Source organism: Gossypium raimondii, chromosome 11, assembly GCF_025698545.1.
Source record: "Gossypium raimondii isolate GPD5lz chromosome 11, ASM2569854v1, whole genome shotgun sequence".
NCBI lineage: Eukaryota > Viridiplantae > Streptophyta > Magnoliopsida > Malvales > Malvaceae > Gossypium > Gossypium raimondii.
In genome coordinates, this window is record NC_068575.1 from 52,287,818 (window position 1) to 52,359,906 (window position 72,089).

General features: G+C 33.6%; 6 protein-coding genes across 14 annotated transcripts in view; 4 read left to right on the forward strand and 2 right to left on the reverse strand.

Moving 5' to 3' along the window:
• Positions 1–2,695, forward strand: part of LOC105803079 (E3 ubiquitin-protein ligase SP1) — an 8,196-nt gene extending 5,501 nt beyond the window's left edge. For all 4 annotated transcript variants that reach the window (XM_052623973.1, XM_052623972.1, XM_052623974.1 and 1 more), the window contains one exon: positions 241–2,695. In XM_052623973.1, coding sequence (XP_052479933.1) covers positions 241–265 — 25 coding nt within the window. In that variant the 3' untranslated portion in view covers positions 266–2,695. The remainder of the gene's footprint in view (positions 1–240) is intronic.
• Positions 2,696–11,969: 9,274 nt separating this feature from the next.
• Positions 11,970–17,283, forward strand: LOC105803076 (RNA demethylase ALKBH10B). Its single transcript, XM_012635050.2, has 7 exons — positions 11,970–12,754; positions 14,600–14,730; positions 14,816–14,933; positions 15,387–15,494; positions 15,638–15,753; positions 15,886–16,040; positions 16,512–17,283. Exons 1-7 carry the CDS (start codon positions 12,202–12,204, stop codon positions 17,002–17,004), a joined length of 1,674 nt encoding a protein of 557 aa, XP_012490504.1. The 5' UTR covers positions 11,970–12,201; the 3' UTR covers positions 17,005–17,283.
• A 185-nt stretch (positions 17,284–17,468) lies between these two features.
• On the reverse strand, positions 17,469–19,118 carry LOC105803077 (probable galacturonosyltransferase-like 4). Its single transcript, XM_012635051.2, has one exon. The coding sequence runs from the start codon at positions 18,910–18,912 to the stop codon at positions 17,866–17,868; it is 1,047 nt and encodes a 348-aa protein (XP_012490505.1). The 5' UTR covers positions 18,913–19,118; the 3' UTR covers positions 17,469–17,865.
• A 704-nt stretch (positions 19,119–19,822) lies between these two features.
• On the forward strand, positions 19,823–37,198 carry LOC105803074 (piezo-type mechanosensitive ion channel homolog). Of its 6 annotated transcripts, XM_012635042.2 has the most exons (22): positions 19,834–20,056; positions 20,185–21,067; positions 21,837–21,917; positions 22,303–22,462; positions 22,553–22,710; positions 23,846–24,002; positions 24,126–24,312; positions 24,895–25,010; positions 25,661–25,745; positions 25,854–26,069; positions 26,172–26,346; positions 26,762–26,890; positions 27,015–27,188; positions 27,310–27,543; positions 28,044–29,585; positions 29,972–32,454; positions 32,601–32,996; positions 34,186–34,344; positions 35,276–35,767; positions 36,134–36,290; positions 36,373–36,517; positions 36,627–37,198. In XM_012635042.2, the coding sequence occupies exons 2-22, from the start codon at positions 21,019–21,021 to the stop codon at positions 36,760–36,762; spliced, it is 7,431 nt and encodes a 2,476-aa protein (XP_012490496.2). In that variant the 5' UTR covers positions 19,834–20,056; positions 20,185–21,018; the 3' UTR covers positions 36,763–37,198. The 6 variants fall into 6 exon arrangements, with proteins under 6 accessions (XP_012490503.2, XP_012490496.2, XP_012490501.2 ...); XM_012635045.2 differs by lacking the exons at positions 19,834–20,056; positions 20,185–21,067; positions 21,837–21,917; positions 22,303–22,462 and adding an exon at positions 22,845–22,966 and having other exon boundaries at positions 22,616–22,714; XM_012635049.2 differs by lacking the exons at positions 36,134–36,290; positions 36,373–36,517; positions 36,627–37,198 and having other exon boundaries at positions 19,823–21,067; positions 35,511–35,702.
• Positions 37,199–63,942: 26,744 nt separating this feature from the next.
• LOC105803073 (uncharacterized) lies at positions 63,943–66,977 on the forward strand. The gene is made up of 4 exons (XM_012635039.2): positions 63,943–65,108; positions 65,967–66,174; positions 66,251–66,380; positions 66,487–66,977. The coding sequence occupies exons 1-4, from the start codon at positions 64,150–64,152 to the stop codon at positions 66,759–66,761; spliced, it is 1,572 nt and encodes a 523-aa protein (XP_012490493.1). The 5' UTR covers positions 63,943–64,149; the 3' UTR covers positions 66,762–66,977.
• A 472-nt stretch (positions 66,978–67,449) lies between these two features.
• LOC105803072 (probable LRR receptor-like serine/threonine-protein kinase RKF3) lies at positions 67,450–70,525 on the reverse strand. Its single transcript, XM_012635038.2, has one exon. The coding sequence runs from the start codon at positions 70,460–70,462 to the stop codon at positions 68,555–68,557; it is 1,908 nt and encodes a 635-aa protein (XP_012490492.1). The 5' UTR covers positions 70,463–70,525; the 3' UTR covers positions 67,450–68,554.
• Between the last annotated feature and the right edge of the window lie 1,564 nt (positions 70,526–72,089).

Here is a 72,089-nt window from a genome sequence, read left to right on the forward strand (position 1 = left end):
TTAAGTATAAATATTGTTTGTTACTCGTATTAAGGAGGAAATAGATGAGATCTGTATGAACCGTTCAGCTCCCTCAACTATTGTCCCTCTGGAGCTTTGTTGATCTTATTAGGGACAGCTCTCGGTTGTGCTTTCCTACATTAGAGGTTTGAGGTTTGGTTTCAAGCATCAGGAAATTTCCATGAAACCTTGGAGGTAGAAGCTTAATTGAAACTTGAAAATTTGTATATTGTTTTCTAGATGCAGGGTGAAACTAGAAGCTTAAGCAGTCTTCCTTGGAATGAAGTGGTTAAAGGAATTGCAGGTGGAACAAGTCTGAGGTAGAAGCTGATTCAGTATTTAAGTTTCTTACAGGCAATGAACAACTATTGTCCAGCCTGAGAAATTTAGTTGAGGAGATTACAGTTTTGTCTTCGAGTTTTACGTCTATTTGTTTTGATCATGTATTGCAGACCGGTAACAATCCGGTCCATCATCTTGCTTATTTCACTTCTCTTAGTACTGATGGTAAGATCTATCCGATTGTATTGCTCAATGGATTTGTAAGGAAAATGAGATTATGAAAGAATGAGCAGTTAGTGCTCTTTCTTTTTCACCCTTTGAAATTTCACGTGACTTTCCATTAATGATTTTTTTAATGAAGCATCTTCCATAAAAATAAAATAACCCAGTGAAGAAAGAGCTGACTAACTGAACACGAGAAACATGAGATGCAACGTGCAACGTGTGCCAGGTGCTGTGCTAGTTTTGGGAAACGAATAATGGAAGTTGCAAGAAGTCAAATTTTAACGAAGTCAAAAGGCTGTCCAGAATCCAACGTCACCAACACTCTTTCTTCCAATCCGAGGTAACTTTCACACTGTAATATTCCACTTTCTATAATTTTCCAGGAAAATTGAGTGGTTTCTGCTCGTGAAATGGGCCAGTAGGTTTTGTGACGTAAGAAAGAAGAGCATGAGCAGGGTGACGCCATTGCCCTGAATGTTGTTGTCAACATCATCAATAGTTTTAACTCACATGTCCATTTTTCAATTTAAACCTAGATACTGAATCCGATACCCTCTCCATTTCTCATCACAAATTCATCAACCTTTTGTCTCTTTCTCAGTTCTTTCATTGCATTGTCAAAAAGGAAGATTCTTACTTCCTAAGTTGTACACATTTGGTTAGATTGTGGTTCATAGTTGGAGCTGAGAAATTGAAGCATAGAAAAAGAGGAGAATATGATCCCCTCATTTCCCATCTATCACATCAGTACTAAAATTTACAGCAACTAGTTAGCTTCCTGGATTTTGTTTTTACACCATGCAATAGTTTTATTGTTTTGGGGTTTAATTATGCCCTCCATCCTTTGACTTTTCATGCTTTTGAAATTTAGTCCCCTATTTGTCTTATTTAAAATTTAAAATCTAATTGATAAACACTATTAATCAACTTCTGTTAAATTTGAATATGTTGCATTTTAATATTCAAAGATGGGATTAAAAGTTAAAGTTCAATTGATGGCAGTCAAATTTAATAGAAGTCAATTAACAATGATATAAATTACTTTAATTTTTAAATCAAACAAGTAGAGATTAAAATTTTGGAATTAAAAGCAAAATGACTAAATTTCAAAAGTCTGAAAATTATAGAGACTGGGGGCAAAATTAGACCTTGTTTTCCACTTTGTTAATGTGTGATTCTCACTGGTCTCTGTACAGGACCTTATTGATAAGTATAAAACAGGTTTGTGGGTTGGCCATGTTAAGTAGATATCTGCCTCCCGGTACCTGCTTGTTCCTTCACCAAAAACAAGACTTCTCCAATTTCCCTTTCAATTCATATTACCGTCAATGGATTCCTCCCCCGAGGGTGTGTGTGAGAAACTATTTAGAGCAATCACTTTGTGTCCTGCTTTCCGCACAACCCATAGTATCACAATCCCCCAACAACAATCAACCATCAGCCATGCTCGAACTCCACTATTACAAAACCCTGTCAAAACCCAAATGGCATCTCCACAATACCCTAAACCTACAACCACTGAAGAAGCAGCGGCAATTCCCATCAAGTTTGACTATACTTCTACTGAGAAACCAAAGCCAATAGCAACCACCTTGAATGCTTCAACCCGCCAATCACCACTTGGCCGGGTGGGTCAACAGGTGGAAACACAAAAGCCCTCCACTCATAATGGTGAGCAGCCACGAAATAAGTCCAAGCCTAATAGGTCGCCAATCCCAATCCGAAATGAACAACATCAAACCACCAAGGTGGAGGAAGCCAAGAAACCAACCAAAAATTACAAAACTTTCGATGAATTTATCGAACAAACGAAGAAAAAGTTGTCACTTGTTGATGATGAGGAGCAGGATTTGGGCAAGGTTGTGGTGGAATATGGTAAGAATCATCACTTTTCCGCTTAGAGTTACCTCAAGTATCGAGGATAGAAAAGTGATGATGAGTCCTTTATAAACAATGAATAAACTGGAGATTCTACACATACTTCTGCTTAATAGGTTCGATGAATAATTATGGATTTTTATTTTCTGCGGGCGTATCGTATTCCATAATGTCGGGTGATGTCTATGTTGTCAAATATATTTGGAACATACATACATATATGTGTGTGTGTGTTTTCCAATAAACACTTAATATGCTTTTGTACTCTACCCATTATTGATTTAATAAATTTTTTTTATATAATGTTTTACCACTTTCCAACAAGCATAACCTAAGGAATTGTATACAACAATGAGAACTAAGAAAAGGAAATACTACATGCCTTCCGATCTTTGACAACAAATGCAAGACAAGCTACAGAAAGCATATTACTTAGTCTAACTTACAGAAACTAGCTCTCAAAATCAAATAGATGACTTCTCATATTAACAACGAAAATCATGATCAATGCATGTATACTCGAAAGAAATCTCATTCTTAAACGTTATGTACAAATTTAATAAACCCTAGGGACAATAGTTGACATTTTCATTAGCATAAAAGAGGCCTAAGCAACAACTAGTGTTTTATAGTCAATCACTTGGGTGATGCTATCAAGTCAAACAATTTGTCTTCCGCAGATTTGTTCTCATATAACTGATAGAGCTTAATCCCTCAAGCAACAAAGTCATATCAAATAAACAAACTATAATTGATCACCTATCCACAAGATGCTTAAATGACCAGTTTATCGTATCCTATAAGCAACTTGATGCAAGTCTTTACCAAACCATTTTACAATCTATCTCCGACCTAAAGGTGGAAATTGCTACACCAAAATATTAGTCATGATGGTTGTCAATCATCAATGAGGCCATCCAATATGGTTAAAAATCAACCCACTATGTCAAGATATTTGGAGATCAATAATAAATAAGAGATAGCCTTAGACTAAAGGGGTAAGATACAAGTATTATCTGTTCAAAGAGGTTCTCTCTTCTTTTTTTTTTTTTTTATTATCTCATCTTCTTTCTTTATCATCTTTTTCTTTACAATATTATTTCCTTTTTTAATTGCAAAATTCTTTGGATTAACTTAAGTATTGGAGAACATTTAGGAGCACAAGTTTTAATCATCAAACTTACTTTCGTCTTCTAAAACTTAAAAGCAATTAAGTTCTTCTCTAAATTCGATCCATCATCAAATATGAATTAAAATTTATACATTTAATTGGAATGTTATCAAACCGAACAAAATATAAAATTAGAGAAAAAAAACCAAAACTAGAAAACCAGTAAAAAAACCAATAAAGTAGGAGATGAGAAAATTTTGATTAACTCTTGAAGATTGGTATTTAAATTTAAATTAAAAATTAATGATAGATTTGAAATGTATTATGTGAAATAAGAAGATTTTGCAAGTGTTATCAATAAAGTGTAAGAAAAGGTATTTAAATAAAATATATTATAGCTGTGTTTTTTGAACTATAAACTGATTCAACTGAGAATTTCAGTGTTACCGGTATTGTAGACGATCTAGTTTTAAAAATATTAAATTACATACCAAAATCATTTCAATGAATTAGCAAAAGTAAGAGGAGGGAGGGAAAACAAAAACTGTGCGAGAGAAAGCCCACTAGCTTGGATTTGTCAACAGTCCTTTTGAGTTCTCTCACACTATCTTGGCCCAAACTGCATTCAAGGTATCCCTTGTTTGTTAAGCTCAAACCCCATCTTTTTTTTCCATTCATCAGCTCACCTGGGCTGTTCCTCTAACTGGTATATTAAGCATCTCATTAGCACATGACTTTTTCTCAAGGGGTAAATGGTAGTTGTGAGATTGAATCCCAGACTGTTTTGATTAAGTATTTGAACACAAATAATTTACAATTCCACTTGTGGTTCAGTCAACATTTTATGTGTTTTTTAATCTCAATGAAAACAGCTTCCAGCTTCATGAATATTGCAGGCAAGGAACAGTCAAGTAATTTTTAAAAGCATACAAGAGAAGACCTTTGGGTGGCCTGAGGGAGCAAAGTCCATGCATTTGCCTTTGCCCCCTCACCACCCTTATCCCTATCTCTAATTAAAATAAGGTTTGACCTTCTTAAACAACTATGACGCAGCTCCTGACCCGACACTGCACCATTTTTTGCTATTTTTTTTTCTCTCGGCCTAAACCTGAACAAAGTACATCTAAATCTAACATAATTCAACTGCTGCTTAATCCAAAATTCATGATTAATGTGTAGGAAGCAGCTCTGATAACATGACACTAATAAATTATGCTTTGATTAATAATATATATGTCAGTTGAAAAAGAATTAGTATTAATTATATAGGCTGAAATGAAACCCTGAATCGAAAGTCAGATGCTAGCAAACTAGATGTAGTTAATTATAAAGAAAGAAAAGTGCTGCCAAAGCTGGTAATGCCTGTGGTGTGGTCCTATACATGCAATTTTTCATTAATTATATAGAAAAAGGGTTCTATTTGCATAAAACTTTTATAACCAAACATCAAGCTTTTTTTAAAAAATATAATTATTGGTTGAATCAAATATATATATATATACTTTCTGTTTTCTAAATAAAAAGTATGGTGCTGGCTGTTGTTGCAGCATAAATTATCTTTATTATTATCAATAGAAGTCAGGCCTCAGGCGTTTTTCTCTTTTTTGGTTTATTTAAATAAATGCGAATCGGTTAGTTGATGACATGTTACTGCATGCAACCCAATTTTCTTCTTCAGTCTTCTCTTTTCTTTAAAAAAACAAAAGTGGTTAAAGCTTGCTTAAAGTCAAACATGCTACATATATGAGTGTACGATTAGTATAAAATTAGACACTATAACGATACTATAGTGTGAGACAAAAATAAGCTAAACAAATTGCACCCCATTCACTCTTATCTTAAATAATTCAATAATTATATTCAACTTCAAATCGAATTTGCTTAGACTTTAAACACATTTTAAAAAAAAAAAAAATTAGACCCAAAATTTTATTTAAAACAACATAAATTATTACTCAAGTTTAATAGGTATTTTATTATTATATATATATGGTTGGTGTTCTAAAAGCTTCTTGTTTGGGAAAACTAGAATCCTTACCCTTAGGCAGCCCCCTTTAGGAAAACAAATATTTATTATTTGTTCAAAAATTAAATGATATGGTCCTTCATCAGATTCTTTCTTTTGCCCCTTTCTTGCTTCGACTCTGAAAATTAAAAGATTATAGATTTCTAGGAGTGTGGAAATTGGAATCCTTTTTCCCCTCTAGAAATTTGTGCTATAACTGTAAATACTAAAAAAAAGACCCGAACTTGTAATGTTCGATACTGTACCTGTTTTTTCCGTTGAAATAAATTATAAAATTTAATTCAATTAATTTTTTATGACGGTTTAAACATGTTTTATTTCAGATTGATGTATCAATCGATTTTTGATGTGGTAAATTTGATTCGTTTTGATTATTAAAATGGAAAAATGAGGGGGGAATGGGAGGCAGCCATCCTTTTTTACTTGCCACTCCATTTGAATATTTTACTTGGGGCTTCCAAAATTGAGCCACAAGTCCACAACCATTCTTTTAGTATTATTATTTCCCCGGGATTCTTGATGTAAAATGAGAATCTAATATAAAGCTGTAAAGAGGAGGAAATTCCCTTATAGGAAATAAATAAAAGATAGGTTTTGTCATGTTTTATTCTTTTATTGCAAAAAAAAAAAGAGAAAAGAAAGTGACATTACGGTGGAGGCTTGCTGTTTTGTAAATTGAAAGCGGCAATTAAATATGATGTTCTTCTTGCATTTAATGGAATGGTTGTTAGCTTAGTTGTACAAACAATGGAATTTGAGCTGTTAAATCTATAATTAAATCACTATATTGTGTGTTTTTGGTTGTTTCTTTTATCAACCTAGCATAAAAACCTTTAAATTGTAAGTACTCACGCTTATCTTCTCCTTCTTTTTAAACACGACACAATTACACATGTTTATAATTGAATCATTATGTTATAAATATGTTTTATGTTATATCAAAATACATTGTAAATTTAGTCATTCTACTCTAATTTAGTCACTTTTAATTATTATAATTTTTAATTTTGAAATCTTAATCCTCACCCAAATGATAATAGTTAAATATATTAGGTAAAATTATGCTATTATTCCTATGTTATGATTAAATTATAATTTTTTAAAAATATTAAATTAGAATAACAAATTTCCATGTATTACGCATATGATAACATATTTATTACATAAAATTTTAAAATAATATAATATAATTTAATAAATTTAATAACTACAATCAGAATCGAGATTTTAAAACGTAAATAATACAACTATTAAAAAATTAAATTTACAAACATACGCATGATATAAACAAAGTCCGTCAAAATAAAAAGAAAGTTGTGGGCCAAATCAACACCAAAAGAGACGCAAAGCCGGACGCTGAACAACGGGCAGTGGAAGAATCCGGCTCCTACACTTTTCCCTTCCGTCGAGTAGTAAGGCAAGAACGGAATTGGAATGGAGGTTTCCCTTTGTCCAAGGACCAGGTCGCCAAAAAACGAACCCTCCTCCTTTCCCTAGCTGAATGATGGAACTCGTCCATGTCATTTGTTAGTATTTTGACTTATATATAACCCCCTATCATAATAATATATAACTTTGTATTAAAAAAAATGAAACATAGTATAAATTTATTTGTCCATATGTAAAAAATTATTATTGGGTATAATGTAATTTTTTACCTATACAAATTAAAGTTAAAAATTATGTTCCTCGAAAAGAAATTAAAAGAAAAAAGTGTCCATGTATTTAAACTAAATTTAAAAGAATAAACAAAAAAGATATCTGGATGTCACAAAAGATCAAGTTGAAATAAGGTTCAATATGGTTAGAATAGATAAAATGTGCAAACGGATGAATCAATCTTGATACACCTTCGACCTCAAAATTAAAAAGATTATCACGAGAATAGGCGAATAATAAGAGAGAGATAAGTACAAAAGACATCTGAGTATTCTCTCTGAGTTTAGTTCATTGTTTCTTTATTCATCTTCTTTACTCAAAATTTAAAGAGTGCTTAAAGCTAGGGGGGCTGGAAGGGGTCGTCTCTCTTTAAACTAGTAAAGATAAAATTACACTTTGATCCTCCTAAAATTGATAAAATTTAATTTAATCCTTTAAAATTATAAAAATATAAACTATTAAAATGATAAAGTTACATTTTTATTATCATAAAATTACAATTTAATTTTGGTATTCCTAAAAAGTTTTTCTAACTTCACCTCTAACTTGAAGTACCAACTTCGATACCTCGCAGCGCACCTGTTTTTCCTTCTTGCAAGCTTTCTTGCTTCCACATTCCGAGCACAAGTCCCGAATTCACATTAATAAATTTGTGAAAAAATCTACCTTCAATTTTCTTGGCCAATTTTATAAAAGGCAATGAGGATTAACAATACCGAATATAATTGCTTGATTTCTCAAAGCATTATTAATAATTAAGGTCATGCATTAGCCAGGGACCTCAACTCATGTTTTACCCATGCGTTTGTCCCCTTAGCTTCACATTTACACTAAATTAATATTTACTTCATGATATGCATTTATTTAATAAGCTACCGCTTTTAGGGGGGGAAAATCAACCCACAATAAATTCCACAAACTTTTCTTTTTCATTTTTTCAAAATTAACACCTTCAAATTTATATTATTATATAAACTTAGGGTGTTTTTACTTCATATAGTAATTACAAGCAAATCTAACGAATAATTGTATAATTATAAGAAAATTTAATTTTTATATGTGTTTGATTATACACTAATTTTTCATATCATGTTTATTAATGCAAATTATAGTTATACAATTGTATAACTAAAATAAAAAATAAAAATTATTCTTTCAATTTAATTTCAAAATAATAAATTAAAAATAAATAAAATATGTGCCATTTAGAATATCTTTTACATATAATAAATTAAAATAATTTGTTGCCAGTTGCCTCCAATTTGCAATGATTTGAAGGAGTTCCATTGTGAGCAAAAAAACCATAAAATTATTGTATTAGGAGTTAGATTGCATGTTACCCTATTTATTCAAAAAATGAGTAAATTATTCTTTGTACATTAGATTAAAGAAGACATTGATCATTTTTATTAAAAATTTCATCAATTTCTATTGTTAAAAATTGGTGTAGCTAACAAAACAATCAAATAATTACACGTGGTGTGCCATGTGTATCTCATTTTGACATGCACAGATAAATTTTTAATAGTGAAAATGAATGAATTTTTTAACATGAGGACCAATTTACTTTTTGATCTAATATGTAAGGACTACTTTCTTATTTTTTAATAAAAATAACAAAATACAATCTAATTCTTAATACAATAACATTCATTATACTTTTTGCTCTCCATTGCGCTATTTGAGGTGATCGATCAAGCGTTATTAAAGAGTAGATGCAATGTACTACTAAATTGGGAGAAACCACCACAAGGTTGGTGTAAGCTAAATGTTAATAGAAGTTGGGATCTCGCATAGAGGTGATCATGGGCCGGGCGGCCCGGCCAGGCCTGACGGCCCTCCCGAAATATGGGAGGGTTCGGGTAAAAATATAGGCCCGAAATATGGGTTTACACAAAAAAATGATGCCCGTTTAGAAAACGGGCTGGGCCTTGGGCACCACTTTTTTTACCCGAACCTGGCCCAGCCCGGCCCGAATATATAATAAATATATTTTTTATTTTAAAATACTTTTTTATTTTTTTTATTTTTTGAAATAAATTTTTGGTGTTCATTAAAAAAAGGGCCAGGCCGGGCCGGGCTCAGGTCTAGGACGCAGGCCAAAATCTTTTTTGGGCTCGGCCCGGCCCATGATCACCTCTAATCTGGCACATGAGATAGTTGGGGTAGATGGCGTAATTCGGGATTATTATGGAACTTGGATTATTAATATTTGGATTAATATATAAGGAGGTAATTCAACACAGCAATTTGTATTTATTTAGTATCTAAATTTGAGAATCATAAATTAATTTGGTATTTTTTTAGCTATTTGATTAACAACGTTAAAATACGATGATATAACATTATTGACCAATAGTATTGTGTAAGTGGTGGCCTCACATTTAAATACGTGGCAAAAATAAGAATAACAAATAAAATTATTTATTTTTTGCAACGTGTCAAGCCATGTGTCATTAGGGGTGTTTAAGTGGTTAATTGAACCGAATTAGAATTAATCGAATTTTTTAATCCTTTAACCGTTAACTGAATCGAAATATTTTGATTAATCCGGTCGGTTAACCGAATTAACTGAAATTTATATGGTTTTGTTTTTTTTATTAAAACAAGTATAAAACATATAAAAAAATAAATTGATAATATTCATTTGACTGAATTAATCAAATTAAAACTACATATAATTTGTATTATTAACTATTAAGTTCAGTTAATTCTGTTAATTACTTGGTTTCGAACCGAATTAATCGATAATCAAACTTCCAAAATATCATTAACCGACCTTCTACCGAATTAGATTGGTTAATCGACCGATTAACCTAATTAGATTGGTTCGAACGATTAATTTGATTTTAACTGAAATTTGAACACCCTTATGTGTCACCGTAATATTGGTCGACAATATCATATCAGCACGTCAATTTTTTTGATGATGTTAGTCAGATACCTAAAAAAATATTAAATTAACTTACTATTTTTAAATTCAGGTACTAATTAAATCTTAAAAAATTCAGATACAAAGTAAGTACCATTTAAGGATAGTCTTTCGATGATGTTTGTATATAGAAGTACCTACCATAGGGTGTCATCATCTTGTAAATGGCTGATGTCGTTGGTATCACTTTTCTAGACTTGTTATTAGTTAATTTGAATGATTATTATACAAAAAATTAATTATATATATATATATATATATATATATATATATATAAAAAGATTTCTAATATTTCCATAATTCATTTAAAGAAAAAAGGAAGACAATAAAACATATTCCTTAATAAAAGGTTCATGTATTATCATTTAACATGAGTTTTCATGTTTCCATATAATTCGTTTGAAAAAAGTTTATTTACACGTATTTATTATTTTAAATATTTCCATACAATTCATTTTAAAAATTCATACAATTAATAAACAAATTTATTGTCATACAATTGATACACAGCATTGAATTAATTAAATGATTATTGCATACAAAATAATTCCATATAAAGAAAACTATAAAGTAAAAGTAAATAAATACATAAATTTTATTATATGCCATCACATAAGATTTTTTTTCTGAGAAGCTTTACTTTTAAATATTATATATAAGATTAGTTTTCTTTATTTATATTTTTTGGGAATAATATGATTAACAAATTAAAACACAATAATATATACATTTAATTTTAAAATATTGATAGTTAATATTAGAATAATTTTGATTCTATGATAATTTAATTTTTACCGAAATAATAACAAAAACAGATGAAAAAAAGTAAAACGATACATCAAATATTTAAAATCTACAAATTATAAAAATAGTAAAAATGAGACATAATAGAATTAGTTTCAAAATAAAAAGAATTCATTACAAAATTAAATTAATTCTAAAATTAGATGAAAATATTATTTATAGCAATTAATAGTAGGTTTCAACTATTATTTTAATGTTATAAATACTGAAAAGTAAATAAAACGCTTGGCCACTTGTCGCACTATAAATTTTTGAATGTACATAAAACATTAATTTAAATTAAAAATTTATCACACGTGTATTCGTGTACAAATTACAAATTTTGAATACAAATGTGTTTAAAATAATCTATAATAAATAATGGACGTAAGGTTTGAAATTAATAACCATAACAACACATAAGCAATAAAATGTGCCTAGTAAATTTAAATGTGTAAGTCAATCAAAACTAAGTATTTGTTGAATGGTAAATTTAAAGTTTTTCCAATGTAATTGACATATGTCCAAATCCCACAATACATATATTTTTATTCTCTTTTTTAAAAAGAAAGAGTAATATATCCTCGAATAATATAATTTATTTTAAATACGAAAGTAATTTTATAATTTTACAATTGAATTAGTACCGATTAACTCGTTACAAAATTCAATTAAAGACTTTATTAATAGTATAAATAATATATTAGTGAAGTCATAAATTATAAAAAAATTGGCGCCTAACTATAGAGTTTTTCCCATTAAATACCTATTAAACTATTTTTTTTGACCAAAAGTGATCCTTAAATTTTAATTCCGTTAATTAAAAAAACTTTTTATTTTTCTATAAAACTATTAATATTTCAATAAAATATTACATCATCGATTCATCATATTAGGAAATAAAATAAAATGAATGAATTAACTAACTAATTAGCGTAAAACTTAACAAATTCGTTGATTTGGGTATGCCACGTCATCTGTTCACAGAGATCTCCACGTCACCCCTTCCCGTGGTCCCCATAAGTACGGACATGTCACTCTTGAAATTTCCAAACATGTTATAAGCCAACCTCGGCTGCAACACCAACCAAACCAAAAGCCACCCCACCATTTTGCTTTTAAGCTCTTTTTTTTTCTCCACTCTCTCAACGAAACAGCTGAAATATCGGTTGACTGGTAATTCTCCAAAAACCCAATAGTTCGGAGCATCCGAAACGAAAAAGTGTCGCGGGTTTTCCCTATATTTGGTTAGAGTGGTGATTAGTTAAGCGGAAAGGGTAGAGTTAGTAGAAAAAAAAGGGAGAGATGCCAATGGCGGCGGGGCCAGCATCGCCGAGGGAACGGGCTCAAGCGGTGGGGTCTGCCATAGTGCCGCTGGTGCAAGCTGTGCCGGCGGTTTCTGACGTGTTGGCTAAGGACACCATCATTTCTTGGTTCCGAGGAGAATTCGCAGCGGCCAATGCCATCATCGATGCTCTTTGCGCTCACTTGGCGCAACTTCAAGGAGGTCGTGGTGGAGGGTCGGAGTACGAAGCGGTGTTCACGGCTATCCACAGGAGGAGGCTGAACTGGATCCCGGTGCTGCAGATGCAGAAGTACCACTCCATTGCTGATGTGGCGGAGGAGCTGAAAAAGGTGGCTGACAAGAAGACCGTAGGAGGGGACGGATTCGGCAAGGAGGACGTGACACGTGGTGGTGGAGGAGTAGAAGAAGGAGAAGCAGAAGGAGAAGGAGAAGGCGGTTGTTTGGATGACGAGAAAGAGAAAGTTTCCCAGAAAATCATGGAAAATGAAGGAAATGGAGAACTTGGCGGCGAAGAAGAAGAAGATTCCCTTGACAGTGATATTACTGATTCAGGTAAATTCATAATCAAAAGAAAAACAAATATCACTTCGATCGTAAAGGTTGATTCTTTTATATATATATTCATTACGTGTTGCTTGTCTGTTCGATTGTCAAGTTTGATCGTTAGGTAAAGCTTTTACCTTTCGTGCGCGTTTGTGTAAATTTGGAGTTGTCTTGTTGGAATTTGTGACGTAATTTCGGACCGAGTTACTGGGATTTTTCTTATCACAGTCACTGTGCTAATTTTTTTTTACGAAAATAGCTCCGTTTCCTTCAATAAATGCCATGCCACCAGTTTTTTCTTTCCAATCCGATCCGATCCGGTCCTTCTCTATTTCATTACTTGAATTCTTGAAATCTCCTTCCTTTTTTAATCAAAAGATTACCTTTTTTTTGGCATCTTCTTTGGCTACGTGAAAGGCAGAGAGGCATCAGGCGTTGAATCTCGAATCTCATGTGTTTGGTAAAGCGAGAAAGTGAAAGCTTATGTTGGTATAAAGCAAACGCATTCAACCTTATTTTTCCTCCATTTTCCGAGGAACCAAACAAAAACTCATATTTTTCCACGGATAAATTATTCAAAGTTTCCAAAGCCTTTCCAAAATTCCCCCTGACTTTGAAATCAACGAAGGGGGTAGGTTAGAATTTAGAATTTTGTTTTATGTTGTTATTGGACGATTGGGGGTCCAATGATGATGATGGATGTCGTTTTACCCTATTCCATCTGCATAAAATTTGCCCCTTTAACAAAGGTTTTTCAAGCTCACGCTTTTCTTGAAAAGAAATGTCGTACCATTCACGAGCTCAATATATACAAGCATATAGTTCTAAACAAAGTTGAAATCTTTTATTAAAATTTTCGGCTTTTAGACGGTAGTAGTAATAATATATGGTTGATATGTTTCCCGTGTGGTTTAAGTGGGGTGTTTTTGAGGATTTCGAGGTGAAGGCATGGAGAAAGAGAGATGAAAAAATAAAGGTTCAGCTGCAGCAGCAGCACTCCATGTTACAGTGTTATTCTCAGTACGTTGATCTTTGGAGGGTCGTTGCCTTGAGATGCGTGCAATGATTTTAATGGTAGGCGGCGTCTGATCCTAACCGTTTGATCTTTATGGTTGACATCACTGCTGCCGTTCGCTGATTTCACGTGGGCCTTGCTTGGGGTGGTGGCTGTGGTTGTTGTTGGGTCTCTTGCTTTTTTTTTTGTTTGACATTTTTGGTTGTAATAAAAGAAGCTATAGAGTTTTCAGACAAGTCTATTCCCAATTCCCAAACTGAGTTTCTGAGTCCAGCTGGGTCAACTCATTTTTGGTGTGTCAGGGGAAACAAAAAGAAAACCAGTGGTGTTTGGATATCCGGTTCTGCTATCCAACATGGGGCAAGTTGGAGTTTCTGTCTTTACATGATTGTTAGCTTAGCCTCTAAAAGACTAAAACTAGAGTGATAAAAATTAGTAACCAATATGGTAATAAAGATAACAACTCGGCTCCACCTCTGAAATGACAGATTAGGAGTTGCCAAGCTTACCTAATTTAATTGTTTCAATTATTGCCTAGTATAACATTAACTTGCCTTTCAAATATCATGCTGTTTAACAATTAACTTTTTGTAAGTACTAGACTAATAATTTAGATAGCAACCTTTTATAGAAGGTTAGTTTATTGAAAAAGAATGAAAGAAGGGAAAATATGGTTGGTTTTTTACTATGACAGAACAGGCTACTTTGTCTGAGAGATTGGTGTTTTTCATATGCTGTTTTGTCTATGATCTGACAAATGTGACAATAAATTCAAATTTGACCCTATCATTCCTTTCATTCTATAATTATAGTTGAATTCACTTATTCTGGCAATGCAGGATCTCAGGAAGTTCAACATGTTGAGGAAAACATTGACATTTGTTCTAACCATGAAGAATGCGATGCACGCCCGTCTCAGATCAAGTTGACGAAAGGTTTTTCCGCCAAGGAGCATGTAAAAGGCCACATGGTGAGTTCACCTTTCACAATATAGTGAAGAAACATAATTAGAGGGAAAACATATATATAAAATGGATTCTGGTACTGCAATGCAGGTGAATGTTGTTAAAGGACTGAAGCTGTATGAGGAAGTGTTCACGGATATAGAGCTGGCTAAGCTCAGTGACTTCGTGAGTGAGCTTAGATCTGCCGGCCATAACGGGGAGCTGTCAGGTGCACAATCCCACTTTAAAGCCTTGCCGAATTGAGCCTGTTTTTGAAAATTTAAATGAAGACTTGAAATAGTTAACCCCTTTTGTTGTAGCTTTGTTTCGGAAAGGTATAATCTTTCATGTATCCTGCTTGATCAATTTAATAATTATCAGAAGTTATACAGGGAATTTGATGTTAATCAGTAGTACTGGTTGAAGAGTTTTCAGAAGGTATAATACAGGGGATTTAACAATCATCAGTTTTACCCTTTTTTTCATCAATTTGCAATTGTTTATCACATCTGTAGTTTCCAGCATTACCTGCACCTTTTGATTGCCTTAACTTGGTATAATTTTTTAAACTAATATTGAAGAATTTGTTTAGAAAATAAATGATGGCTACTGCAATTTGTTGGTCAAGTCCTTGTTTCTGAACTTCTTCCTGATTCATTCTCGCTTTTCTGGATAACTGCAGGTGAGACTTTCATTTTATTCAACAAACAAATTAAAGGCAACAAGCGAGAGCTGATTCAGCTTGGTGTTCCTATTTTCAGACACGTTAGAGAGGAGTCCAATCCGACAAGTAAGACCTACCAGTATGAATTAATGATATGGTTTGCATTCTATAGTAGTGTCTTCATTTTTTATCCTTAAGAGGAGATGACTGGCGCAATGAACCGCTCTCAGATTTACTTTTTCTTTTTATTCTTTAACATGTTTTTACAGTCAATATAGAACCAATCCCGGCTCTTCTGCAAGGTGTTATAAAACATCTGGTCCAGTGGCAACTTATACCTGAATATAAGAAACCAAATGGTTGCATCATTAACTTCTTTGACGAGGTATACTTTTTTGCTGCTTTATTCTTCCCATTTCCCCATCATTTGTTGTAGTAGATATGCGATCTTGGTTCTGGTCTTAAATTAAAATTGGAGTGAGGACAGAATTGATATAGTTATGTGTCTTTAATGCAGGGTGAATATTCACAGCCATTTCTTAAACCGCCACATTTGGACCAACCCATCTCCACTCTTCTCCTCTCTGAATCAACAATGGCTTTTGGCCGCACACTTGTGAGTGATAGTGAAGGGAAGTATAGAGGGGCACTCCAACTTCCATTGAAAGAAGGGTATGCTTTTATATTTGATTTGCATTGGTGGAAATAGCTTAAATATTTGTTTGATATGAAGGCATAATATCAGACTGAAAATGAAACCACCAATGGTAAACCATGATAAAAGATGATACTGATGAAACTGCTTAGGATTGGAATTAAAAATGCTGGAAGTTCTGTTTCAGAGCTCACTCCTTATTGAATATGAGGCAAACTTTGAGTGTCGGAGTGACATTGTGTTATTCTAGATTGGTTAGAGTGACGTTCCATTCCTGATTATATCGCTAGCTAGCATTAAACTTTGAAAAACTAACATTAAACGGAGCAGCTTCTCATTTATGTACGTTAGCACTTCCATGATGTTTTGGTTGCAACAAAATCTTAGAATGATCATGTTTATCTTCAAAGTGTGTTTCCGGCTCTTTGTATGTGTTCTTTATGGTAATAACTCTTACTTGACGAGCAAATTTGTAACATATTCTGCAGATCCCTTTTAGTAATGAGAGGAAACAGTTCTGACATGGCAAGACATGTCATGTGCCCATCTCCAAGCAAGAGGGTTAGCATTACATTCTTCCGAGTTAGGCCTGATACCAACCAAGGCCATTCACCACCAACTGTTCCCCAGGCTGGTGCAATGCCACTATGGCAACCAAGTGTGCCAGTTCCATATGAAATGTCCAACGGTGCTCTTAATGGCTATGAAGCATTGGATATGATGCCAAAACTGGGAGTCCTCCGAGGTCCTGTTGTCATGCTAACTCCTGTGAGTCCAATGGTAATGAGCCCCAAAAAACTTCCCTGTGGCGGTACTGGGGTCTTCTTGCCCTGGAATATGCTATCGAGAAAGCCTACCAAGCACCTTCCACCGCGTGCCCAGAAAGGAAACATGCTTGCATTGCCTCCTGCTGAGACACATATAGCAGAATCAACTTCTGAACCAGGTATCAACATTGAAGGGAAATTCGGTATAAGTTAAGATTGAGACAGCCCTAAGGCGAAAGCAATATAACTTGTTGGATGCATTGTTCATGCAGCTGAAGTACTGTAAGAGTTGGTTTGTTTTTCCCCTCCATTTTTTTTTTCTTTTTCACAGCAAACTTAGGTTCAATCAATTCGTGAAGGACTTGTTGAATGTCATGGTAGGGCTTTTCTAGAGGTAGCTAAGCTTTTTAAGTTGGAGTGTGAATTAGCTCTACTGACAAGGCATTAATTTTGTATTAAGTTATCAGTCATTTATAATTAATCTTCTTTTACAGATTGTGGTTATCTATTTTATATCTTGACCTGGATATACAAACGCACATAAATGACTTGATTTTGACTAATCTGTCATTAACTTTTGCTAGAGATTGAAATGCCAGATTTTACTGAGATCCACCTTATAACAAAAACATGACAACCAGTGTTACTGACAAATAATGAATTGGTTTCTTAGTTGATTTCTAATGGATAATACAATGAAATGCTTAACAGATGAAAAGGAAAAAGAAATAGAAAAAAGCAACAAATTGTTGAATTCGGAGATACATGGGAACTCTGGTAGAGGCTAAATCTAAAATGTATGATATTAACATTCATTCATGCACTATTAACGCATTTGATTTTTTTAAGTATCTTTCAAGGAACCATGATGTTAAAACAATAAGTAAATAATATACAAATCCTCACTCACTCTTTCCCCCTCTCATTTTTATTTATTTATTATCGAAACATAATCTTATCCCTTTCCTACTGAGACTTCAAAGTTATGGTTCTGGGAATATATGTAGAATGAAAAGTTAAAGGGCTTGTTGTGGCCATGGTTAAAAGAAGACTGGATTGGAGTTCTCAGTTTCCCTTATTCTTCCAAAGAGTGATCTGGTGAGCCATAAAGATCATACGGTGCCCAAAGATGATCAACAGCGCAGGGTTTCCTCGAGTCCAGCCTCAACCAAGGCTTCCCTTTACCACTCCAATGCAACAAACTAATAGGCCCGGGATGCAAACTCCTACATTTACCCTCAAGGTTGTCACCCCCTAGTCCATGTTGGTTCCACCTATGATGAACAGCTTTTATATTACCAGCTAACACCAACAAAAATGGTGGCAATGAACCCAAGGTGTATATCCTCTTCTGTTTTTGCAGCGCCATCCATTCCTCCACTTTCGGCGTATACCCGCCTTGTCTCCACTTATCAACATCTACCACCATGACTCCAGTGTTGAAATAACATGGCTTTCTTCCATTAAATGTACTAGACAACTCCTTGTCCGACCAAAACAAGTCCGTGAAATACTTGGTGAAATTGGCATGGCAATATTCTGGTGCCGCCAACACTTTGCCTTCCAAATCAACTTCCCAGAGTTTCACGATATCGTCCACCACGACAAGGTCGGAATCCAAGTATAAAACACGTTTAACATCTGGTGGTAGCATGTCGGCAAGGTAAATCCTGGCGTAGTTCAAAGGCTGGTCCAATGCTTGGCGAATAGACCTTGATATCTTGCCACGAACACGGTCGGAGTCGAAGTGGTAAAGTCTGAAGTTGAGGTAAGGGAAGGTTGAATTGATGCTAACGAGCACCTCGGGCTCGTATTTTCCCCACAGGAAATGGAACTCCGTGTTTTCGGGGCAGGTTGAATGCATGAGGACGGAGAGAACAGCGGCCATGGTGCCCCTCAGGTAGTTTACATCCAATGTCATGGCAATGTGGATTCTTTCAGAAGCATTAGTCCCACAAACGTCCCCGTTGCGAAACTTAGGGGCCTCCCTAAAGTTTGAAACACCCGAAGAAGGTTTCCGGATGATGCTGCCATGGTGGATTCCGATGGCAAAGGCAGTGGTTGTAGTGGTGGCAATGAGGAGGAGGAAAGACAGGCGGCCGAGGAAAGGGAGAGCGACCATCCTGCCTTAGATGGATGGAGAGGGTCCGGTAGGGAAGGGAATCAGGGGCAAAGAGGGGAGAGAATATCAACCATTGTTGAATGTACGACAACAATGAACTGATGTTTGAAAACCTGGTTTGTTTTTTTGTTTACATTTTAAGACATGGGAAGGAGGGAATTTGGTAGACAATGTGAGGAAAAGAAGAATCCTCGGACTCTATAGGAAACAACAGAGGTGTAAATCAAACCAAATAAATGATAAAATAAAATAAAACCCATATTCTGATTTTTGTATTTCTTTGGTGGATAAAATTTTATAGTTGTTTGCATATTTTTCCTTAAAGTCACTTTATTCAAAACTAAAAGCATTTTCCAAATAAGGAAAAATATAAATTAAGATCATATAAGATTATTCATATTATATACAGAAACAAAACTGAAATATTAGTTTTTTTAGGGTAAGAAATTTTAGTTTTATTAGGTAAAAATGTTTAAACAAATTAATAGAAACATCACCATAGCAAGCTAGGGTTGGCCTGTAATGAACTGGAAATGAGCATTATTGTTTACATTTAAGAAAAAACCTATGTTCAAGACAATCAAATCATAGCTGAAACTTTACTCTTTTATTTTATTTTTTCTTCTTTTCTTTCTAAAATGAGAACATGTTGCTACAATACTTTCAATCAAGAAACTTGTAATGGGATTTGAGTCTTACAGGAATGAAGTATCTTTGTCAATAACATGCATAGAAGCTTCAAGTGATTTTTTACTAGGCAAAAGTCTGTTCATTTTATGCTTAATATGGAAAGAGAGAAAAAAGAAGAAGTTCAATTATAATAGCAAATTGTCGGTATCATATTTAGTCACAAAAAGCAATTATTAGGCCTAAATAAAGGAAGGTCATCTTTCTTTTCTTTGTCCTGTAAATTCTTCCACTGTTTTAGACATAGAAATTCAAATTTTAAATTAATTTTACGCAAGTGGATAGCAATATATGTAAACTTGTATTACATGGTGTTTTATCCAACAACATAAGGTTTGCAGGGATTATTCTTTGAGAAAAGTGTGAAAAGAAAAAGTAGAGTAAGATGTAAGATGTCCAGCAAGTTGTGACTGACGAGCCACAGGTGACCAAGCTGTCCAGGCCGAACATTGCAGAGGTTAACCATTAGCTGTAGTTGGCTGCATTGTGGCCATGGTTGCATTCCATTTTCTCCTTCCACTTCCATTCTTTCGAGTGTTATTTACCACTGACATGGCTCCTCCTTTGTTTCTTTTTCAACCTTAGCATCAACGCATGATATCGTGATTCTCTGATGTACTGTTTAAGAGGTCAGTTTCTTCTGCACTCAAATATGAACCATCAACGTAAGCTGAAGGCTGAAGCTATCACTCAAATTCTAACAAAATCCTACGCAGCATAAATGATGTTCAATTGATCATGTTCTTCTGATGTTTTAGTGAATTCTGTTTCATTTGATGTGTATTTGCCGAGGAAACTTGGGATTGTTGCTGTTTAAGAAATTGAAAGAAGAAGAGGATAAAGGGAACTTTGAAACGCCATCGGTGCAAAGAGGCGTTGACCTGGACGAGTACATTTTGAATGATTAACAATTTTCATTGAAAAATGCAGAAATTCTCAAACTGTTAAACGACATCGTTGGCTCTTGTACTGCATAGCTCTGACCAACCCGGCTCAGTTTGCCTTAAAACCCGCTTCAGACTACGTTATGTTTCCTCGTATGAATGCGAGATATTATTCTGTTAGGATCAGTAGTTGGCCGTTAGTAGTTTCCCATGTTTATGGAGATTTAGGGCATAAGAAAATCATTTTTTATATATTTATAAATATAAATATTTATATTTATATTTTTTTGGATGAGATTTTCACGTTTTGATTTTTACTCATAATGTTTGAAACTCAATTAACTAATTTCCGTTTCTTCACACGACTTGAACTTTCTTGGGTGTCAATTCAAAAATCCAATTTTTCTTCCCGGAAAATTTTGATTTGGAGCCTAATGGATTTTCGTAGATTTTAATGGAACTGAAAAACCCTTGAACGGATTTTGGCTTTGTTTTGATGTGATCTGGTATTGGTGGTATTAAAGAGAGAAATCTCATGGGAAATTTTCTTGCTGGGTTTCTCCTGCCTCTGCTGCTTCTAACGGGTATGCAAGCTTTGTTACTTATTCTCATTACCTAAATTTCCATTTTTTGCCTTTAGAATTGATTATCTTTATATCTAAGAGAATGAAAGTTTCTTTTTAATTTACTATATTTTTTCTCCTTTTAAGATCACTTCGTTTTTGAATGTTGCTTCCGTGTTGGAATCCATTATGTGTATGCATTTATGTGAGCTACTTCTATGAGTTTGTGTCTATTGCTATAATTCAGTCACCTGGATAAGTTTCAAGTTTTGAGATCAGTGAAATCTTATTCATGGATACTTGAACCTAGTCTAAAACTAGCTTGTGACCCAGTAAATCAACCAGTCTTCTTTTACAATTCTGCATATTATTTATCAGCTGATTTTCTTCACTAGAAACCTTAAAAGATAACAAGTGTAGAAGTGTTCTATTAGTTTAAAGTCACTCGAAAGTAATTACTTCATTGTTACTCTTGTTGCCAAGGTGCGGGTTGGTTATTAATGGGCTCTGAGACCTGGTTTTAAGCAAAGTTACCATATAGAGTTTACTTTAGTTAATAGAAGCTCAGAGAGCTGTAAATGGAGAACTTACTGATAAAAGGGTCTGCATAGAAGACTCACATGGAGAAAAATCTTAACCCACTGTCGAGTTTATCATTTGTAATCTTTTCTGAGTTTCTGTCTAGAAACTTCAATTTTTTTAGCATAGGCCCATACAGATATATATATCTATATATGTGCTATGCCATCTAAGTAATTAATGGTTTTGACCTGTTTTTCCTTTCTTGAAGCTGCATTGAGCAATTGGAGTTTGATCTCTCTTGTTGATTTGATAGCTTTCCTTCTTATTCAGTATACTGCACCCAAAATAGGTAACGATGGAAATTTGCTGTAAAGTTTTGCTTTATTGTTGCAGTTCTACTGTTCTAATAGTCTATAATTCAGCAGGGTCATACTTATTTGACATTTTGGCTTTAGATTTATATTTGGTTGGTGCTTTCGGTTTGCTGAAGTTTATTTCTAATGAACTTTTCAAAGGTCACAATTGAAGTTTCAGTGGCAACAATCTTCGATGCTAACGTAATCCCAAGTCTTTCTGATACATATTTTAAGAAAATTAGAAAATGGGTTTGAGATATTTTATAGACTTCTTGCACTTTAAAAGCTTAGTTTCTGTTTCTGATCATTGTTCATTTAATGCTTTATTTGAAGTTGTCATCAGTTCATAAAAAGTAACATGGGACTAATTTCTTGTAGGATTTCGTTTCCGGAGGCAATATTTGTTACTTTGGCCTGTTATCATCTTTTCCCTACTTGTTTTTTCCTCACAAGCTGTATATCTTGTTGTATGGGCGGTTGAAGGTTATAAACAGAGTGTAGGAGAGGCTTGGTGGATGAAACTAATTGGTTTTATGATGTAAGAATATATTTTGTTTTCTCTAACTCCTTTGTCCCTTCAATGCCTCTGCATATTTGTTAATTTGTCTCTTTGGGCATGCTTTTGCAGAATCCAATCTTGGAAATCTCCTACTGTGATTTATTTCTTGGCTGTACAACTGCTAGTGGTGATTGTTGCTGTGCTTGATATACATGATAACAGATTTGGTCTTGTCCAATGGCGGTGTTCTTGTTGGAGTAATTTCTTAACCGCTATCGAACGTCTAGGTTTGTAAGTATATCCTTACGTTTCTAATTGTTTTTCATGTAGTTATATTGTTGCACTATGTACTCTCCCCACCCCAGAAAAGGATCCATTTAACCAATCCATATGCATGTTTTGTGATTCGCTCATCATGCAGAGGATATGAGCAAGAGCTGATTTTATTCACGTTGTTAGTGATTCAATCATGTTCAACACCTCTCCTCCCAATCACTCCCTTCTAAAGCAGCTGCAAAGTCTTGTTTTCATTATGGATCAATGGTAGTACATTTTTGTGACCTTAGGAATATATCTCTTTTGCCTTCTGGACTGGGGGTGAAATTATTGAGCTGTGTAGCCTACTTGAATGCTTATGAATTAGCTACTAGAACCTTTAAAACAACAATTTGTCTCATATGATAGTGTCAGATGTTAAGTTTTCATATGGTAATAAATACTATGTTGAGTTTCCCTTAAGCACAAATGCTTTGTATTTTATGCATTATAGCTCTGCTATATCTGAAAACAGATTTGAAAGAAACAATCCAGGATGTTTTTATTCACTGTGGCAGAATTACATTTATATAGGCTGGATGCTGACTTATGATAACAATCAAGTCTGCTTTTTATTTAAAAAATAAATCTAATCCTAATCTAAAGAACCAAATAAGGAGAGTTTGAATATTTCTAATTAATACAAACTCTTCCAAACTGATTTGTCTGGATTAAATCATTTTTGTCTAATCTGCCAACAATATCGATGAGTTACATCCTTGAAAAATTGGTGATATCAATTTATTTTCAGAATGAACTAAATAATACATAAGGTGTCAGCCTGATAGGTGCTATTTCATGGGTTAGACAACTGAAATCATCTTCCTGCTTAGCTGAATTCAGTCAGCTTTATGCTTCTTACATATAAATCTCAGTGCCCGTCAAGCCTTCTTTTTTGTAAAGGAATTGGTACTTGTGTGGGTCTCTTACAGTAAGGAAAAAGATAAAAAAGTTTGAATTTAAATAATTTCTTTCCTAATGTTTTGTTTTCTCTTCAGTTTCTAAAAATCACAGATGTAGTTGTTATTTTATTTTTGCTTATTACCCTACATATTTATATTTAAATTAGAACTGATAGAATTATTTCCGTGGTTTGCTTCTTGAAAGGTTCCCATCTTAGAGTTACTTCCTGTTTGCTTCTACCTCCTATTCAGCTGGTTGCGGGAATTAGCCATCCCTCTTGGATTTCTTTGCCTTTTTTTGTTAGTAGTTGTGTTGGGCTAGTGGATTGGTCTTTGACAAGCAATTTTCTAGGACTATTCAGGTGATTGCCTACACTTTTTGCACACTACCGACCAGTGTTCCATCTACTATCTTCTTCAATGAATTTGCTTTTACAATTTGTTAATACCTTAAGTAGCTTACGTTCTGGTAGTTTCTTCTCTAGGTTCTGGAAGGCTCTCCAGCTTTATGCAGGTTTCAACATCATCTTGCTTTATGTGTACCAGATCCCTTTAGAGTTTTCAGATATGTTACAGAGGATTGCTGATTTTGTTGGTCTATTCAAAATATCTTCAACATCTGAGTGGCCTGAAATATGCTCTGCTGTTTCTCTTGTACTTTTTTACATCATGGTATGTGTGAGTTGTATTACTATAGATTTGATTCCGTAAGGTTCTATCTGAACCTTTAAATGAAGTGCAAAACACTCTTCCCTCTTCTTAGAATTTTGGATTCTGCAAGCTACTTCATTGTGGTCTATCTTGTGTCTGACATTTATCCTTATGATATAGTATTTTCTTGATATTACAAATTTAATATGTTTTGAAGTGTTCTTTTTCCTTTTCCTTTAATTTCTCAATATGCATATGAATTATGCATATATGTTGAAAACTTTTAAGCGGTGTTATCTCACATCTATTGAATATTGGGTTTTTAAAGTCAAATCTTTCCATCTACCACCATTTGGTTAGGTTGGATGCTTAACATGGTATCAGAGCCTTGATGAGCTTTGGTGAGGTTGTCTACATGTAGGCCCTGTGAGCTACACGTGAGGGGAGAGTGTCACTTAAGTGGTGTTATCCCACATCTGCTAAGTTTTGGGTTTCCTATATGTGGTCTTACATTAAAACTGTTGTTTAACTCTTATATATTTATTGACTGTTTTGGTCTGGGTGTATAATTCTTCTATTTAAGCATTCCAACTTGTAGTGCAGCTATCCTATGTCAAATACGATTTGGAGGAAATGGATTTTATCATGTCCATGCAAGAAAGTAACTTGACAGAGCAACTACTTCCCTCAAAGCATTCATTCTTCATTCGTCAATCAAGGTAACACACACATACATAAATACATACATATATTATTTCTGATTATTCCTGTGTTATCTGCTTCGAATTCTTAAAAGGACAGAGAAAAGATTTATGCATACACCATAATCTCAAACTCAAGGGTACTTGTTTTATTCATAGATTTATTCCTTTCTTGCATCTTTAATCTAGAAGTAGCTTTTTAATTCAAACAACCATTTGTACTGCTATATCTGTTCTGGAAATTCTCCTATACTTAACCTAAAAGTGTATATCTATGCTGTACCATATTGAGCAAGCTTTTCTATGTTGAATAGAGTTTTCCCGAAAAGAAGATGCTGGCGTGAGTGATAGCATATCAAGAAAAGAAAAAGGACAACTTTTATGTTTCAAAATTATGAATTGGATCACAATTATATTTGAGAAGCCATCATTTTGAATAATTTGAAAATTTGAATTTCCAGCATTTATTTAATTCCAGTTTTCTTTTAGGCTAGCTTTATTTGCTGATTTTTTACCAACATATGTGTTTTCATTTTGATAAACTACACCACACAAGATGTTCATGCACTATTTGTGCTTCTGCTTCTTTGTTTTGAGAAAAAGGAAAAGTTCGTGCTCTAAACAATCGGTTCTTTTGAGTTCTATAATGAGTATAGCTAATTCTCCAGATCTGGTGTACGGCATACCAATGTTTTACTACGAAAGGCAGCTTTCCGGACTTTCACCATCAACTTTTTCACTTATGGTTTTCCAGTATGATTGCTACCTTTTACTAGATGTTGCTAAACTCTCCTAGGTCTTTATTTGATTTTATCAATATTAAGGTTTATATGTAGTTTGTCAGTGGAAAATTTTTTACAGGTATCCTTGTTTGCCCTTTCCTTTTGGAGTTTTCATTTTGCAAGTATATGTGCTTTTGGGCTACTTGCATATGTTGGCTACATTCTGTATGCCCTTCCTTCGATGTTTCGTTTACACCGGTTAAATGGGCTCCTTCTTGTCTTCATTCTCTCGTGGGCTGTTAGTACCTATATATTCAATGTAGCATTTGCATTCTTGAATAGGAATTTTGGGAAGGTACTCTCTCCTTTGGAGGTTTCCAAATTCTTCATTATCATACATTTAAATAGTTCAAATTTCATTTTTCTTATGTTTTTATCAATGTTTGGGCACATGCAGGATATGGGAATTTGGGAGATGGTTGGATTTTGGCATTATCCCATACCAGGGTTTTTCTTGCTTGCACAATTTTGTCTAGGAATTTTGGTTGCTTTGGGTAATCTTGTAAATAACTCTGTTTTCGTCTACTTATCTGATAAGGATGCACTATCATCAAACAACTCTCCTGGGGAAGGTATGAAGATCTATATTCTGAGTGCTATTGAATTCTCTTTTGGCATTTGCATGAGAGGACCATTATTAGGTTGTCTTCAGGAATCCGAATATATCTTTAGAATTCCTCAGCAGGGACGTAATTCTGAAGTTGTGCATTTACAGAGTGAGATTTCTATTTTACAACAGCGAGCTTGAAGAGTTGTTAATTTTTCTGTTAAGATATCATTCGAAAATTTTGTTTTCATGTCCTCACTTCCTGACAGCAGATAAAACTCATTATGTTCTAAGATTTTATTTAATTATGTCTACTACTCTGGTATAGTCTTTAGACTGCGTCCTTCCTAATTCTTATCTATTTTGAGATTACTTATGGATACAAAAGGATGACAATTATATTTTAATCTATATAATCACTTCCTCATATCTCTTTTCAGTGGATGGAGAGACCAAGGTATTCATTGTGGCTACAATTGCATGGGGATTGCGAAAATGTTCTCGAGCTATCATGCTTGCTCTGATATTTATCATAGCAATGAAACCCGGATTTATCCATGCTATATATAGTATGTTTTATTAAACCTTGTCAGTTCTAGTTCTTAGTTAAGAATAATAATTTAGCATAAGGATTTTTTCCAATGTTCTTATAGGAACTTTCTAATTGGTTTTATGTTCTTACCTCTGCTTCAGTAATTTTCTTTTTGATCTATCTTTTGAGCCACAACATCAGCAGAAATATACGCCGGTCTCTGATTCTTCTTTGTGAAGCTCACTTCGCATTATTGTACCTTCTTCAGATTGATTTGATCTCTAATGCTTTGGAGCAAAAATGCTCCTCAATTTTTGAAATCATGTCGCAGTTAGGTATGCTTTTGTTTAGGTCAGTTAATTTGATTATTGGCTATTAATTAGCTTTCTTCAGGGCTTTTTGTTGTTGACCCAAGAAAGAGAAACGGAGTAAACTATCTTCTCTAAATTGATGCAGGTGTCCTTAAACATCACAGCTCGTGGAACTTTCTGGAAATAGCTTTGCTCGGTTGCTTTTGTGCAATACATAACCATGGGTTTGAGGTGCTTTTTTCATTCTCAGCAATTGTGCAGCACACCCCTTGTCCTCCTGTTGGGTTCAGCATCTTGAGAGCTGGTTTAAACAAATCTGTCCTCTTGTCAGTATATGTATCCCCAAACACATCCTTCTGCTATGATAATCCTTCTTATGGTATAATCTCCTTTATGCTAAGAAAATTTTACCCAATAGTCCTTTGTTTTAGCTTATGTGAAATGAATATGTAAATTTTATGTTCATAATGTGTCAGAAACTTAGTGATATGATTGACAATGTTATTTGCATATCTGTGATCATACTCTGGATAGAGTACTTGATATTTTGCATGATTGACAATACGCTCAAAGGTTATAGCAAACGGAAACTAAAAGAAGTTGGTATGACCTAAGATTAGCAGGTTTTATGGATCTAAACATGATAGAGAATGTTTTTAGATTGCTCTGTAGCTGGTTCTTACCCTGATTTTGATATGACTGCTTTCTCTTGAAATTGTACTTCTAGAAATCTTCAATAAGACTCTATCTAAGCCCTTTTATTTGTTTTAATGTGTTGGTGATTTTACTGATCTGTAAACCAATATTTCCAGTACCCTTTTAGCACTACAGCTCTATTGACAGCATTGTGTATGTATTTTTTTTTTTATGTTATTTCAGAGAGAACGATAGCATCATTCCTTAGTGGAATTGGGCAGAAATTTTTGTCAATATATCGATCATGTGGAACCTACATCGCTTTGCTGACTATTCTTCTTACAGTTTTCATGGTGACACCCAACTATATATCATTTGGATACATCTTCCTTCTTCTTGTTTGGATTATCGGAAGACAACTTGGTGAGAGAACAAAAAGGCACTTATGGTTTCCATTAAAAACATATGCTGTCATGGTGTTCATTTTTGTCTATAGCTTAAGCAGTTTTACCAGCTTTAGGATTTGGTTGTCTGGATTTATGGATCTGTACTTTTATTTGGGTTATGAATCTGAAGCTTCATTGTTGGATAATATTTGGCAATCTCTAGCAGTTTTAATTGTGATGCAACTTTATAGCTATGAAAGGAGGAAGAACAAGTACTACAGGACTAATTTTTCCAATCCTTTAGATTCTGGGGTACTTGGCTTTGCCAAGCGATTTCTGATTTGGCACAGCCAGAAGATCCTGTTTGTCTCATTATTCTATGCGTCTCTGTCTCCAATTTGTGCTTTTGGATTCTTGTATCTACTTGGCCTTGTCATATGTTCAACTTTACCTAAGGCTTCTCGGATCCCATCCAAATCATGCTTAGTTTATACTGGATTTCTGGTCACAACAGAGTATCTTTTTCAGATGTGGGGTAAACAAGCTGGAATGTTTCCAGGGCAAAAACATTCTGATCTGTCACTCATTTTGGGTCTCCGAGTATATGAGCTGGGATTTTGGGGTGTAGAATCGGCCTTGAGGGGAAAGGTGCTGGTAATTACTGCCTGTGTCCTTCAGTACAATGTCTTCTTTTGGTTGGATAATATGCCAACCGGTATTTCAAATAAAGGCAAGTGGGAAGAACCTTGTCCTTTATTTTTGTCAGCAGAGGATGCCTTCACCAATGGCTTCGTGTCTAATGGGGAAGATAAACCATCTACTATTGGAACGGTACCTATAAGACAAGCCAGACCTGCAAACAGTTCGTGGGCATCTTTGAGCCTTGCTTTATCTCAAGCGCTTCGTCCTGCATCCTCGAAAGCAGGAGGCTCTGAGGTTAGCAGCGGGAGAAAATTTTCATTTGGATATTTTTGGGGAAGTACCAAGGAGATTCACAAGTGGAACAGGAAGAGGATCCTTGCACTAAGAGAAGAAAGATTTGAGACTCAGAAGGCTCTCTTAAAAATATATTTGAAATTCTGGATAGAAAACATGTTTAACCTTCTTGGTCTTGAGATTAATATGATTGCTTTGCTTCTTGCAAGTTTCGCTTTGTTGAATGCCTTATCTATGCTATATATTGCATTAGTTGCTGCTTGTGTTCTTTTGAATCGCTGGATAATACGTAAATTATGGCCAGTGCTTGTATTCTTGTTTGCTTCCATTCTCATCCTTGAGTATATTGCCATCTGGAAGAGTATGTTTCCTCCAAATCAACAGAGTCAGACTGAAATCCGCTGCCATGACTGCTGGAAAAACTCAGCTTCATATTTCCAGTATTGCAGGAGCTGTTGGCTGGGTATTGCTCTCTTAATCGATTTATAATTGCACCTTAAATGGGGTAGACAAGGAAAGAACAGTTTATACTTTTCTTTTTACTATTAGAAGAAAATTTGACTTGTTTTAATGATTTTGGTTTTATTATTATCCTATAATCTACTTGTACATGTCTTAATCTTTTTTATTTTTTTTGTCAGAAAGAAGTATGGTATATGTATTTCATGCGGGGATTAGAACGATTTTTAGACTGCTTTCTAAATTAGCTTTTTCACTTCTGCTTGGAAGAGGTGGTGTTATTCCTGTCAAGTGTCAACAGTCCAAGTTTATCTATCAGTTTTAATTTTGGACCAATTGCACTTCAAATAAAGTTCTATCATCTGCTAATGATTTCCCCTTTACCTGTAGGACTGATCATTGATGATCCCCGAATGCTTATCAGCTACTTTTTGGTCTTTCTGCTGGCTAGTTTCAAACTTCATGCAGATCACTCATCCTATTTCTCGCAGTCAACCTATCGGAAAATGATGTCTCAGCATAAAAATTTATTTGTTTGGCGAGATCTCTCTTTTGAAATGAAAAGCATGTGGACTTTTCTTGACTACATAAGACTTTATTGTTATTGCCATCTATTGGACCTTGTCCTGGTACTGATTTTGATTACTGGAACTCTTGAGTATGATATTCTGCACCTTGGTTATCTTGCTTTTGCTCTTGTTTTTTTTCGGATGAGGCTTGAAATTCTCAAGAAGAAGAATAAAATGTTCAAGTTCTTGCGTATCTACAACTTCGTGGTCATTGTTCTTTCTCTTGCCTATCAATCTCCTTTTGTAGGGGAGTTTAGTTCTGGGAAGTGCAACTCTGTGAACTACATATACGATGTCATTGGATTTTATAAGTATGACTATGGGTTTCGAATTAATACCAGATCTGTACTTGTTGAGATTATCATTTTTATGTTGGTATCCCTTCAGTCATATATGTTTTCCTCCCAAGAGTCTGATTACGTGTCACGATATCTTGAAGCAGAGCAAATTGGTGCCATTGTACGAGAGCAAGAGAAAAAAGCTGCATGGAAAACTGCACAGTTACAACAGAGTCGTGAATCTGAGGAGAAGAAACATCAGCGCAACGTGCAAGTGGAGAAGATGAAATCTGAGATGCTTAACTTGCAAATACAGCTTCATAACATGAACTCAATTGCAAGTCTGAGTGATGTTTCTCCTGATGATGAAAGCCTACAGAGGAGTGTTTCTCTTACTTCAAATAGGGATATTGGGCCTCCTGACAAAGAGGAAAGCACTCTTTGGGAGCGAGAGCAAACTATTAAGGAGGATATTGTAGCCCCTCCTGAAGCACATGCATGTGCTGCTTGTATTAAAGGAGAAAATCCTGAAGTAGTGGAATCTCCAAAGAATTCCATGGAACATAGACCTTGTGAGATCACCGAAATTGAGCATGATGCTGATCATGCTATTTTCGATACAGAGAAAAGGGGGAAAAGCCAATCAAAGGACAATCCTTTAATTTCTGCTGTACACCTCTTAGGTGATGGTGTTTCTCAGGTACAGTCCATTGGAAATCAGGCTGTTAATAACCTTGTCAATTTCTTGAACATTAAACCTGACGATTCAGATATGAATGAGCACTCGTCTGTCAAGGGTGAGGCATATGATGAGACTGAGAGCCAAAAGATGCAGAATATGAATTTGAATCGTTCTTCTTCTCTGCAATCTGATAAAATTTCCAATACTACAAGTTTGCAGCTGGGAAGGATCTTATGCCATATATGGTCCCAAATGCAGTCTAATAACAATGTTGTGTGCTACTGCTTATTCGTCCTTGTCTTTCTGTGGAACTTCGGTTTGCTTTCTATGGTGTATCTTGCAGCTCTTTTCTTGTATGCTCTATGTGTGAATAACGGACCAACTTATATCTTCTGGGTTATTATGCTCATTTACACTGAGGCTTACATTTTGTTTCAGTACATGTACCAAATTGCAATCCAGCATTGTGGTTTGAGTATTAATTCAGACCTACTTCGTAACATAGGATTTCCTACTTGTGAAATCAAGTCATCTTTTGTTGTGTGTTCGTTGCCTCTATTTCTTGTCTACTTATTTACCCTCATACAGAGCTCTATAAGTGCAAAAGATGGTGAATGGATGTTCTCTACTGACTTTAACTTCCATAGGAGGAGTTCTCATTATAGAAAAGAGGTTCTTGTGAACTACAGCTGGAGCAAAAGGGTGTCAAAGTTGCTCCAATATGTAATAAATATGGTGAAACAGGTAACTAGAAGATTCTTCTGGTACTGGAAATCATTGATACAGGGAGCAGAAACTCCTCCTTATTTTGTTCAACTGTCAATGGATGTTCACTTATGGCCAGATGATGGGGTACAGCCAGAAAGGGTCGAGTCTGGTATAAACCGACTACTCGGGATAGTTCATGATGAAAGATGTACTAAAAAAATCTCTGGTCATTGCCCATTTGCTAGTAGGGTTCAGGTTCAAAGCATTAAAAGAAGTCAAGAAAACCAAAATGTAGCTTTGATTGTTTTTGAGGTGGTTTATGCATCTCGCTTGACAGGATGCACATCAGCAGATTGGTACAAGTCTCTAACTCCAGCAGCTGATGTGGCAAAAGAAATTCGCAAGGCAAAGCATGCTGGGCTTGTTGAAGAGATGGGATTCCCTTACCAAATACTCTCTGCAGTTGGTGGTGGAAAAAGGGAATTTGATCTCTACGCTTACATTTTTGTTGCTGATCTTACTGTTTTTTTCTTAGTCGCAATGTTCTACCAATCTCTCATAAAGAACAACAGTGAAATTTTAAATGTTTATCAGCTAGAAGATCAATTTCCCATAGAGTTCGTAATTATCTTAATGGTAAGTCTATTTCTTCTTTCTATTCTTACCTGAATTACATTAGTATTTCTCATGGCTAAGTTATCGTTTTCTTCGCATGCTCTCTTGGCTATTGTACCTAATATCTTGTGATCTAAATCCTAATTGGGTCAAATCCTTCCATGCAGATCATCTTTTTCTTGATCGTTGTTGATCGTGTACTTTATCTATGTTCATTCGCAGCAGGAAAAGTTATTTTCTACCTTTTCAACCTCGTTCTCTTCACATATTCGATTACAAGGTATGCTTGGCGGATGAAACCTTCAGACCAGCATGCTGGAAAACTAGCACTCCGTGCGATATTTCTTGCTAAAGCGGTTTCTTTAGCACTTCAGGGTGTACAAATTCGACATGGAATTCCTCAGAAAGCCACCTTGTATTGGCAGTTTTTGACCAGCAGGGTTTCAAGAATTAATTACTTGGGCTATAGGCTTTATCGGGCTCTACCATTTCTTTATGAATTACGATGTGTACTCGATTGGTCATGCACGATGACATCTTTGACCATGTATGACTGGCTCAAAGTAAGTCTGTAACCTTTTTTTAAAGCTGTGTGCTAAAATTCAAGTTGATTTAGTTGCCTGCCCTTCTGGAAATTATACACCAACTGTAATATATCAGCTTAGAGTCGAGAAATTTAATTTTTTAGGGTAGGGAAAGGGCTAAGCTTTAGAGACTAAAGGGGCAGAAACATACAGATTTAGGACCATTTTGGTTTCTGGAGTTCCAGAAAATTCTAACAGTGATTATTTCTTAAGTATGTGCACTTGGGTTATTGACTCAATCTAGGTTTGTTTCTTGGGTTACAAGACTGGCTTTTGGAGGCTCCAGGGAGAAACAGTTTTTTTTGTTTTTTTCTTTAAAAAAAGAAAATTATCAGAAGGAGAAAATTGGTTTTAGTTGTGATTAATTTGAAGAATAATGAAGATGCCTGCTCGCTTGTGTGTGTGTGAGAGACAGATAGTTACTATGCCTTCAATAAACCAAAGTAGTCAGCAGGTTGTTTCTTTAATCAAAATCCTAGAATTTTATTTTCTTGCAAGGACTATGACTCTCTACAAACAAGCAATTAACTTAGGTTGGATGCCTGACATATAATACGAAGCTAGGTCATTCCCCCATTATTTATTTGCTATTCATTATTCTGTCACTTTGTTACCCTGGTAGTTGGTACATTTGTTTCTGTTGTAATTTTTGTTATCCCACATCAGTTAAATGGGGCTTTGTCGTTGTGCCCTTATTTTCATGTTAAACCTCTAAACCATAGGCAGAATCCTTGACAGAAAAACTTAGACAAAACTAGGAAATATTGCCCAATTCTCCAAGGGCAGAGAACGTGAAGAAAGTTCGATTCTGTTCTTCAACAATACATACTGAACTTCCCAAAATAACAATTGCAGAACTAAGAAAAGAGCTTGTTTCATTCAACTGAGCATGCTATTACTAACATAAACTGATTACTTTTCCTGGCCCAAAAATGAAACAGAAACAAATAAGTTAATGGACTCGGGAAATTATTCTGAAAACAAAGAAGTATCATTGTCAATTGCTATGACCTTATTGCAACAATAATTATATATACTAGCTTTTACCTGAGACTTATTTTTGTTTTACATACTTTTACAGAAAAGTTGTTTTGAGCTAAGCAAGCAATCTTTCATTGAATCGATTTCTTGCTGATATTTGCAAGCTGACATGTTGCTTTCTTCTTAGCTGGAAGACATAAATGCAAGTCTGTACCTTGCCAAATGTGATGCAGTGTTGAATAGAGCTACGCACAGACAAGGACAGAAGCAAAAAAAAATGACCAAGTGTTGCAATGGGATCTGTCTGTTCTTTATATTAATTTGTGTTATCTGGACTCCTATGCTGGTAAGGGACTTCATAACTAGATATACTATTTACATAATATGCTATTATGTGTAGTACCTCCTACCTTGAAACCATTTGAGAAACTTTCTTGGGAGGGGCTCCTTTTGTTTATTAGCTTCTTAGTCCTTTACATTCCTGGTCTGCTAGAATCTGTTTTTTGTTTTTGAACCTTATGAATTTGCGTGCCCATATTCTCGGTGTCCAGCACCACTGAATATGTAAATCAAATACTGGACTTAACAATCTTCTGCTTGAAACCTTATAAACATTCATGTTCTCAGATGTATTAGTTACTGATTTTCTCTAAAAGTGCACGTATTGTTGTGCCTGGAGAACCGAAGAGAAGCTTCAGTTTTTATAATTTATGGATGTGCTAATATGGAAATGAGGAAAATTTAATGTGAAGATATATTGTAAAGGATGTGAAGAACGTTTAATATATTAATTCGACCCATTACCAATAATTCATGCCCCCTTCTTTTAAAGAAAAAAAAAATCTAGATCATTATACATGATAGTACCTATTCCTTTCGTTTACATTTCTTCTTAGCTTGAATGTATCATGCATACCTCATATGCTCACAGTTCTTTTTATCTTCACTTTGAAGGTTGTAGTTCTGTCAGAGCTGTTTTCTATTTGCTGTTTACTGTGGCCCGATGTAAATAAAGCATAGAATAAATCATAACTTTAAAGTAGTAGAAAAATCTTGGGTGATATTACACTTATAATATGATAATATAACACGTTGCAATTTTTTTGCTGAAAGTGATGACATTGATATTGTACTAATGTGCCTATGGGCATCAGTAAGTTGTTACTACAAGTCATACACGACTATGAATGTCTAGGTCTATTGTTACTTATGATTAGACAGAAGTAGCATCTATATATTGATCAGTCAATAAGTTTTATTTTCGTCTGTTCGGCCAGATGTACAGCAGTGGTAATCCGACAAATATTGCAAATCCCATTAATGATGCAAGTTTTCAACTAGATATTAGTACTGGTGGTGGAAGGTTGACCTTGTATCAGACAACACTCTGTGAAAAGCTCCAATGGGATAATCTCAATTCTGATGTTAATTTTGATGCCTACAATAAGAATGATATACAATTGATATGCTGCCAAGCTGATGCAACTATTTTGTGGCTTGTCTCTGATGTAGTTCAGAGAAGGTTTATTGAGTTCCTTGACTGGGATATGGACATGATTATAACTTCTACATGGCTGCTTACAAGAGAACGACCAAAGGGCAAGGAAGTCGTGAAATATGAGAAACCTGTTGATTCCAAGGATCTTCCAGAACCTTCAGATGTCCAAAAGGTTTTCAATGGTTCTACAATCAGCTTTAGGATATATAATCTTTATCCAAGATACTTCCGTGTCACTGGTTCCGGTGAAGTCAGATCTTTTGAGCAAGAGGTACAAAGGACTCTTCATTTGTTTTTCTTTTCCTGTTTTCCAGTGGTAGCGTTTCTTCATTTTTAGTGACTTAGGTGAGTTTGGATGGGCGGTGCTTTTACCTGCGGTTAATGTAAAAACAGCGGTGGCGGTGAAATTAGATACTGTAGCGATACTGTAGCATGAGATAAAAAGTAAGCTAAACGCGCCGCACCGCACCCAATCGCCCATCCAAACCCACCCTTAATATTAAAAACGCTAGACACTATATTATTGCAACTTTAAGTTACTGATCTTTCAGTCAATGAGGAAAAAGGACCCTAAATCAATGGTAGTTGTAAAAGGTTTATAATCATGATTTTTTTTTGACACAACCAAAATTTACAGGTTACTTCAGGACCTATTTCAGTGAGTGCGGATCTTGTTATCAATCGTGCAGCTTCTGAGTGGTGGTCATTCCATGATCTCGATTCATCTCATATAAGGGGCTGCGGAGGTTTGACAGGACCTACAGCCGTCATAGTATCCGAAGAAACACCACCACGTTAAGTTCTGGAAAACCATTTTTTTATGTTCTATGACTATTCTAATAACATACTGATTAATATTGCATTGTATGACAACAGAGGGTATACTTGGAGACACGCTAAGCAAGTTCAGCATTTGGGGTCTCTACATTACTTTTGTGCTTGCTGTTGGCCGCTTTATCAGGCTTCAATGTTCCGATTTAAGAATGAGGATACCGTTTGAAAACCTGCCTTCCTGTGACAGGTAATGTTTCATATTCTTACTCGTAGACAGGTAGAGAGGATGAAGACACGAAGTGCTATTTCACTCATTTCTTATTTCCTTGATATCCATTTATCTGGTTCTGCTTTAGGTTGATAGCCATCTGTGAAAATATATATGCTGCAAGAGCAGAAGGGGAGCTTGGGGTTGAAGAAGTCCTTTATTGGACCCTTGTGAAGATTTATAGGTCACCTCACATGCTGCTTGAGTATACCAAACCCGACTAGGTTGTTAATGTCGAATCCCTAGAGTTTTCTGTGAAACAAAATTTGACTATAACAGCCTGACATACTGCAACCAATTGAAATGGTGGGTGAATCTTGTTTGTCAGCCACGAAAATTTCTGGTGGTCATAGTTTCTTTTGCCATGTTGAAGAAACGCAAAATGCTACACTACAAAACATGAAGAAACAGCCTTGTTGTGGGTTACCAACGATAATTCAGGTTCTTGCTATATGCCATTTTCTTACTTTCAAGTTTTTCTGGCCATGTACATATAAATTGTACAGTATTAGATCCTCTTCTACAAATGTAGAATACAGGGAGGCCATTGCTTTACTAATGTTGAAAACCCTATCTTGTGTGGACAAATATTATTTTATAACTTTAGGCCTCATGGAGAATACCAAGAAAAATAAATGAAATCTTTTGAATTTCGCTTTTTGTGTTTGGTATAATCATTGTCCCCTTATTTTCTATTAAAAGAAAAGTGAGAAAATATTGAGAAAATTTTACTCACAGTTTTATTTGAATTCAAAATTTTAATAATTAAATCTGATCTTTGATTTCACATAAAAAATTTAATTATCAAACCTTTTAATCTAAACTCGAATAACTCAAACATATCATTAAAAATGATCTGAATTTAAATTAAATATAGTTTTAAAAATAAAATTAATTCTTATAATCTAAATTATTAATTTGTTTTAATTTGAAGCTTGTAAATTGTAATTATCATGGTCTATTGTCATAAAATATGCAATATCAACTTATATCGTATGATCTTGATAACTAATTACAAATGTAATAAATACTTGATAAAAAAATATTCATTGTCAATAAATCCTTAGCATTGGTAGGTTCCTAGGTCTTTGAGTATTCATGTTTGAATCCTACCATACACAATTGCTATGGTTGGGTCTCTAGTTATACCATACATTGTTGTTATGTGTAAGTTTTAATCCTTGAATCACTTTTAGTACGAGTTATTTCAATTCTTAGTTTATTTTTATATTGGTTTGATTTTACTTTATAGTTGACTGGACATGTATTTGTGATTGTTTTATGATGCATTGTATCTATATGTATAAATTCTCAAAAATAAAAAACATATATTATCTCTTAATTTGCAAATTAATTAGTAAATGAAGAGAAATTATCGAAATACAATGTAAAATCTCAAAAAAGATATTTATTTAATAAACTAAATAATAACTATTTTCATCCATTCCAAATTTTGTTATCATTATCGTTATCATTATAAAATAATAATATTGACCTAATAAAAGAGTAGGGCAATTTTAAAAAACATCATAAACATTAGATTTTAACGGGTTGATATTGTTATTTTTAATAAAAATTTATAATTTATTTATATATTATAAATTTTGTTTATATTTTTTATGATTTTAATAATTTTAAATTTTAAAAGGTTTTAATTGTTACTAAGGCTTTTTTTTTACTTTAGCTTTATTAATTTCAAGAATCTCTATTTTACTTCCAATAAAAAGTAGGGTTCAAATTGAATAAATATGTAAAGGTTGTGAGTTAAATTTACTATTATACTTTATATATAAACACCAAAACAAATATTTAAGGAAAAATTTTAACGGAGGGTTACTTTGCTTACTTATCTAAGGTACGAGATTAATTTATTATTATTTTTAATAAAAGGAGTTAAAATGTGTTATAGTAGAGTACTTTTACAAATATTATCACTAATTGTTTATTTATTATTATCTTCCAATAAAATAAGGTCAACATATCTCATGTTAAAATATCTGTTCCTTTCACTCTATATAAAAATCTTAACAGGTTGTTAATTAATCTTCAACTTACTCTTTAAAGTTAATTTATTACTAATAACAGTATTTTGTTAATTTATTTATTATTCTTTACATTTAATTAAATCTGAAATTTTAAGGGTTTAATATAGGCATTAATCTCAAAATTATAGGGTGAGTAAAATTGATTCTATTTCAAAAACTCGATAAAAAATTTAAAATTTGAATTAAATAGTTTGAGTTTGAGTTAATCAAGTTATTTAGATCAACTCGAATAAAAAAATAAGTTTTTGGTTTAACTCGAATATGAATTACACAATTCGAGTTATCCGAAAATCCAAATAAGAAAAGACAAAACTACATCGTTTTGATAAATGTTTACCTTTTCTAAAGTTAAAAGTCAAAACCAGTAAATTAAAATCAAAATTACGTTGTTTTGATAAATGTTTACCCGTTAAGTTAAAAGGCAAAAGCATTATATTGTTTATGTAGTTAAATAATCTTGTATTTTGTCTACTAGTTAAATAATTGGTTCATATAAATGCAACATTGAGTATAAATAATAGGATTCGTTAACTCAACTCGACTTGATTAAAAATTTTTTACTCGATTCGATTTGATTTGAAAAAATTCAAATTGAGTTCAGTTGCTAAAATAAGATTCATCAACTCGACTAACTCGAAATTTTTTTACTCGATTCGATCAAATATTCATCCCTGCAAAATTACTCATACTTTGATCTAATGTGTAATACTATACATGAACTTTGACGTGTACAGTTTTATACATTAAATTTTGATTTCATTTAATTTTCATAATCTATTAACATAATTATCAATATAGTACAATTTCAAGATTATCTATTATATATACAAATAATTATATTTATTTAATATAGAAATGAATTGATAAATAAATCCCATTTTATTGACTGTGCTGCAAATTACTCTTTTTCTACTCGTTTTTTACTCATAGCAACCCAATTGCATTCCTGATAGGATTAAAACATAAAATCACTAATTTAGTAGGAACCAATTCAAGAATTAACCGATTTAAACACAAAAATTATGTAAATTTAACATGTTATCAAATCCCCTACTTAGCCCATGCTTGCCCTTAAGCATATTGTACTTTCATAAATTAAAATTATTCAATAACTTATTAGAAATCAAGCCTTTTTCCGTTTCCATGATCAATGTAAACAATATAGGAAATAAATAAATAAGTGCTCAAAATATCTAATTTGATCAACAAGTGTCCATAAAATTGAAACATGTAAATTAAATCATTTCACTAAATTGAGTTTGAACCAAAATTTGCAAGGTATTATTCTCAATTAATCATGTAGTAATATTTTTTTTTTATTTTGGATGTAGTCAAACCTTTTTACGCAAACTAGGATGACAACCCAAGCAATCTATCTCGGTTACTTAGTTCAAACGGTCTTTTTTTTTACATTTTATTTATTTATTTAAAAGCAAATATAATATTTTTTTCAAACAATCAACTTTCATGAAAAATCTAATTACATATATAAACTTTAAAACACACATGTCGATTAATCTAGATATTTAAACATTTTAATTCAGAAATTACCCAACTGTCCAATTTAACTAAGTAACGAGATTAGAGACTCAATGTCAAACAAATTATCGAATAAATCCAGCATAAGATTGAACATATGCAAAAGAGAAACATGCAACAAAAGCCAATCAACCATGCATACTTACCATTTCAATCCCCCCCACTTAATCTATGCTTGTCCTCAAGCATATTTTATATGCAATAAAGTATGGTAACTCAAACAACAAGCAAGGAAAAAGGTTAAGAATACTCCCCATGTATTTCTAAAGATGTTGTCGGTGCTAGGGTTTTTATTTGGGTTAGGGATGTTGGGTTTTGTTTGTAGGGAAATAAATGTCAGCACTTAGCACAGCGTGCCCTTGCCACCATCAGTATCCGATTTTCGAAAAATCGACAACCTTCATTACATCCTTGAAAATAACACATTAACCTAATTAAATAATAATTTGGTTATTATTCATTTTGTTTTCAATCCAAATTAAACTGAAATTCAAAAATTCAATAAATTAAAAATAAATTTGGGTTGCCTCTCAAAAAGCACTTTTGTTTAACGTTGTTAGCTCGACGACCTTAAATGTTATTTGTTTGGCTCATTGAGAATTATTTTTTCCATCTCGTGCACTTGGATGTTCTTGTAGAAAGGTTTCAACCTTTGCCCACTATCCTTGAAACCCTTCCCGGGTTCCCCTATCATTAGTGGATTGAGGCGTCTTTGAGCTTCTTCGTTCAAGTTTGCATTTTCCTCTTTTGGAATCTTTATACGTTTTAGAAATGGTTTGAGCTCTAATTTCGAGGCTTTCATGCGAATGACAGCTTCATGTATTGGTTTTTTTTTTATCATCGATTATTCTTTTTGCTTAACATCAATATCTACATTCCTACAAAGCACGATTTGTAACTTATCACTAGAATGTCCTATATCCTCATAAACATTAAACCTAACCACTTCACCGTCAAATTCCATGGTGAGTGTTCCACTCCAAACATCAATTTTTGTTTGCATGGTACTAAAAAATGGTCTCCCAAGAAGTATATAAGATGAATTGGTCGAGTTGTCATCCTTCATGTTGATAATGTAGAAGTCTGTAGGAAATATCAGTTTGTTTACCTTAACAAGAACATCCTCCAGCACTCCTTTCGGATGCACTACAGATCTATCTGCAAGCTGAATAATTACACATGTTTCTTTCAAAGGACCCGCATTAAGTAGTTTATAAATTGACAAAGGCATAACATTAATTGATGCGCCTATATCACACATGGCTTTTTTAATACCGACACTACCTATTTTGCAAGATATGGAAAACATACCTTGATCATTACATTTAAGTGGTATTTTCCTTTATAAAACAGCGGAGACATTTTCTCCGACACTCACATTTTTATTGCTCAGGAGCTTCCCTTTACTCGTGCAGAATTCTTTTAAGAATATTGCATATCGTGGAATTTGCTTAATCACATTAAGAAGAGGTATGTTGATTTTTACCTTTCGAAAGGTGTCAAAGATCTCCTTCTCTTATTGCTCCTTCTTACTTTGGACAAGCCTTCCAGGAAATGGAGGTGGTACTGCAAATGATTTTTGTGGTGCTGACTCCACTAGAGCCTCTGTGTCAAGTTTCTTCTCATCTCGACCAGCGTCGTGGGCACGACTTGTGCTGGGTACGGGTTTCAAAACCTTTCCACTCCTTAACGTCATAACACTTACATTGTGTCGAGGATTAGACTCAATTTAGGACGGCAGCTTACATTTGGACTCCAAACGGCTAATAGTGAGCACAAGCTTGCTCACTTGCTTATCTAACTCTTGCAAATGCATGTTAGTTTTCTGCTGCAACTTCTCAGTACTATTGGCTAGCCTTTCCACTATGGCTTCTAAAGATGACTTTGAGGGCGGTAATTGTTGATTCAGAGGCGACCTTTATTGGTAAGGTTGATTGAATTGGGGATTCAACCCATAACTTAGATTTAGGTGATTTTTCTACCCCACATTATATGAGTTCGAGTAGGGGCCATATCGTCTTTAGGGTGGTCCTGGAAAGTTCCTGACATCATTTGCTTATTCTATCGAATCCTCATGTGAAATTGGACATGAGTCCGTCGGGTGGTTTGGCTTAGCGCAAATTCCACACAACCATGTTGGCCCTGTTTTATTTGTAAGCAATTTTTGAAAAATGTTAGTTAGCTTGTCGATTTTGTCTTCTAAAGAAAGAGAACTTAACCCATGAACCTGTCTCGTGGGTTCTGTGGCCGGTCGGAATTGTTGAGAGTTAGCAACCATTGTCGAAATCAACTCTCGTGTCGTCTGAAGAGTTATATTAACAAGTGCCCCTCCACTTGCAGCATCTATCATTTTCATTTCCATCGGGAGCAATCCCTCATAAAAATACTACAAGAGTAATTGTCCAGTCAGTCCATGTTGTGGGCAACTTGCACACAACTTTTTGTACCATTCCCAATAATCGTAGAGCGACTCAGTCTTATTCTGACGGATTCCTACAATGTCCCTCCTTAGTTCGACAGCTCGAGCTGCAGAAAAGAACCTATCAAGAAATAAACGAGACATGTCAGACCATGTATTACAGATCCCGGAGGTAAATAAAATAGTCATTCTCTAGTAGAATCGGCTAATGAGAAAGGAAAAACATGAATGAAATTCTTTGAGATGAGTGTACGAATTTTCGTTTTGTAATCCATGAAAGGTGGGTAGTAAATGAATCAAACCCGACTTCAACTCGAACAACGTTCCTCCCATTGGATAGGTTATACATAAGGGTTGTTGTTCATCCGGTGTTGTTGCGAGTTAGCGTATAGTTTGCTCAGCATCTTGTCTGGTTCGTCGAACGAGAAAATATCCTCGGTGTAAGATATGGTTTCGATTATGGGATTTGGTCATTTACCGCGTCGAATGACTTTTTTTGCAGTTGTCAAACCAATTTCTCAATTTCTGGTTCAAACTCTAGAGTTTTCGGTTTTGATCTGGTCATAAGGAAAACAACAAAAATTAGAAAAATATCTTCAATCCCCAGCAATGGCGGCAAAATTTGATGGGCGTCGAAACTGTAACACCCCTAACCCGTAACCGTTGCCAGAATAGGGTTACGAGGTATTACCGAACCAAATTCAAATTCGAATAATCATATATATACACATGTTCAACCTACTAAACCAACCAAGTCTTAAATCAAAAAGGTAATATCAACTTATTACGAGTCATTTCATATCATGCATCGAACATATTCGTAAACACATAACTCATAATTAAAAATTATGCAGAATATTTCAAACACCACTTTTGGTCATACCTCATTTCGCCTACTCGACTAACAAATCAATTACAAACAACAATGACACAAATGTGTATATAAAACTCACATTTAAAATTTTACCTATTTTATATGTAATCATTATATTTTAACATATGTACCTATATCAACCCTTATAAATACAAGCAAATAAAAACATTGGGCTGAATATGCCATAAGCATTTGTATAATTTCATAGTATATTCACTTATTATTATTCATACACTCAAAACTACTTATCAAATTATGTACAAATAATTATTCATCAAAAAATAAAATAACTATTCATATGGCCAATTTCCCAAGCTTTAGTCGAATACAATTAAGCTTAAATACTTATGCTTTAATCAATGTCAAATTCATCAATACTCAAACAATTCCATGCATAACATACCAAGACCGATCCTATATATATATATATATATATATATATATATATATATATATATATATATATATATATATTTACTATGTATTATTTATCCTCAATGTTTCAAAGGTCATTTACAAGACCAATTCCATAAACAATGCTCATTATGCAATTTATTAATTTCAACTACTCTATATTCATAGTAAATCAATATACAACTTTCACATAGTAAATGATAATTCAAATTCAATCTCAATTACCGAAAATTAAAATATTTCCATCCATGATTTCAAACATAGCTTATACTTATACCGTATCATATCAATCAACTTTACTTGTCTATCACAATCAATATTCATAATTATCAAAATTCAAAATCTTCCAAAGCATAACATCACTTATATTAGTCTCAACCATTTAAGAAATATAGCCAAATCATCAACCATAATATTTAATCAAAGCATGAAACCATTCATGTCAAAATAAACAAGCCATTTTCGCATGGCTTATTATATATATACACTTCATTCAAAATATATTCAAAAGGGTAGTATAACCTATACATGCCATAGATTTTAAATTTAACTTTTATAGGTACCGATGGATGGACGATAGTGTGATTGACTATTCTGACGATCCCCGAGCCCGTAACTAGCTTTCAAAATCTATAAAATCGAAGGAAACACAAATACACAATAAGCTATCACAGCTTAGTAAGTCATAAGCAATTAAACAATTCAATGACGTTAATAATTCAATAACAAACTAAATAATGCAATCATATTCATAAATACACATTCGAGCTTGCAAATCTTATATATCAAATATATAACTATAAACCAATTTCAGCTTGGCGAATATACCTTTAAGTAATAACATAGTTATTTTTCATCTTCAAATCATATACCACTCTTTACCAAATGTACTCATTCATATATAAATGCATATAAAACATAGTTATGATTTCACACATATACTTACCCTTTGGCCGAATATATATAGGCTTTTTTACGCGCACACATACTTTTGTATCCCAATTGACATAACCAATTAAATTTGATAGCATATATTAATTAAATATTGCATACTTATACCAACATATACATATGTGTCACATTTATCATTCATCGGATCAGTACAATTTGTACTAAATTATTTATCGAAGCATTAATAAAGTTGCACCATTAGTGCTCTTCTCTCACTTAACCAAATTGACCTCGGTTTCGCACACTTAGTGCCCGTTATTTAACATCATTATTTAATTTCGCACACTTAGTGCTCGTTATTCAACCTCATCATTTAATTCGCACACTTAGTGCTAATCATATAGCCGTAGCTATTTCATACTCGCACACTCAGTGCTAAATATCAACAAATCACATTCACATCTATCCCTGCTTCTCAAACATATACACATTCGGCTACCACATATATATGTTGCATATTTCATTTCAGCATATATAATTAATATTTATCTAAAATTTACAACGTCTATTTGCTTATAAACTTACATCGGATGTCATCGATTGTTAAATCGGCTACTCGACTACTTTTGTCATTCCCCGACCCAAATTCGATTTCTTTAATTCTTGATCTAAACATATTCAAATTAAGCTTATTTAAACATCATTCTATTCAATTTAGCCTAAAAAAATATGAATGGGAAAATTACAATTTTGCCCTTAACATTTCACACTTTTTACAATTTAATCCTTTTTGTTCAAAACACAAGATACACAAAATTTAACTACACTCCTAATGGCCGAATATTCCTAGTGTCCATACAAGTCTATATTTTTCATTTATTTAGCATTTTAGTCCCTTGAAAAATTTATTTTCACAATTTAACCCTAATTACTCAATTTCACCAAAAATTCAAAACAATACATGTTAATCTAACAAATATATTTCATATTTCACCTACTAGCATCATAAAACTCAAGCATTCATCAATGGCACATTTCAAAATTATCCACAATTCACAAAATTAAGACATGGGTTTTGAAGAACACGAAGCAACGATCTCAAAAACGTAAAAATTATCAAAAACCCAACAAAATACATACCTAAATCAAAGAATACAAGTGCCGAATCTAGCTTTCCTCTTTTCTTTCTTTTCTTTTGAAGTTTCGGCTATTTTATGAACATTTGCATGGTTCTTTTTTTATTTTGTGTTTTATTTTATTATCATTATACTAACATTATTATTATTTTACTAAGTTAACCTTTACTAATATACATAAATAACATATAATATAAGGTCATTCTTGACCATTACCATCCACTAACTTATATAGTGGGCTAATTGCATCATAAAACCTCCAAATTATAAAGACAACAACAATTGGGCTCTTTCATAATTAACCACTAATTTTTATTATACGCGACTAAGCCCTATTATCAAATTAAGCACTCAAACAATAAAATAAATTCACGAAACTTTCACACATGTAAATTCACACATAATAAACACAAAAAAATATTAAAATATTTTCCAGACTTAGATTTGTGGTCCCGAAACCACTACGTCCGATTAGGGTCGAAATTGGGCTGTTATAGAAACCACAAAAAATAATTCCTACAATAAAATAACTCTAAATAGTAGTAAAGAGTAATAGGGTCGAGTCCACAAGGATTGAATATTATGATTAACTTTCGTGTTTTTCTTGTGAACAAAATTTCGGTTGAGTCGATAATCATGGCAATTGTAACATCCCTAACCCATATCCATCACCGGAACAGGGTTACGAAGCATTACTAGAGTTTACATATCAAATATAATTAAATCGTATCATTTACTATTCATATCCAAAATCTAACCTATTCAATCATAATGTCCCTTATATGGGCCCTTGAAACCCAATTTATGCATTAGAAACAAGTCAGGACTAGATTGGGAACTCAGAGAATTTTTTGCGAAATTTCAAATTTTTTCTTAGGCACAGGGGACACATGCTCATGTGGTCAGGTCGTGTGAGTGACACGCCCGTGTCCCAGGCCGTGTAGGCATTCGATGTGAGACACACAACCATGTCCCAGCCAGTGTCCATACCTGTATAACTCTCTAACTTGGGTTACACGGCCAGCCACACACCCGTGTGCTCAGCCGTGTGTGAGACGCACGCCCGTGTCTTTGCCCGTGTTGACAAAAAATAAGTCATTTTCAGGCCACTTTTCTCACCCAATTTTCCTTTTTCGCCTACAACATCATCCAAACACATTCACAAGCCAGTTCATAACCCTCAAATCAATGCCAATACCAAGTTTTATACATGTCATATTATCTCATATGTTCAAGTGTTTAAACTTACCAAAAACATATTTATGCTTATAAGCATAGTTTATCAATTATGCTAATTCAAAACCATTCATCAATAGGTTTTTATACTTCCCATCATCTCACCATTTTATCACACATCAAACTTGATAAGGCTTTATATAATTACATCAAAATATGCCTTACACTAGCCATTCCAATGGCTAGTTACAACCAAAATATTTCATCATTATGCCTAACTTAACTTATACATGCCATTATACCAAAAGTTAGCTTGCTTTATATACCGAGAAGTCCGAGGGATAATGTGATGTGTCTCCGACCAAATTCCAACCTTCACGAGCTTCCGAGTTCTATAAAACAGGAAAGATAAAACAAAGTAAGCATTTAATGCTTAGTAAGCTCGTATAACTGGAAATTTAACTTACCATTCATTTCCATTAAAGTAAACATATAAAATGCATCTAAGAAATTTGGCTAATAGCCTAAACAACCAACTTCATCAAACATGTTAGTCATTGTAATTCACACAATTGTCAAGAAACATGAATGAGCTCATCATAAAATAACTTTTATATTCATATACTTTTCTTATCATATTTCCATACAACATGTACATTTTCATAACAAATCATCTCAAGTTCAGTTTGACCCATGTCAGAACTTTGCCCGTTGAATTTATTTGAAATATCGATGGACACACATGGAGTACACTTAAAGTGTACAAAATTGTAATCTATCAATTCATATTCAGGGATACTCATTAGAGTATATAATCAGGAAGCACTCTCTCGAGCCATGTAACAGGAAGCTTATCTGGGCTATAACAGGAAACTCATAAGAGTTTGAAACAGAAAGCTCATGTGAGCTTAACAAGTAACTCCGAAGAGCTATTATCAGGAAGCTCCGGATAGCCATATATCAGGAAGTTCAAGCGAGCCATATTAGGAAGCTCATTAAGAGCCATATATCAGGACGTTCATAAAGAGTTGCGGTATGTCTGTAACACATGCAGGATAAATACTAGTCAGGATACTCGCAGAAACCATATAATGAGAAGCTTGAGAGGGATTATAACAGGATACTCTTTTCAACTATGGTGTGTCCACAACATATGCAAAATCACAACCAATACGGGGAATCCTGTATCCATCGAATTTCATTTATTCAAATGAGACTTATTACTTATCAAGTATTATTGAACATGTGATCAATTTCATACATAAGACATTTATACAGTTCACATATACAACATTCAATTCAAACATATTAATATACATAATTTAGTTACATAAACTTACCTCGTCACTTGCTCGTATATAATTTTCTACTAATTCGATGCTTTTTCTTTTTCTCAATCTAACTCCTTATTTGATCTTTCTGTATCTATATAAATGAATTTAACATCAATTTAACACATTTCATATTCAATTCAATCCAATTTACATCTTAGAAAAAAGTACCATTTTACCCCTATACTTTTGATTAATTCCAATTTCGTCCCTATGCTCGGAAAATGAAATTCATGCAATTTAATCCTTATTCCAAGCTTAGCCAAATTTTTCATATAACAATAACAGTCCATGTATTTCACAAAAATTAAGAATTTTCCATGAATTTACATCTTTTCAATTTAGTCTTAAATCACAATTTCATGAAAATTTCCTTTACAAAAGTTGTTTATCTATCAACAACATTTCATTTTCTACCATAAATTTCAAAATTTCAGCATACTCATTCATGGAAAAATTTTAATACTTTGATAAATTTGCAAATTGATCCCCAAAATAGATAGATTAGGTTATTACGATCTCGAAAATTTAAAAATTACTAAAACGAAACATGATTACTTACCCAATTAAGCTTGCTTGAAGTTCTCTCTCTTAGTTAGGGTTTCCATAGACAATTTTGGGAACGATGATGATATAAAATGATATTTTGTCTTTTAATTTAATTATCATCTTTTATTTTTCCAGCTTCAATTTAGTCTTTTTCTTTTCTTAAATTTCCATGGATGAAATATCTACTAACTTCTCTTAATGGTCTATTTTCCTTATAAGGACCTCAAAATTTGAATTCCATAGCTATTTAATCCCTCTAGCTACTAGAATTCAACTTTTACATTTCATGCAATTTGGCCTTTTTATCAATTAAACATGTAATCGGTAAAATTTTCTTAACAAAATTTTTGTAACAGCCCAATTTTTAGTGGTATCGGAAACAGTGATTTGGGATCACTAAATTCGACAAGTAAGCTTGAAATTTTAATAAATTAATAATTATGGGTCAAGTGTGAATTTAGAAGAATTCTTGAATTAGTGAATTCTGTGATTTAGTGAATTTTGTAATCTAAAAAGAATTTAATTGGTAAATTGGGTCTAAAACGAGGTATCGAGACCTCGAATTCATAATTCAAGCCATAAATATTTTTATAAATATTTATAGAGTGTCATTGAGTTAGTATAAAAGTTTCGTTATTTTAACGTTTGGATAGTCAATTAATTAAAAAGGACTAAATTGAAAATAGTGCAAAATTTGTTAAATTATGATTAAATAGTTTAAGTGACTAATAAGGAGGGATATAAAAGAAAATTAGGCCTAAAGTATATGGGCTGGATGGTTTGGGCAAGAAAATCAGCAAGAAAATAAGGAGAAATAAGGGCAAAATTAGAAATTTTGCAAATTAAACATATAAAATAAAGACAAAATTGAAAAATCTAGAGATATCATCATTTTTCTTCAGCCAAAACGCCATAGGAGAGAGTTTTCAAGCTGGTTTTTCATATTTTTCATCATATCGGGAATCTGAAGATAAATACGGAAAAGAGAAAGTATCAAAATAGTCTCTGAACTTTTACAAATCCTATAAATTTGCCCAGGTAAGTTCATACGGCTAAATTTTTATGATTAATTGTTAATGTGGGAATGATATATTGTATCAATTCGTATATTGTTGTTGAATTATGATTATGGTAAAAATGAGAAAAAAAAATGAAATTGTTAGTTTAAATTAAGGGATACGCATGATTGAGTACATACGTTCTGTAATCAGTGATGAATTGACGAGTAAGCCCATGGTGAATCCCTGGAAAAATTGTGAAAAGTAGGTATGGTATTTCAGTGAAGAAAACCATACAGAGTTGTGAAAAGTAGGTATGGTGTTTCAGTGAAGAAAACCATACTGAGTTGTGAAAAGTAGGTATGGTATTCCAGTGAAGGAAACCATACTGAGTTATGGCATTGTAAAATATTCAAGCAAATCGTGGCACCGGGCAAACGATGTACTCAAATCCGTAAGACGATCCTTAATTTGACAAGTATTTGTAAATGCAATTGAAGCTAAATGTTGGAATATAAGTTGATATTTGATATTGAGCTCAATTGAGTAAATTCATTGTTTGAGATTGTGGTTGGCAGGAAATGTTGTATTATACTTTGAAATTTCATGAATGCTATGGTATGTTATTTTATATGAATGTTATTAAACCGAGATAATTGTGAAAATATAAATGTTTGAATAAAAGTTCTAATTTAGTGGAACATTGGATTCAAGACTTTCGCTCGATGACTCATACGCATTGATTTTAAAAGACCATGGTTGGACCATGGCAATATGTGATATGTGATTTCCGTATAAGACCATATCCGGGATATGACATCGGTGTGATATATGCTTCCATGTAAGACCATGGCTGGGCTATGGCTTCGGTTTGTGATATGTGATTATGTGCAAGACCATAGTTATACTATGGCATTTTAAAAAACGAAATACTCAATTCCGTAAGCGTTTCCTAAATTGATTAAGAAAGGAAAGAATTAGTGAAATTATATATTGTATAATTGTTATAAGATGTTCGGTAAGAATTATTTTCTATGCCTATGAACTTACTAAGCTTACATAAGCTTACTCCTGCATGATTAATGTTCTTTGTAGATTGATGTGAAATCGGTGGACTGGATCAACACATCAGGGCACACTATCCAGATTACTTCGGTAAAATATTGTGCATCTTAAGGTTTATATGGCATGTATAAGGTTTAATTGAAAGAAAGTGAAGGTGTTATAAACTTAGTTATTAACATTTTCCACTAAAACAGTTTTTGGACAGTAGCATTGACATGATTTTGAAAAATCACTAAAAATGGTGGAAATTGAATTAGAAGATGAGTGAGATATGAAATTAAATCTGTATTAGTATATTTTCACATGAAAGAAATAGAGTAAGCAAATTAGTTGTATATTTTTATATATTTGAATTTTAGTGAGATAGGGTCAGAATAGTTTTTGAAATCCCTGTTCTGACTTTAGAAAATTATTAAAATTGTACAGAAAGAATTGGAAGTTATAATTTATATGTCTAGATTCCTTAGTGAGTTTATTTTCAATAGAAATAAATTATAATGTTATCCAAATTCTGTACAATGAGATAATTAATTTTTAGTGAAGAGGGGTCAGAGCTGTCGAACAATGAAACAGGTGAGACTTTAAAGAATAAACTGTACTAACTGACCAAACCAAAAATTCTGAAAATTTTATGGTAAGAAGATATATGAGTCTAGTTTCAGGGAAAATTTACGGATCTAAATTTGAATTTTGTAACTTGAGTTATAATTAAATTAGTGACTGTTGGGCAGGTGGACAGTTTTATTATGAATGGTGAAATGAACTTTTTTGATTTGTTTTAGTATTCGGAAATTTATTAATGTTCCCGGTTTGGACCCGAACTGTTTCTATTGCGTGATTTAGGGTCTCGAGATTCCTTTTTAGGAAATATTGAATAAACGTGAGTAAATTAATTTTAAAAGAAAATTTTTATGCCCCGAACTAGTAAGTTAAGTTAGGTAATGCCTCGTGCTCGACTCCGGCAACGGTCTCGGGTAAGGGGTGTTACAATTTTCATACGTCATTCCTATCATAATGCAGACCATGCAATACTATTAAAATAATTTTTCTTTTTGAATCGGATTTGTGGTCTCGAAACCACTGTTCCGTCTTCACTAAAAACAGGTTGTTACAGCAATAGTCGTGCCCTTGACTACAAAGGGACCTACTAAAAAATAAATTAAAGGAATTGGGAATGTCTAGAAATTAAATAATTAAGATAGTAGAAATAAGCAATTAAAGAGATCAAAAGTAAAATTAAATTAGAAAATGAATTTGAGTTTTAATAACATAAAAAGTAAGCCTTAGCCCTAGACTCGATGAATTCTGATCTCTGAACCGATCCTCAAAAATTAGTCTTCTCCTCCAAACAATAAGCTGGTTATGGCGGCTAAGAATGTCCTAACCGCCAATTCTTCCTCTGAGTTATCGGTCATGGTATGACCTGCAAACCAACCATTATCGATTATCTAACTGAGATACACGCATTCCTGATTCAAAATTCCGGCAGCCTTGCACTCTAAAGAACTCAACTCGGATTAACGACCTGAACCACTCGGGATGTTTAAACCCAATCACTATCTCCTTTGATTTGTTCTAGGAGATCCGAATACAACACGATCGATTCATTTCCCCAACTGTCCGCAAACACGACTCCAACCCAACGCACTTTTTGATTTGAAATCGAGTTAACTTTAAGGGATAAATTTGTCAATCCCAATATTTAGGAAAAATAATTAATACCTATTGGAAGGATTTTTAGTACGAATACGTATCTCACAATTCTTGACCGGAAAGAATACCGGCCTAAAGCTAAGTTAGAATTTTGTGAAGCATGAAACTAATCACGTTTTGGTTGGTTATGAAGTGGATTTGAATGAAAAATGGTGAAAGTTGAAAATGAAAGGGATTTGGAAAGCAATTAAACTAGTTTGCAAAGAAACAAACAAATGGAAATGGAATGGCAGTGTCTAAACACATAAATTGGAAGGAAAAAAAAAGGTTTAATTTCATTTAATTGCTCAAGCAAATTCTAGTGTGTTTTTAAGCTACCACAGATGCCTTATTTATATACAAATGATTTACTAAATTTGTAACATCCTCAAAACCTCATTGGCCGTAAATAATATGAGATCAAAGAAAATGAAAGTTGTAAGATATCAAAATAGAGTTAAATCAAAAAGCATGACATGATGTATAATTGATTTCTCGATAAAATGAGAAAATGATATAAAGATGGTAAAAGAGAATATTGAGGAGTATTAAAAATAATAATAATTAAGAAGTAGATTTTAGTATATTGATTTAAAGTAAGGACTAATCGTAAATATGTGAAAAGTTTTTGGCTCAAGTGTAAGTATTCAAAATTTAGGGGATCAAAGTGTAAAAATAAGAAATTTGAAGGATGCAAAGTGAAAATAATCTAATTTACTATGATATGAATTGGCATGCAGGACCAAATTAAATAGGTGAATAATTATGAGGAACTAAATCATAATTTTACCAAATTAAGTGATGATTCAAAGATGGAATTTTAAAAGATCATAAAGAGCAAAATGGTCAATTAGAAAGAGAGAACACTCTAGAAGGTAATGACGATGTTGGAGATATTTTGATTATATTTTATAATTATTTAATTAGATAAATATTACTTTATTAATATTTTAATGAGGTATTTTACTAATAATTTATTATAAATAGCTAGTATAAAAGGAGAGGAAGATGAAAAAAAAAAGATCCTCCCATCTTTCCAACGTGAGTGAGGGGGAGAGAAGAAGAAAACTTTATTGTCTTCACAATTTGGTCCTTCCACCAAAAATCTACCATTTTCACCAAGAATTTCAAGAAATTTTCATAATCACCAAGAGAGAAAAGTGATAAGGAGACTCTGGAGAATAAGAAAATCACCTTGGATTCAAGAAAATGGAAGTTGGAGGAGAGAGAAAATCAAGTTAAAGATTGAAATCAATAGGACAAAGTAAGAACATCAAGATTTCAATATATTTTTAAGTTTGATAATATTGAAAAAGCATGAAAATGATGTTAAAGTTAATTTTTCTTATATAAGGTTTTGTGTTCTTGATATGTTAGTGAAGGGAAATAAGAGGAAGTGATGGGAAATGTTGTAGAGAAAGGAAAGGAGGGTGTTATAAACTTGGTTATCAACATTTTGTACTAAAATAGTTTTGGACAGCAGCAGTAGTTTGAATTTGAAAATTCACCAAAAATTGTAGAAATTGAATTAGAGGTTAATTAAAGTATGAAACTAAATCCTATTGAGTTTATTTTTACATAGAAGAAACGGTGTAAGCAAAAGAATTTCATATTATGAGATATATGAATTTTTGTGAGACAAGGTCAGATTGATTTCGAGTTTCTGTGTTCTAACTTTGGAAAATCATCAAAAATTGTAAAAAAATTAGGGTTTAAATTTATATGTTTAAATTCTTAATGAGTATATTTTCAAGAGAAACAAATGGAAACATCATCCAAACCCCGTACTAAGAGATAATTAATTTTAGTAAAGAAATGTCGAATCATCAAACAATAGAACATGGATTAATTTGAAGATTTTATTGTACTTATTGGCTAAATTATAAATTATGAAATTTTTATGGTAAAAATATATTTGAGTCTAGTTTAAAAAACATCAAGAGGATCTTAATTTAGAATTCTGTAGCTCAAGATATAAATAATTTAGTGACTATGACTCAAGTGGACAGCTTTGATATGAACACATAAGTAAATAGTGGAATTATAGATAATGTTACATATAAGCATGTTATATACTAAAAGCTAAATATTCTAACAAATATATATATAAAGGATGTGGAATGGAGAGGAGGAGGAGGAAAAATATGAATATATATACAGTAGATGATTTTGAAATGTTTTGAAATGGTTGTAGGTAATGGAATGATTGATACATATGAGTATGTTTAAACGAATTAATAACATAATAAGTGAATAATTGTTAATTGATGTGAATTCTTTGTTAAAATTTTATGAAGAATTAAATTGATTAACACAATTTAGAAATAAATATGAAATATACATAAAGTGGGTAAACTAATTTTGCAAGTGCAAGTCCTCCAATGGTCTTATTTGTAAAATTTTAATATTTGTGTTAATTTTATAAACTTTGATATATTTAATTGAATATCATGTTTTTATGAGGATTTGAGATTAGAAATAGATGTAAGTGGATGATATGTAAAATGAAGTGGTGGTTATGACATCTGAATACGGTTCAAGTAATGATATAAAATAAATAAAAATAAAGCGTGGAACTTCTAGGAAATGGAGACGATGTCACGATGACAAGTTCGCCATGTCACGACGTAGAAACCTCCAACGTCGCGATGGCAGTTCAAAAATTTTATGAACTTTACAATTTAGCCTTTGATTAATTGTGGATGTTTTGATGAACTCCTTTAACTCATAATTAGTTCTATCGTAAATTCAATTATTACTAAATTTAGTTAATGATCTACATTAATTAAATAATAAGATAAATTAGTAGTTGTTTCGACAACGAATGTGACATCTTAATGCTTTGACTCGATGATCGGATTGGGTATAGGGGTCTTACAAAATTTGGCCTAAGTACCCACTACACAAAATTAGAATCAAATAAAAATAAAATCAAATTTTTTTCTAGTTCTAGTTTTTACAAAGTCAAAAGAAATCTGATAAGTCCTTGACTATTTCCAAGTTTTTTATTTGATCCCACTTTATTGACTGTGCTGTAAATTAGTTTGTTTATGCTTGTTTGTTACTCATAGCATCCCAATTGCATTCTTGATAGGATTAAAACATAAAATTACTAATTTAGCAGGGATAATTCAAGAATTATCAATGGTTCTAAAGCAGTAGTTTGTACCACAAATACTGCGCTTGCATCATCATCATTATCTTCGGAAAATAAACATGTTCCCAAATCTGAAGGCAGAATCTCAAAATCTTCTAAGACACCTGATCACGGTGTAGAAAAGAAACCTACTCCCAAAGCCAAAGGCATCACTTGTATATCCTCTAGGTCAACTAATTACTTCGCTGGAATTCTATATGAAAAGTCACTGGGGAAATACATCCCACAAGATGAGACGGGCAAACTGATATTGAAGCTAGTCCCAAGGTTACAAGAACTGCAGAATGAGCTACATAGTTGGACTCAATGGACAAATCAGAAGGTCAAGCAGGCTATTTGTAGGCTTAGCAAGGACCAAGATGAAATTAAATCATTAAGGCAAGAGAAGGAAGAAGCAGGACAGTTCAAAATGGAGAAGAAAATCATGGGGGAGAGCACCATGAAGAGGCTGTCTGAGATAGAGTTTTCCTTGAATAACACAACTAATCAGGTTCAGGATGCTAACTCTAAAGTTCAGAAGCTTGAGGTGGAGCATTCGTGCTGAAAATGGAGATTGAGGTTGCTAAATTGTAGGTGGCAGCATCAGCTTCAAGTTGTCAAGAAGCATTGGAAAGAGAAAGGAAATAACTTAAGGATATTCAATCATGGGATACACAAAGGAGCCTGCATCAGAGAAGTAGAAGGCAGCTAAGCTGCAAAGGAAAGTGGGCAAGGCTAAAAGATCCTACAATCAAATTAAGGTATGTTTCTCCTTGAAGCAATTTACTCATTGAATTTTGCTAAATAAGCCTTGCTCAGCATATAGTTCTACCTTGTTAAGCCTCTAATAGCTCAATTTTGAGCCTAGTCGGAATAGTGGTTTCAGGACCACAAATTCGAAGCGGAAAAATTTATTTATTTATTTATTTTTATTATATTTTTATGTTATACAGTTTCACGGAATGATTTTGTGAAAATTTCGTTTGAAAATTTTGACGTTTGGGCACTCAATTTAGTAAAAAGGACTAAATTGTAAAAAGTGCAAAAGTTGAGTTCTACATGTTATAAGTGTCCAATTGTTATAAAATTTTAAATTGGAGGCCCTTAAATGGTAATTAGACCATTGGTTAAATTGTGGACAAAAATGGGCATGAGATAAGTGAAATAGGAAATTTTTAAGTTAGGGGCATTTTGGTAATTAAAGTGGATTAAAAAGACAAAATAGGCAAAAAATCATCATCTTCTCATGGGGGCTGGCCGAATATGTCATGGAAGCCATGCCTAGGGTTTGGTTCAAGCTTTCAAGCTTCATAGTAAGTCCGTCTTTGCCCCGTTTTTAATGTTCTTTACATTTTTAAAATCCTCGTAGCTCGGTTTACCTATTTTTATCGTTATTTTGAGCTAGGGTTTGTGTTTAAAAATTTTTCCATGGATGAGATGCATGTATTTTTATGTTTTATGGAAGAATATGAATGTTTGGAGTGTGATAATCGATTTTTACTAGGTGATTTTCGATAAAATTGCCTAAAATAATTAATTTGTAAAAGTTATAAAATATGTCACAAGTGTGTGAATAAGTGAGAATTTTGGACTATTATAGTTATGAAAATGGTTCGGATATGCCTAAAATGAAAGGAAATTGAATAAAAATTATTTTACGAGCCTAGGGGCAAAATCATAATTTTGTGAAACTTTAGGGACAAAAATGTACTTTTTCTAAAGTATAATTTTTGGACTAAATTGAATAATGTGAGTGTTAAACAACTCAAATGTGTTATTATAAATCAAGAAAGACGAGAAATTGACTTTGATCAGTGAAAAAGAAAAGTGAGAAAAAATGAAATTATGAAAGAGTACATTTAGCAACAAAACAGTTTAGACAGCAACAGTTGTGTGATATTGAAAAATCACCAAAAATGGTAGAAATTGAATTAGAGGCTGAATAATATATGAAATTAAATCTGAATGAGTCTATTTTCACATAAAAGAGACAGAGCAAGCAAAATAGTTTTATATTATGAGATATTTTAATTTTAGTGAGACAGGGCTAGAATGATTTCGAAATCCCCTATTCTGACTTTGGAAAATCATTAAAATTTTAAAAAATAATTATGAGATAAAATTTATATTTTTAGAATTCTTAATGAGTCTATTTTCAAAAGAAACAAACGATAAAATCATCCGAATTCTGTACTATGAAATAATTAATTTTTAATAAAGAAGGGTCAGAACTATCGAGCAGTAAAACATTGGAAATTTTAAAGAATAAAATGTACTTATTGGATAAGCCAAAAATTTTGAAAATTTTATGGTAAGAATATATGTGAGTCTAGTTTCGGAGAAAATTAACGAATCTTAATTTGGAGCTCGGTAGCTTAAGATATAAATAAATTAGTGACTCTGACCCTGACAGACAGTTTGAATTTACATACAAGAAAATAGTGAAAGTATGAATAATGTTATTTAAGTGTGTTATACAAATTAAGGATGTGGAATGGAGAGAAAGAGAAGGAAAATTGGAAAATATATTAATGATTTGTGTATAATTGGTCATATGCTCGATTATGATAGATAAACGATGAAATAGAATGATGCTTATATTTGCGCATGATTGGTCATGGTTTAAGCTCATGTGGGAAAATAAAGTTTCATAGTATGTGTGTATGGTATATTTGAAATATGATATGGCTTGAAGTAATGTCATGAATGGTTTATGAATTAACACATGTTGGTAAGTTTGATACATGAACAAATATTGTGCTCATCTATGCTTATAATGCTTATGCTATATGTTTATTTGATTAACATATTTGGTGTACATGCTTAGGCTTTGGCCAAGTTGTGGTTAGATTATGCCACATTAAACTTGTAAGTTATGCATTGAGATGGTAAGTGCCTAAATGGAAATATGCTTGTGATCATGACAGGGGTGGTAAGGTTTAAATTATGTAATCTCTAGTGAAATGATTTATCACGTGGTTAGTTCCAAAAAGAATTATATTTAAATGCATTAGATTGCGACTATGGTTGAATGATATGTTTATGTCTTGTGTGATATGCATAGGAAACGGGTGTAGAAAGGTAATGAAATAGTAAGTTCATTTTTGAAGTGAAAAATGACGAAAAAGGGGATGATGAGTTTAATTGATGTTGTTATTTAAGCTAAAGTGATATTTTCATTACAAAATTGAGAATTTCATAAATTTGTTAATGAATGGTATAATCGATAAACGTTGAGTTAAATGGTAAATACGTATTAGTATTGAACTTACTAATATTGAATTGTACGTGAATTAAATGGAAATTGCTGGTGATAGGATTTGAATTGTGAGCATGAGAAATTGTGAATTGAATAAAAAGAAATGAAGCATTGAATTGCATGAGTATATATCGGGTCTCGTAGGTCCTATTTATTATGAATATAATATTTTGAGGATATATTGTGAAGAATTATAAAAGCATGTTAATAATTTGAAAGTTTTAATTTAGATAAAATTTTATAACTCGGTTCAATACGTTTACAAGTGTATGTGTTCTGGTAATGCCTCATACCCTATTTCGGTGTCGAATACGGGTAGGGGGTGTAACAAGGCCAGTATATGGCTCTTAACTAAATGGATTAGTAAGGTTCTAGAATGATATGGCTGAGGAGAAGATGGATTATAAAATTAAAAGCCACCAAAAGAACATGATAAAGTATAAAGCTCTAACAGACCATAAAAATTGTCGAAATGTTTTGGACCAACCTTCACTCTTTCTTGCAAATCATCATGAAATTAGTTGAAGGGATGGCATTGCAAATCCCCTGTCAGGTTGTCTATTCTCAAGTTTAAGACTGTAAGACAATTTTCAACAGTATTAGGCTAAATCGGCAACCTAATCTCTAATGTGCTGAATTAACATATTTGCTTGGATTATGTTGGAAATCCACTAAATTTGAGGATTAGAGGAAAAATAAGTAGGAATAGAAAATATTGTTCATAATTACAAAATCAGATACCATCAATGCTCGTGGCAACTTCTCGTCTTAAAATTTTCCATCCCCGTTTATAGCAAAAAGGCATGAAGGTGCAAGAATAAGTGCACTTTGCTATTCATGCCTTGAAAGCAAATTTAACTCTATTCAACTTATATTTTCATAAGAAACAACGAAATTTTGCAGATGCTATGGAAACGGGAGAGGATGACAATGGAGAAATTTCTTGCACAGGCTGCCTCCATAAGGAAGGAAAGAGAATGCCTTGAAGCTGCAGGAAAAGTAGAGGAGGATAAGATTAAACTGAATGCAGAAAAAGATATGCAGAAATGCGGATAGGAGATCAAAAAGCTCAAGAACAAGTTATCCGAGTTGAAGATGAAGTTGGATTCGTCAAAAATAGCTGTGCTTTGAAGAGACTGATGTTGCCAGTGGTCAGTGCTCTTCTGTCAATGAGAGGAATCAGATTCCAGTTTTCTCTAAAGGGGTGGTTGACATCAACGATTATCCTGGGAGCGGAGGTTTGAAATGGGAGCGTGAGTGTGTCATGTGCTTATCAAAAGAGAAGATAGTGGTATTCCTTCCATGTGCTCATCAGGTCCTGTGCCAACGGCAATGAACTCCACCCTAAACAAGGGATGAAGGATTGCCCTGCTTGTAGGGCCCCAATTATTTGTCGTATATGTTCACATTTTGCTGAGCCATAGGCCATATCTCGCTTAACCATTTTGCTAGACTACTACAGTAGCAAGAGCAGTGACTAAATAGATGGTTGAGAAGGTTCTCTATGGATGTCCACCCAAACTAACTGTACTTTTTGTTTGCTTTGGGGTCTTTTGGATTTATACCGATAGTTCAAAACTATGAAAAAGAGGTAAAGAGTAACAGAGAAAAGTTTATAGCTCATAGCTATATTGTACAGTTGGTTCTTTTCCTTAAAGTAATCTAGTTTAGCTTGGCATTATAGCATTCTTCAAGTATTTGTTAATTTTTAGCCTCGAAGTCTCGATTTTGTTCGTATGATTAGATTACTTTCAGGTGAAATGTAGGAAACCAAACTGACCAAGCAAAATCATGGATGTGTAGAGTATCAAATACAAGAACTTAGAAAAATAAAATGAAACGTCAGGAGCAACATGAATCTGTGACAAGTTAAGCTAAATGAGAAGATTGTCAAAGATTTTGATCCCTGTTCTGACAGGTTTGTTAGCAACAGTCTGTAAGGTTTCTGCTGTTCTGTTTTGTGTTAACTTTTTGATCCTTCATGCCCCACATACAGACCGAACCTCAAATGAATGCAGCAGAACCATGTGATAATTCCAGCTGCATGCACCATAAATGTTCAGATACGATTTTCAGCTTTGGACTACTTCAACTACCAGCTGCTGGACAGGATATGGTGACCAACTGAACTTACATGTATACCAATATTCTGTAACTGCAATTATAAAAAACCTCACCCTTTCTTCTGGCTATCAAATTTTATTTGATTTATTGTGGATAAATAGGAAGGAAAATTTTTTAGGGGAGAGACAAGAGAAACAAAGTTTTACTGTCAGCTAAAGGTACTTTCAAACTTCTAACAAATATCATGATAATAAGTTAATAAATATGTATTAACTTGTTTCGAGTTTAATCTTTAAATAATTTCAAATCTTCGACTCATTAGAAAAAAACTTTTCATACCTATAATTTACATCGTTGGGGCTAAAGCTTTCTTTCCTTAAAATATACGATATTGAGGGTGAGAAATAGAAGCTATGCCATTATCAAATTTTAAATTATTAAAACTTCTAAATCTCTTTCAGCAATCATGTTATTCTCAAATGAAACTATATATCTTCACTTCCGCACCAATTACATCCCTTAATCTTTGTCAAAAAAAATTCGAAATCAAATCTTTAACCAATAAAATCACACATTACTCCAGAGGTGTTCATGAGCCGGGCTCAACTAAAAATTCAAGTCCATTTACTAGGCCCGGCCTAAAAAATGGGCCTAAAATTTTACCCAAGCCCGACTTGGCCTCCCGTATTAATTTTTTATATAATTTTTAAATATATATATAATACATCAAAAATACTAAAAACATCAAAATAAATATTTCCCAACAAATTGAGAATAAATTTTAAAAAATATATAGACTTAAATAACACTAAGATAAATGCAACTTAACAAGTAAATGCCTCTAAAATAATAACAAAATTAACAATAAAATAAGTTTTATACAATATCCAAACAATAACAATAAAATAGTAGCAACATAATAGTAAAATGATAGCAAAATAGGAAGAAAACAACAAGAAAATAACATTAAAAAAAAGAGCAGATTTTTTTTATCTTTTAGTAAATTCGGGCCAGACCAAAAATGCCTTACCTGAGGCTCGGCCCATTTTTTAAACGGCTCTTTTTTTTTTTTGTCTAAACCTATTTTTCGAGCTTATATTTTTATTTAAACCCTCCCACATATCAGGTGGGATCCGACCCGACCCATGATCAGGTCTACCTTAGTCAAATAGAAATGGTTAAGATTGAAATTCTAATTTTTAAATGCGAGTGACATAAAAGTGAAATAAATTTTGGATGAATGGCACAGGCTGACTTATGCTGAAAAACAGATGCAATGGAATATCTTAGATGGTAGATTCGGGTTTGGGGATTCTCAACCCCAACAGCAAGTTGGCTTTGCTCTAATTATTCCATCGTACTACATGATTGAACATAATAATGTTTTAAAACTGTGAAACTTGCCATCAGAGCGAAGACCATATGAAGGGAATCATCTCCCAACAAAAGAAGGCCTTGTGGCAGAGGCTGTCAATGCGTTTTTTTTCTGGGATTTTAAACTGAAATCCCTAAGGAACAAGGAAAGTGAAGCATGTCATGCATTTGGCGTCTTTCATGATAACAGCAAATCCCAGCTTTGCACCTCCTTAAATATATTTCTTCACCTAAAACACCTATTATTTATTAGATAGACATACTTTTCATGGATGCCACCTTTTTAAACTTCTGGGTCACAATATATTTTTTAAAATATATCTATATGATACAGGCAGGCCTTACTGGATTGGGGATCTCTTATCAAACTAATAATACCATTGCTTGCTAGCTGGGTTATGTATTAAAAAATGTCTTTTTCAGCATAATAATTATAAGAAAAAGATTAATTTTTTTCTTTATTTACAATACTTGAATTTAATAGTGAATGGGAAAGTTTAAGGCTATAATACTGATGAGAAAGAAGCTGTTATTGGGAGCCATAGGCTCCTCCATTTATGAATTGCATGCCGGCTTTCCAAATAAGATTTCTGGTTTGAAGTTAGTTGGCTTTACCCTCTTTCCACTATTTGATGATCTCCCATAAATTTAGTTCTTTTTTTTTTTGATAAATTTATGGTTTTAGTTTTTGCATTTTAATTTACTAGTTTTATTATTATTAAGTTAATGTGAAATTTTAATTTTAGAATATTAATTTTTTAAGTCTATATTATTACCTAAAGTTTGTTTTAGTCCCTTAACAAAAAATTGTTCTAGATTAATCTTTGTACATTAAAAATTTATTCGAATCTTGATACCATTACAATTTGGATCAAATATATCATATCCAATTTATTTACTCATGGCTAGATCCAACCCATGAAAAACTCCAACCATCACCGAAAAATCTCATGTATTTTTTAACAAACGAGTGGTTGAAAAAAATCTATTGAGTAATCACACTATAATTCCAAATACATGGATTTTTTTAGAGTGACTGGACTTTTATGAGTGGAGTCGGGTAGAGGCGTACATCAGTTAGGCATGATATATTTTGTTCAAATTATTAGTAACTTAATAATGTCATGATTTAAATAGATTTTTAGTGTATAAAGATTTTTAATAAAGGGATTAAAACAAACTTTACATTTTGAAAAATATTTACGAAATTTTTATAATTTAAGAGATAAAATAACATAAGTTGGAGAAAATTATTAAAAACTATGATAAAACAAACTTACTCCTATAAGCAACTAAATCCAACTGATCTCATAATCTTTAAAATAAAAAAACTCACACAAGTTGCATTTGTTTATTTTCACTAGGGAGCAGTTGGAAATGTTCCCTTACCTTCCCTCTCACTGTCTCTCTCCCTGTCTTAAAAAAAGCTTGAAGTCACATTCAACCCTTGCCTTGCCGCCACGTGTCAGAAAATCCTTCCCGGAAGACTCTCCCTCTAATTCCACCCTCTGACAGAAGAAATCCGAGACACCAACTCATTTTATAAACTAATAATCATCTTTCCCACCATTTTTATGTAAACACCAAAGATACACAGTTCTTTCCCTTTCAACTCTTTGAAACCCACTCTGCAACTCTGTTGTTGTCTCATGCAATCTTCAACAGCTTTAGAACCCCTTTTGTTTACCGCTCACTTATCCACCATGCTCAAACTCCTTAACAAGAGAATCAAGCGCCTCTGTTCTCGCCTCCGGTGGCCGATTCGCCGCCGGTCTAGGTCTGTGGTTGTCATCAGAAGGCTTGGAAAATTAAACTCCAAGGCTCGTACTGATAGTATCACCAAGGATCGTGCTATTGTCGTCAATGGATCTTCAAAAGTTCACCAAGATGGCCATTTGGGTGGTTTAGTAAACTCGTCGAGACCTATACGTATAGCGACTTTCAATGCTTCCCTGTTTTCTATGGCTCCTGCAATGCCTAAAGCAGATAAGTCTTCAAGTTTTGACTATGACAATGGTGGTTTTGTTGATGGTGGGCGCTCCATGGATCTTGGTTTACGCGCAAAGTCTACAAATGATCGCCCGAAAAGTATACTAAAGCAGTCTCCCCTGCATCCGAGTTCCATGAACGACAAAGAGAATCTCTCCCAGCAGCAAAAATTCGTGAAATCCAAGTTAAGGGTGTCTATCAACTTGCCAGATAATGAGATTTCTTTATTGCGAAATCGACAACTGAGCTTTGCGGAACAGGGAAAGGATGGCTCTTCGAGTGCTGCTGCGGGTAAAGCTTGGAGAGGTAAAGCCCCGTTGAGATCAGCAGTGAGTTTTCCGACGAATGTGGGAAACGGAATAGAAGGTTGCGAGAGTTATAGAAGCAGAAAGACAGTGCTTGAAGTCCTGAGGGAGTTAGATGCTGATATATTAGCTCTGCAAGATGTGAAAGCTGAGGAAGAAAAAGCAATGAAGCCATTGTCTGATTTAGCTGCTGCTTTGGGGATGAACTACGTATTTGCTGAGAGTTGGGCACCTGAATATGGCAACGCCGTGCTCTCCAAGTGGCCCATTAAGCGCTGGAAAGTGCAGAAAATCTTTGATGATACAGATTTCAGGTCAGTCTTCTATTTTGTTCTTCATTATACATAAAGCCCTTTTACTCAATTTTCCAGTTCTTGATCTAATCTTAATTGTATCATCTAAATCATTTTAGTTCAAAAAGACCCACAAATTTAATTCATCAAAGCTTCCTTCAACTCTGACCAATTCAAATATCAAACAGTTTTGAAGTCAAATACAATCACATGCTTACAAGAGTTCTCATACAACGATGATCTGTAAGCATGTGATTTTGTAATCATTTCAGGTTTTCAGCTAAGTTGTTTTTTAGCTGCAGGTTATATTGTTCATTTTGCCAAATTTGTTTAGGTTTTTTTCTTCTTCACATAAGAGATAACTTCCTAGCTATGATTCAGTAATGGAAAGTTTATCATTCCAAGTAACACTCAACCTTAATTACGTATGAACTAACTGGTGTGTAGTTAGGGTAGAGAGTAATGCATGTCACCAAACACACAGTTTTTGGTCATGTTTTTCCTAGTGGGAAAATGATCAAATTATGACAAAGATCAGTAGTTAAACTATAGCTGTTAGTATTTACTTAAAAGTGGAGAAGATATAGTGGTATATACTATTCTGCTTTATTTTTTGTTTGTTTCAGTGGAAAACAAAATCATGATTTGAAAGTATATTGAAGTTAGGTGAGATGATTAATGCTATATCGGCAATACCGGTAGGCTTTGTTAATAAATCATTACCTTATTGAGAAGGACTAATGAAACACAATGGAAGGAGACTCCTCTAAATGTATACAATTCTTAAATACGACCGAAATGTATGAATTTCCGTTTTTTATTAGTTATGAACAAAGCTTGAGATTCATTTTCTGACTTGCTTGGGATTTTCAATGACAGGAATGTGTTGAAGGCAACTATCGATGTAGCCGAGACCGGAGAAGTTGACTTCCATTGCACACACCTTGATCATCTGGATGAAAACTGGCGCATGAAGCAGATAAATGCAATAATTCAATCAAATGATGGTCCACACATTTTAGCTGGTGGCCTCAATTCCTTGGAAGAAACCGATTACTCCAAAGAAAGGTGGACCGATATTATAAAGGTATACAGGCAGTTTCCTGAACATTATCTGTCAGGATTTTGAATTGCATGTTTCAATTGAACTTGTCTTTTTATAGTATTATGAAGAGATGGGGAAACCAATACCAAAAGTTGAAGTGATGAAGTTTTTGAGGAACGAACAATACACTGATGCTAAGGACTTTGCAGGGGAGTGTGAGCCTGTAGTTGTGATTGCCAAAGGCCAAAGTATAAAGCCAATTCTCCTTGAACTTCTCCACTCCTAACTGTTTACAGAAAATTCAATTAAATTCACTCATTGACATGACATGAAAATTGCTTCGATTCAATGCAGGTGTACAGGGAACGTGCAAGTACGGAACTCGGGTAGACTACATACTGGCATCACCAAATTCACCATACAAGTTTGTTCCAGGGTCGTATTCGGTCCTGTCATCAAAAGGGACTTCAGATCATCATATAGTAAAAGTTGATATGATAAAAGTAAATGATAATTTTGAAGAAAATGTCAGTAGAAAGAGACGGCAACCAAAACAGAAACAGAAAGTTTTAAAGATTACAAATGGTTCTCCTTCTCCATTAAAATGCATGTGGAAAACACATACATGAGATGGGATACTTTCCTTTTTTCTTTTACCTTTTGTTATTGTTCAATATTAACTCTAGGGGGCAGATGGTTTTGAATCTGCAGTCTTAATGTGCTTTGTATATCATTAACAGCTTAAAGTAGAAACGAAAGAGTGATATCAAGTTTATTCATATACTTACTGAAAAGATGATCAAATTAGTAAAAAGAAATTGAGTGCTTAGCCTATTGTTACTGAATTCTGATTACTATTTGTTCTTTATATACCTGGATACCAGACACTCTTAGCATGATTATGATTATAGATCCAAATCAAATGGAAATATGAGAACCATTGAACTGACAATCCTATATAAGACAGCCAAAAGGCAGTAATTTAAGGAGCAAGGGGCTGCACTAATTATTGAAACTTGATGCATCATTTCACATGGCGGTGGCCCGAAAATGGAGTCAGTCGTTGCCATATCCGTAATGAGGGTATTGGGGTGTCAAAAAAGTCATCAAAACCAGGTTATATCCATTGGATTTGGATGTTCTTCATCGATGGTTTCCACAGTTTCCGAGACTCCAAGAAGTATCGAGTGTAGTTTACTTCAGTGGTTTGTCTTATTTACCTTTCCAAGATTAAGCTCTCATTAAGAAACAAATCCTTTGGCTCTATACTCCATAATTTTGAGTGTGTTTTACTTTAAATTTGACTGACAATTAAGAAATAGAAATGTTGACCCGATGAGGCCTTCAACTTGCAAGATCTATTCTTAGCCACGAAAATCGAGGTCCATAAAGTTAAAATTAAAACAAGGCCTCCAATTTAGACCCAAATTCAGGCCAGATCTCTGAGAATGAACAAGGCGCACTTTACACCTATGACCCTAAGCAAATTAATACTTTCTTATAGACATAAGACATTTTAGCTCATGTTTAAGACAGTGAGCTTCACAAATATTGTTGATCTACTATGAGATGCCACATTGCAGAAGAACAACTACCACTTTATGGTCTTATGTGCTCATTTCACTTTCAGACACAGCAGATTCAATTCAACCATCTTCAGTGATCATCAAGCTATGCCTCCTCGGTACATACGAAATGCAAGTCCCGGCAACTGCAATGGGTGCACTCTACTCACTCTCATATCTCAAGAAGCACATTGCTGAATTGAAAAAGCATGTGCAAGACGAGCATCGCCCGTTTTCTTAAAAGCTTGCACCAGCATGAGCTGCATCAGTTCTGCAGCGTGCCACCCATACTTTCTGTTGCACATCGTGTGATTTGCTTTTGCAAATATGCCAACCTTCAACTGTTCAAAAGAACAAATCTATAAAGAATAGAAGCCATCAAACAGATTTATTTGCATCAAATTCTATATACGCATCCTTTAATAGTATAATAGTACTCAAAATTAAGTAAAAGCAACAGTGCTTGCAGAAAGCTACAAATGGACTAATATTCTTGCAATAGCCTTTGTTACATAAGTCCAAAACTCCATGCTACAGCACTTGGTAAAAACATTTTATACAAGAAGAATTTTCAAAAAAACACAGAACATCATTTAATTGATGTGCTAGAGAAAGTTGCTATACTGTACACCATTAAATACTTGCAAAACGTGGCACCATTTATATATATACATATATATATATCCTATATCATTTGAATTCAAATGAACCTAGCTTGATTGTAAATCTATTGTATTTTTACAACAGCAGATGCAAATTGAACTAGTGAAGCACCATTGGAGAGAATACCAATCAGGGAAGCACCATTAGCGAGCTAAATGATCCTATTATGTTAGATTGTGCTTATCAAAAACTTTCTATTCAAAAAAGCCTGAACTTATCCCTTCCTCCTTACTGGTAGAATGATGACTACTTTCATAAGTAAACGTCCGATAACCAGCTGAACTTGAGAGCTGACTAGAGCCATTACTGCTTATAGATTTCTCAATGTCACTTATAGGAGCTACCAGAGGAATAGGCCGCTCAGGGATTGAGTGAACAGAAATGTCTGTTTCCAACATTTTAACAACCTGATCCATGGATGGCCGGCATAGTAACTCCGGATGAGAGCAAAGAACTGCTATCAATACATACTTCTCCAGAACTTCTGGTGGCCCCAACTCTGGCATGCCATCTTCAATAACATCTAAAGTTTTCCCATTCCTCACCAATGACCAGGCCCAATCAGCCACTAGAGAAGGTTGATTGTCATCACTCATAGTGAGCGCCTTCTTTCCACTCAACATCTCAAGAAGCACTACACCAAAGCTATACACGTCACTCCTCTCAGTCAATTGCCCATACAATGCATACTCAGGGGCGACATATCCCTTTGTTCCAGCTACCCTGGTGCTCAAATGTGTCATCCCCTCTGGTGTAAACTTTGCAAGACCAAAATCTGCTACCTTGGCCTCAAATTTCTCATCCAAAAGAATATTACTCGCTTTGATATCCCTATGAATGATTGCTGGTTGTGCCCCATAGTGCAAATAAGCCAGTCCTCTAGCTGTCCCTAGCGCAATCTTTTGACGAAGAGGCCAACTAAGTCTCCTTTCCATGGAATCAAACAGATGATCATGTAAACTGCCATTCTTCATTAAATCACAAACAATGATCCTCTGATGACCCTCTAATGGGGTCGTGGGCGTAGCTGTACAGTATCCCCTTAAAGCAACAAGATTCACATGCCTAACACTAGCAATAACCTCAACTTCATGCGTAAAATTGGCATCACCAGCCGCAGAACAATTCTTGAACCTTTTGAAAGCAACCTCAGAGCCATCAGGCAAGTAACCCTTGTACACATTCCCATAGCCTCCTTTCCCAATCATGTTATCTCTAGAGAAGTTCCTAGTGGCTTCCTTAATCTCATCGAACGTAAACTTAACTAAATGAGTACTTTCACTAAATGAAGCCAACCCTGAACCACCTAAACTACCCATCTCAAGGCTCCTGATCCTATCCCTCCCTTTCTGCCTCTTTGAATCCTGATATTTTCTATAAACAAACCAAGACCCACCAATCAAAACGACTAAACCGACACCGACCCCTATTAACACACCCAAAATCACACCTCTTTGCTCACTCTTACCTTTGCTACCATGATTATCACTGAGCTGAATTGAAAATATACAAGAGGCCGTACCTTCATCAGTTGGTCCCAAGTAGTTGGCAACAGCAGCTGCATAAATAGACGGGTAGGCCGAACAGTCAGAGACGTTTGCGATCGAATTATCCGTCAAGTACGAAGTTTGCAAATTGGACAAGCTTGTAGTACAGGAAGCACAAGCGGAACCCTGCAAGGACTGGTTACAATTGGAAACGACGTCGTCTAACGTAGTGTTGGGGATCAAAGCTTCGAACTCAACCTTGGTGGTTAAGTTCATGCAACCTTGGGAAATCCAAGCAGTTTGGAAACCGCACGAGGAACGGATGTCGAAGTCGGGGACGAGGGACTGATAAGACTGCCAACACGACTCGGAGGTGTTTGCAGGCGGAAAGAAGTAGCCGGTGCGCCTGAGGTAGTCGGAGAGGAGGAGACGAAGACCCTGGCGGATGTGGTGGCACTCCATGGAAGAGCGGGGTCGGCTGGAGTCGGAGAAGACGGGGCGGAGGATGGATACGTTTAAGGGACATGATGAAACGTCGACGCTTTGAGCGAGGAGAGATGGGAAGGAAGGTAAGATGAAGAAGAGGAAGAAGAGAAGATGAAGGTTTAAGAACATTTGGTTGGGAGAGAGGTGTGTTATTCATTGAAGGAAAGAAAATACGAAAAAAAGTGGGAGTTGTTGGCTTTTTTGGCCTTTGCCTTTATTTATTTTAATGTTGACTTAAACCCTTGAATATTCGGCGGCCACACTGAATTGTATTTCACTAGATTTCAGAGTAATGGTACTATTGACATTCAACTACTCATAGGTTTAACTTCCATTTTTCTAAATCCTAAATAAAATTACGTTTATTATAATATTTATTATTTTGTAATAAATAATAATTTTTCAACTAAATTGAAATCTTACAATAAAATAATAATATAATTTAAAGTAGATAAAAATTGAACCTGTTGAAATGATAAAATGGAGATAATAAAAATCATGATGTTATTAGCTTTAATATTTTCAAAAGGAGTTAAAGAAATCAAAATCTTTTAATTTAGGGGAGGGCCTAAAAAGGAATTTGACCATTGGGGTAGGGGGCAAGGCGCCTGCCTGCCTCCTTAGTCCTTACCTAGGCACCTGTTAGTAGGTGTCGAGTTAAGAGTATTGATTTTAGCATCTTGACTTTGGAAGAGAAATAGGGAAGTGGGTTGGGTTGTTGTTGTTCAAACTTGGGTTCTCCTCTCAGTCTTCCATTATTTTCAAAATCATTTTGTTAAGTAAGGTCAAAGATGATGTTGGACTCAGAAAAGGAATACAAAGTTGGAGTGATGTGTATCCTACTGGTTTCGAGATGCATGCTATGATGCAACACATACAAACCGCCAGCACGTAATGTGGTGAAAGTACTTAGCGACTCCCTTTCAATGGGACTTCCATCATAACATATAATGTTTTAAATAATTGTTTTTATAAAAATAAAATGAATCTTAACTTATTTTAAAAATTCGTCCCGACAAATTTATTATTACATATGACACGTGTTATACTTTAAAATTTATAGTTGAATTAGATTACTTTTTATTATCTTGTGAATACGTCATGGTAAGTGACAATTTTTCATGAATCCGATAAGTGACAATTTAACTTACCATTTTATAAATAAAAAATTTTAAAGTGTGACCTATGCATATGTAATAAAATGTAAAAATGCATAATTAAATTCGGGAGCAGCTATAATAATAAGATGAGAATTAAAATTACTATTAAGAGATTAAATTAAAATGTATATATAATAAAATGTAAAAAAGGCATTTACTCCCATGGTTTCAAGAATGCCCATTTATTTCATCAAGTTTGAAGAAAATTTGTGTGAATTTCAAGCTGATTGGTTAAATTTGTATTTAATTTATTTATATATTAACGTTGAGATGAACTCATTAAATTACCATTATGAAAAAATTAGTCACTATTATTTAAAAGATTGTAATGAAAAATGAAATGGTTGAGATGTAAAATAAAATTTTAAAGAAAAAGAGATCATCTCAAAGATAATTAAGCATAAAATATTTAAAAAACAAAAAAAAGTATAAGAAAATATAATTATTATTGATAACATTTTCTAAAATAAACTTACACCCAATAAGATCTTAGCTAAATTATAAAGTTAAGGGCTTAGAAACTTTAAAATTTCAGTTCGAGCCTAATTTTATATAAATCATATGTGATTGAAAATACATTATGTTCAACACATTGT

Coding starts and splice junctions, on each gene's coding strand:
- LOC105803076 (XM_012635050.2), top strand. CDS start 12,202: ATGCCAATGGCGGCGGGGCCAGCATCGCCGAGGGAACGGGCTCAAGCG. Junction 12,755..14,599: donor CAGTGATATTACTGATTCAG/GTAAATTCATAA, acceptor CTGGCAATGCAG/GATCTCAGGAAGTTCAACAT. Junction 16,041..16,511: donor CAACTTCCATTGAAAGAAGG/GTATGCTTTTAT, acceptor CATATTCTGCAG/ATCCCTTTTAGTAATGAGAG.
- LOC105803077 (XM_012635051.2), bottom strand. CDS start 18,912: ATGGTCGCTCTCCCTTTCCTCGGCCGCCTGTCTTTCCTCCTCCTCATT.
- LOC105803074 (XM_012635042.2), top strand. CDS start 21,019: ATGGGAAATTTTCTTGCTGGGTTTCTCCTGCCTCTGCTGCTTCTAACG. Junction 26,347..26,761: donor AAACAACTCTCCTGGGGAAG/GTATGAAGATCT, acceptor ATCTCTTTTCAG/TGGATGGAGAGACCAAGGTA. Junction 29,586..29,971: donor TTGCAGGAGCTGTTGGCTGG/GTATTGCTCTCT, acceptor CTTTACCTGTAG/GACTGATCATTGATGATCCC.
- LOC105803073 (XM_012635039.2), top strand. CDS start 64,150: ATGCAATCTTCAACAGCTTTAGAACCCCTTTTGTTTACCGCTCACTTA. Junction 65,109..65,966: donor TTTGATGATACAGATTTCAG/GTCAGTCTTCTA, acceptor TTTCAATGACAG/GAATGTGTTGAAGGCAACTA. Junction 66,175..66,250: donor GGTGGACCGATATTATAAAG/GTATACAGGCAG, acceptor GTCTTTTTATAG/TATTATGAAGAGATGGGGAA.
- LOC105803072 (XM_012635038.2), bottom strand. CDS start 70,462: ATGTTCTTAAACCTTCATCTTCTCTTCTTCCTCTTCTTCATCTTACCT.